General features: G+C 44.1%; 1 protein-coding gene and 1 long non-coding RNA gene across 5 annotated transcripts; one reads left to right on the top strand and one right to left on the bottom strand.

Moving 5' to 3' along the window:
- Positions 1 to 13,780: 13,780 nt before the first annotated feature.
- Positions 13,781 to 16,972, bottom strand: POU3F3 (POU class 3 homeobox 3). Its single transcript, XM_053384241.1, has one exon. The coding sequence runs from the start codon at positions 15,250 to 15,252 to the stop codon at positions 13,888 to 13,890; it is 1,365 nt and encodes a 454-aa protein (XP_053240216.1). The 5' UTR covers positions 15,253 to 16,972; the 3' UTR covers positions 13,781 to 13,887.
- Positions 16,973 to 28,343: 11,371 nt separating this feature from the next.
- LOC128411809 (uncharacterized) lies at positions 28,344 to 58,166 on the top strand. 4 transcript variants are annotated; one of them, XR_008329920.1, is made up of 4 exons: positions 28,344 to 29,216; positions 29,366 to 29,535; positions 54,750 to 54,852; positions 56,026 to 58,166. It is a non-coding gene; the product is annotated as an uncharacterized LOC128411809 (long non-coding RNA). The 4 variants fall into 4 exon arrangements; XR_008329921.1 differs by having other exon boundaries at positions 28,347 to 29,216; positions 29,457 to 29,535; XR_008329919.1 differs by lacking the exon at positions 28,344 to 29,216 and having other exon boundaries at positions 29,223 to 29,490.
- The last annotated feature ends 13,923 nt before the right edge of the window (positions 58,167 to 72,089 follow it).

Genomic DNA, 72,089 nt, shown 5'->3' with positions numbered 1-72,089 from the left:
AACGCTCCTGTCGTTTGATCTGCAGCCCAAATCCCTGCCTAGCAACTGCAATCACATCTTTCTAACCCCCATCGCAGCCCCGGCTTCCGTTTCCTCTTTGGTTAGTTGTGGTGGATCGCCTCCTGTTGTCTCACAATGGAGGACTGCACAGCTCTGGAATCTTCTCCTCCAGGAACAGTCAATGATTAGGAAGAGCATCAAGGCAGAAGCCAACCATTTCCTAGCTTGAAATTTCGCGAGAAGGTGCCCACAGGTTAGAGCTGAGGACTCGTTCTTCTACAAGGCTCTGCAGAATTGTGGTCTTCCTGCCCTCATGTGCAAGAAGATCAGGAGGCGATCCCTGGAGAGAAACCACCAGAGCTCCTGGCACATCCCAGCCAGTCAATAGCCAGATTCCTCACGTTTCATTGGACAATCTGGCAGACATGGGCTTTGAGTTGAACCCATTACAGAAATAGGGGGATCCATGCAGGGATTTTCAGTGGCTGCCCAATCTACAGGAGTCTAATAGATGGAGCAGACCATACCAGGGTCGCTGCCCATAAACAGGCCCACCCTGGAAGGAGTCTCGGGATTGAATTAGGATGGAGAGAAAACGGGACGGAGGGCAGGAAACATAAGAACCACTATTATTGAATGCCTGACCTAAGTCTCCTTGGATCGATTGAGTGGGACTTATTTCCAAGTCATATGGGGAATACATAAGCCTCATTGAACAGCCTAGCAGGAAGTTTCATTGAGTTCAGATGGGACTTACTCCTAGGTGAGTTGACCTCAGATTGCAGCCTTTCCAGCGTTTGTCTGAAAGGACTTACTCACGAGTAGACGTGTACATTTGAAGGTGCCACAACAAACAGCCTGATGCTTAATTGTGGCTTCCATTCTTCACAGCTGCTTTCCGCTTTTCCTCTCCAGACATCCGAGCGATTTCTCGTCAAGGGAAACGCCCCCCCCGCCCTTGTTTTTACGAGACAGCAGGACAGATCTCCCCACCCAAAGATACACACCTTCTTTCCTCCTTAGCAGAGTTAGACGCGTAATAATGCCATGATCCTCTAGTCTGGAAGATGACAAGTTGCGGAGAAACCTATGGGCCCGTCATAGATTTTTTGGCCCGTCAGTCCAAAACGGGAAAGTCGAAGACTAATACCCAAACCACACTGTATGAAGCTTAGTTCTGGGGAGAACCCATTTCCCTAGAAATACAGTTGTTCGGTCCCAGCATGTGTCCTTAACCTCAGGCCTCTGATAGACAAAGATCTAGAAAGTGGAGGAACCCCAGGAAGGCTAATAAGCTGCGCTCTGTATCAACTCCTTCCTGTATGCAAGCCCGATTCCCTATTTATGCGTGTGGCTTGCTTTGTGCCCTAAGTTGAAGACCCTTGACTCCTGAGGATGCTGGTTCCTTGTGGAGGCTCTAGACATTACCCTCGCGCCACCGCCAGGCTCTCAGTCAATTCCACCCTTCTCCTTCCTGCCTAGGAGTCTCCATCCTCCATCCAATCCACGGTTTCTCTCTCAACCACTTTGCAAAACGGGTTAATGTGGCAATAAATTTGTTGGTCGTTACTGCGCTACACTACAAGGTTGTGTTTGTGGGTTGTTGTTTTTTAGTGTTATTTGTTTTTTGCAACCCTGCCTTTCTGGAAATTGCTGTCCTCCTCGGGACAGGGCTTGTCACCCAAAGACAGAAAACCTTGCTGCGCAGCACGTAGAGCGAGAGAGAGAGGGATTGTCGCTGGAAGCTAGCAAAATTGGGAGGGATTGTGCTGGGGTTTCGACTGCTGCTGCTCTCTTAAGGACACATCCCCGTAAGAAAACACAGGTCAGTCACGGTTCAAAGCTAGGCAAGAAAAGTGGCAGGGATTGTTTCCAGAGGTTGCGCTCCCCGGGGTTAGGCTTTACCAGCCAAGGGACACGGACGCACCCACAGGTCCCACACTTGCAGAGGTCAGCACTGACCTCTGTCGGCATCCCTCGTCTCCAACCTGAAGCTCGGAACCATTCACCCTGAGTCCTGAATACACCCCGCGTTACGCCCCCGAATACGCATGACATTTTTTTTAAAGAGAAAAAAAGAGGGATGCAGTGGCAAAATATAAACCTGGCTCCAATGACCTGCCTCCCAAGCCATCAAAACAGTCAACTTTGCAGCCCAGCTCAATGCCTGTTTACTCAGAAGAGAGTTCAGGCGATTGCAAAGACTCAATCACAATAGAGTGGTACCTCGGGTTACATACGCTTCAGGTTACAGACTCCGCTAACACAGAAATAGTACCTCGGGTTAAGAACTTTGCTTCAGGATGAGAACAGAAATCGTGCTCAGGCGGTGCGGCGGCAGCAGGAGGCCCCATTAGCTAAAGTGGTGATTCAGGTTAAGAACAGTTTCAGGTTAAGAACGGACCTCCGGAACGAATTAAGTACTTAACCCGAGGTACCACTGTAATGCAAAAGTGCTGAGAAGAAGGGGGGGGCAGGACTATTGATTAATTTATTTGCTTCCTCCCTTCCCGCTACTCAGAACATTTCAACTCTCCCCAGTCCACCAGTTATTCGATATCTCCAATTGATAACAACAACAACAACAACAACAACAACAACAACAACAACAACAACAACAGTACGTTTCATAGGAGAGCCTGTCACTCTAGACTGTTATAGATATTTATAGACTGGGGAAAAAGGGGAAGTGCATATATGGATCTCTCCCTCCATGCCGGTCACCCACCACCCACATCAGCATACATTCGTCACTATAGGTAAGTGGGGACCCACGGAGCACAAAGGAGGGGTAGCCGGGAGCAAGCAGGCAAAGATGCGGGAAGTCTGAGATGGTGGGGCAGCAGGAGGCCCAGCAGATTTCTTGGAAAGCTTCACATTTCATGTTGGATTCGGCTACCCGTTAGAGCGGGTGACCTGGAGGATCTCTGCCTGTAAAGTCAGAGGCCATGGATCAAACTGGGGCTTACTCTCAGATAAACGTGCAGAAGAGTCGTGTCTCCTGGCCTGCTTGTTTGAAAGAATTCTCAACAAAGGCGCTCCCTCCTCTTTCTAATTTTGTGGGTACATTCCTCGCTGGGTTTAGGGGCCAATTTTCGTTTATTGATTTAACGTCCTTCATAAGAGTTCTGAATACTAGCAAGATAGAAAGGGAAATGCATCGAAGTAGAGTTTACTAAACACACACACACAAACCCAGATTTGATGAAGTGGGATCTAGTCTGCGGAAGTTTAGGCCACAATAAAAGGTGCTCCGCTTTAAGGTACCACAAAACTCTTTGCTGCAACGACAACAGCAGCAGCAGCAACAAAACTTAAAAAGCTGAACACTGGGACTGTCTGGAATCCGAGTCTAAACACTGTTGGGAAACTAACCCTCTTGAAATCAGCCTGGGTGGATTCTAGAGTCCGGGCCCATAAACCCCAATGGGAAGGTGGAATGATAGGACATGGATTCTAATCCTCGGCAGTCCGCCGGGAAGATCTCCGGCTCACATCTCCCAGAAATGCCTTGGGTGTTGTGGTGGCAAATGCGCCGGCGGTGGCAACTTCCCCTGCAGGTCAGGGAGCCTTGCGCGCGAGAACTATATATTCTATGTACATATCTATCGCCCGCACAGGAGGGTTTATTGCGTCCCCGCGTCTCTAGCTCCCTTGGCAAGCTTTGATCCACACAACTCAAGAGGGGCTTGAAACAATGAGATTAAACGCTGCCTCCAACTTTTCTTCACAAACGGCCTCCTAGAGAGAAGCGCTCAGCTTGATGCAGCTGAAACTTTCCAGGTGAGGATCCCCCTCACTTTTTTTTCTCTCCCCTCCACCTCTCTTTTTCTTTTCATGCCTCCGCCTTCTCTCTAGCTCGACGTGAAGCTCGGAGCTCCTGAGCAAACACTCAACTGTTCTCCGCTGGGTTGGAGGAAGGAGGTCTGTGGAACCGCTGGCAGCAGCAGCCCCGGCAGCCAGGCTTTCCAGAACGAATAACAAAAAGGTTACTGTACATAGAAACGTGCTGTCAGCCCAGAAGCCTCAAGTTGTTTGAATGTTGGTTTGGGGGACGTAAATATAGCAGCTCTGCGGTTCCCTCCCGCTCCTCTCTCTGCTTCCCCTCTTTAAATAATTCCATTTCAATTGGAAAAGGTTAGCTCTAGACACGAGGTACAATAATATCCCCCCCAACAAAAAAAATCCTTAAGTTCTCTCCTATATTTTTTTTTAAGCATTACCTATCGTTTATGGAAATAATGCTTCTCCCCATTGCGCGCGCGCGCGCGCGCCCTTTTCCTAAAGGGACATGTAATTCTGCGGGTGAACTTTGGCTGGACTTTCCTTCTGCATCCCACACAGGGAACAGCCGTGGGTTCCCCGGCCTTGCAGAGGAGCCGAGTACTTAAGGTGAGCAAAAAAAATTAAATAAATATGCCACAGAGAAACTGTGTGCTTTCTTGACCGGACCTGCGTCTAGGGAGCTGGTTTCCAAGCGCAGTCCTTCCTCAAGCTGCTGCATGAGAGGGTGGAGTGAAAGAACTCTTTAAAAATGAATAAAAAACGCGATGAAATGAAATCGAGGTAAGGAAGCGCGCTCAGGTCTCACGAAGGGCGCCGTCCTGAGACTCCAGAACCTCGTTTCACAGCGCAGGGAACCTTTTTGCGCATAAATCATCCCACACCACCCAGACTTGTGCATTTGGCAGCCGAAACTTTCCAAGCACACTTAAGGAAAACATCCCACTGTGGTCTAAGACTGTAACCTCTGCTCGTCATTTAGCAGCTTCAAGATCACTACTTTTTATTTATTTTTATTTTATTTTATCAGAGTGCAGCACTGAGGCCCAAGTCTACGGCAAAAGAAACAGCTCTTTCCCTCCAACACTTGCTTCTGATCTCAGCTGTTTTATACTGTATACATATCCAGAGAGGGACTAGTGCAATTTAGGACCACGGCGGTGGGGAGAATTTGGTCGCAATCCTACCAGGCGCTTACCGAGGAGCGTGTGAAGGATTGGCGCTGATGCAAAGTTTCTGAGAACTCTGGACATCTAACTGGAAACTCAAACACTGGGGTGGGGGGTGAGGGTGGAGGGAAGTGGATTGTGGGTTTATACTTCAATTCTAAACGCTTGGAAGTTAGACCCACCCCCACCCCACTCAATTGTGGCTCGTTCCTCCCAAGCAATCTGTTCTAAGATTAAAATCAGTTAAACCTCGGGCGAAGTTCTCTCAAACTGCATCCCGGATTGTAACTGTGCTCATGGGTGTAGCTAAACGGGGGGGGGGCAAGGAGTGGCAGCTGCTCCCTTAAATAAATATAAATAAATAAAAATACATAGCTAACTGAGGTTCTGACCCCCCCCAACAAGAGGCCTGCCCCTCCCAACAAAAATCCTGGCTACGCCCTTGACTCTACTGTATATTATTCTCTGGTTCTACAGTCTCAAAAGGGTGGTAAAATTATCTTGGTTTTAAAGAGTCAGCCCTGCATTTCCAACGCATGCTTTCTCCTAAGGGACTCCACGTAGGGAATTGCCTTATTTTCTACACTAGCAGCGGCTCTCCGGGGTCTCAGGCTAGGGAGTCTTTCCCAGTCCTAACTGGAGACGCCAGGGATTGGATCTGGGATCTTCTGCACGCAAAAGGATGTCCCAGAGCAGCGGCCTTTCATTTCCTCGCAACCAAGCTCATTTTCTGTTCCTCCAGCGTAGAGAGTGGAAGGGACGAACGTACATCTCTCCCCAGTACGGTAGAACTACTGATAACATTCCTAAAACCAGGCACCCCCAAACTCGGCCCTCCAGCTGTTTTGGGACTACAACTCCCATCATCCCTGATCACTGGTCCTGTTAACTAGGGATGATGGGAGTTGTAGTCCCAAAACAGCTGGAGGGCCGAGTTTGAGGATGCCTGCTAAAAACTCATCCATTTTCCTCCTGTTTTTATGACAGCCTGTGCCAGAAGGAAATGGGCAACTTCTGGTTTTCTTTTAACCTGTGTTATCCCACGGATCTAACCTCTGTATGGACCCATCCAGATGAGTTGAAAAGCCGTTATAAAATAATACTGAGCTAGAAGTAGGTTAATTACCTGCGAGGGAAAGTCGAGCTCTTTGCAAGGAAGGGACTCAGGTTTACAACCCCACCCCTCGCGGGCGTAAAAGTTGAAAGCAGTTGTCTCTCTCTCTCTAAAAGCACAGAGAAGATGAGCCCAGAGGTTTTAAACAAAGTTGTACACATTGATACGAATGGAAAAAGAAATGGCAAGGCAGATTGTCAACTATGCATTCGATGAAAAACAACCGAACCATTGCAAGGAATAACTGAAAGGAGCGCGTCGTCAGTGATGCTTAAAACTAAAAAACTAAAAATGAAAATCTCGGAGTTGGGAGGAAATCCCACCACACTTTAAAGCTTTTGTGCATTTGGGGGCTGCCGCAGTCCATCCCACAAGCCTTTGTAGGTGTGCAAAGACTCTTGCTTTCTTCAGTGAATCCTACACAACTGTTATAGGATCCCTGTGCATCCAAATATTCTACCGATTTCTGATATTAGGGAGAGAGAAACGGGGTGGAAGTAGTGGTGAGATGGAGACAAGTTTGGATATTAGCCAAGAGAAAAGTTTCTTCTGTCACAGCCAGCCTAGTATCCATCCCCACTCCGCATAGTAGATTATGACTCCTCTGGAAAAATCCTTTTAAACACAAACGCAGTCCCCCGCCCCGCAACTCAAAGCCTGTTTAGGCAGATACATTAACAAAAACATCCCATTTCAAGCCATTCTGATCTGTAATTAAATGGTGCAGCCGGCTTGTATTCACCGATGGCTTTTACAGAAGTTGCAGTGATCCAAAGTCAGGTTGCTGTGTCAGAGAGTGGCTCTTTTATTAATGAGAATACAAAAAAAGGGGGGGGGGAGGAAAAGGAGAGGCTTGCATGTTCTTAGCCCGGCTTCAATTTAGTTGCTAAGCAACCCGTTTATGGTAATTCATCCGCGAAATTTAAATCTCTGAGAAAAGGATCCTGCGTTTGGCTGAATGGTCGCCACGAGCAGAACAACTTGTGGGAGAGGGCAGCAGCTGCCACTTCTGGCCAGCAAGCCAGCCAGGCAGAAGCAGGGAGGGGAAAAATAATGCACCGTCCCCCCCCCCACTACACACACACCCCTAGACCCCGTGCAGAATGAGCTCATTGCTCGCCACCTCGGGGGACAGCGGGGAGAGCTTTCTTCACAATCCAGTACCCAAAGCGCGCGCGCGTACCCCCCCCATCCTGAGTCCAGATGGTCGCTGGGTCCTCAGCACTTCCTCTCTTCTCCTCCTTCCTTGAGATCCCCCCACCTCCTCCCCACCCTTCTCTCTGTCTCCCTCCCTCCTTGCTTCTTAGCGCGCGCGCCAAGGCCCATTGCACTTCCAAGCAAGCCCATTCACCCACCTGATCTTAGCCACACATTACTCAAACTGCGCAGGGTATTTCCTCTCTCTCTCTCTCTCTCTCTCTCTCTCTCACACACACACACACACACACACAGGCATTTCCACTGAAATACTTAAAACACAACCGGAGGGTTGCACAGTCCTCCCGGCCAAAGAGATCTAACCCAATTCTGTAGCCTAAACACAAGAGGCCGTGGAAATAAGACTAATGTTATTGGACTGAAAGAAGGAAGACCGGTTCAATCTTTGCGCCGGATCCATCAATCCAGAGTGAGCGCCACCCATGGCGCCTATTCACCAACAGGAAAGCTCTTTAGAATGACACTGACGTCCATAACCTGGCATTGAAGGAACGAGAATATCTGACCTTTTACACCCTCTTTAACCTTCCATGCTGTGACTACAAAAGAGCATTAAACACTCGGGAAAGTAGCCAACCACCTCTCGCCACCCAGCGCCGGAGTGCAAATCAGGGGAGTTCAGTGAGGCTTGCTCTCAAGTAAGTTCTTGTAGGGTTGCAGCAGGCTTAGTCTGCTCACAGACTGACATCTGTGAACCACGCCGCCTTGTTAAACAGCGATGAGTGTTTGGATTTTAACACCCCAGGAAGAAGACCTGCTCTCCTTTTCAATGAAGCTCACTGCTCCGCCTTAAGTGTAGGGTTTTTAAGAAACGGCTTACACTTGAAAGCATGCAGTATTTACTAGGAAGCCAATCCACAAAGTTCAAAGGCGTTCACTTCCTTGTAAGGATTTCATCATCATTATTAATGAAAGATCTGCTCTGGCAATTGCTATTCCTTCCCTTCATTCTCCCCGTCCCTAGGAGAACAGGCTAAAGGAGACAGCAGCCTCCTGGTTTCCTTTAGGCTGTCATCCTAGAGACGCTTACCTGCGCAGACCTGCATAGGATTCCGCTGTGAGTCTCTCAAGCCCCTGGACGGAAGGAGAATGGGGAGTCGTGACGTCACTGCAATGACCAAGGGTTTGAGAGGGAGCAGGACTCGCTTGCAGAGGCAAAAGGAGCCGGCCAGAGAGCCGGGCTCCGTCTCTGGAGGAGCAACGCTCTCCGCCTGTGAGCGCCCATGGAGCGCAACCAGGAAAACCTTCGCAGAGCAATCCTTTTCACGTCCAGCTAGAAATAAATCCTATTTCAATGGCGCTTACTCCCAGGTGATTGTGTATACATACATAACTACAGCATTAATGACCCCCCTCTTTCCCCCCCACAAGTGGCCCAACAACCCACCCCTGTTAGGAGTCCATGGATTTTAGAGAACTATGGACTGCGTGTCGCCGTCTGTCCGTCCCGTCCCCCCCAAAAAACACCCCACCCCGGCACTTCTGCCCGAAACAGGCTCGCGCACACGCACCCTCCAGCCTCACATCCATTAATCTGGCAGGCTAGGAAAAAGGGAGTTTGTGTCACTCTGGGTCAAGTTGTCAGCGGCTGACTGGCTAGCTGAAGACTGCCTGTCAGTCAACACCACATCTCCCTGCAGCTGAGACATCAACACCACCAAGGAGATCTTCCCTCGCGCTTCCGGAAGCTTGCACCCAGTTTTAAGCATTCCCCCCCTCCCCAAACAGTAAAAGACAAATATTTGTGCATCTTTCCCCAGCCGCCCTCCCTCCACCCACCCGCCGCACTTTGGTTCCTTTTCGCCTTCCCATCTTGCCACTATAGACCAATTTCCTTGAAACAGCCAGAGGCTGGGACTTGTGAAATTTGGTCCATATCCTAAATAATTCATTCCAAGCCTGCAGCCAAGGCCAAGACTTGTTGCATCCATTTTAGAGTTTGATTAATCACCCTGGAACTCCATGCAAACTCAACTGCTAGCGTCCAAGGAGCTCCCCGCTTTATCGCTAAAAGCTGCCACTCGCAGATTTATTTTTCTTCTATTTATATGCAAATATGTCTGCGTCTTAAAAGGTGCGCGTGTGTGAGAGTGTGCGCGCTACACACACACACACACACGCTCACAATCTCTATGAAGATATAAAAATGTCGTTTTGTCTTTAGCTTGAAGGTGCTGATCATTTATTACAAAAATAAACCAATAAATACAACAATATATTGTTGCTTTTGACAGGATAAATATTTTACAAATATATACTCTTAAAAACACAAATATCAGTGTTAAACTTAAGGAAAATATGACACTTATTGATAGAACTATCAATAATATATACTGCATTTCTTATTAGAGCCGATTGTTCTTTAAAGGTTCAGTTGAAAAATGTTCATACAAAACAAGTTCAGACCATAGCAATATGCAAACGCTACATGGAAACTATTTGCCTTTTTCTTTTTTTAAAGGCAAGCCGCTGTGATTTAAAATGCATGGTGGAGCTTGTTGCTTATTTTTTTTTTTAAAAAATGCGGTCAACAACAGGGGAATGACTAGTTTAAATACACTTGGAAATTATTTATTGGCTAGGGATTTGAACGCGGTTGTGATTAGAAGTCAACTAGGCAACTCGAGAAATTGGGGGAGGGGGGAAAGAGGTAGGAAAAGGCTTCAGAAAAGGGAACGTAAATTATTATATTTCAGAATCAGGCGGACTGGTTAAATACAACTTTTCGAAATATTTTTTTTTAACTCCTCTCTCCTTTCAGAGAGGAGGAATATGGGGGAAAGCTTAAGGGACCCACCAACCACAGAATACTGGATTTACACGTGAATACAATGCTTAGGTTAATTTAGAGATTTGGTGATATAGAACGTTATTTTCATTATTTACATATTATATAACCCTTAACTAAAGCCTCTCGTTTATGCGTCCCGTGGCCTTGTAACCCTGAAGCTCCTATATACATTCAGAGGGTTCAGTTTGAAGACGTGGGGGGCGGGAGGAGAGAAGAAGAAGAAGAATAGCAAATCACCTTGGTAGATTCACCTTTCTGCGTTATAAGGATACAGAGATGGGCATATTTTGCAAAATACCTGCTTCCGAAAAAGCCACTGACCTTACAAAGCAGCTGCAAATATTACCTTTCTAACAGAAAAGAGCTTGAGGCTCACTCTTACCCCCTTTGTTCTCATCCCAACCCATTAACCAAACAACAACAACTAAGACATGTAAACAGATCTCTGTCCTGATTTTTTTAAAACAACAACAACACTCCACGCCACTCATTCCTCTAGTCTGAAAAATAGGATTCTACCTCACATGCTGATATTTCCCAACAAGTATAAGCAACTTCGTGGCCTCCCTACTGGAAAGCCTGTTTTTTCTTATTTCCCTCGCTTGCAATGAAATTGTTGGAGCCTAGTTCTCCCTCTTTCTCCCCCCCCTATTTTCGGTGCCCCCTTCCCCTGGACCACCTAAAAGAGGTAAAATTCTGCACTAGCGTCCCACACTCTTCAAAAACTGTCTCCCGCCCCCTCTTTGTTGCCTATCAACATGCTTGTGGTTTAATTTGGATTTAAAACAATGCATTTTAGGACTCGGCTGTTTAGCTGGCTTTGACTTGACCTAAAATTGAGACTTATTGAAAAGGAGTTAATATTATTTCCTGGTTCTAAACCATTATACCACACATCAAGTGAAAGCAAAGGAACTAACGCTCGATTGAAACCTTATGTTCTTCTTCATCAGCTTCAACCTCCCACTCCATATTTTTCTGTTTCTACACAGTGCGCGCCGTGGGACTAGCTCTCTTATCTGGGTACCACAACCCAAATGCAGATTTCCAAAGGTGGGTTTGAACTTTTCAAACCTCTCCTGACTCCTCTGCTATGTATACGTCAATGGCTATAACAATAACAAACAGTTATGGTAACCTACTTCTCAGTAGTGCAGCTACTGATATCCTTAACTTCGCCAACGCTCACGTTTATTATAACTGGTATGGCTGCTGTATAGAGTTGAGGGGAAGCACTTAACACCTGCGCCCATTCCACATCCTGCACGCATCCCTAAAGCAACAACACAACAATGGCAAACTACCAGAACCCTGGCTAAAACTCGTGAGTACTTCCTTCTCTTTCTGTACGCACACCAGCACACACATTTAGAAGTACCTTTTCTTAAATTATAGCGTTTAAATTAAATAAAAAGTTACACACATAAAATGTTTCCAAATAACATACAGTCTTTTTTAAAAAAAGCATCCTATGCATTATATTTTGGAAAAGGGACGGGGAGTTAAACTGTTGCAGATGATCGCTTATATCACCTGATAGGGGATATCTACTGAGCTAGGGTTGCAACTTAAATGAGGAGTCAGACAATGGCCTTCTGTTCTAAAGTCTTGGTTTATAATCCCATTACACACTCTCAATACATTGATCTAAAAATACCGTGGAACTATATATGCATTTATAAGGAGTTGACCTACTTCTAAAAAAGCTAACCTGGCCAATAGTAAATGGAGGGGGGGAGGGTTTCTCCTCCGTTCCCTGTTAAAAACACACACCACAAACAGACTATACAGAACGCAGGTTGCTTCTATCGTTGAGTCTCTCATTTGGAAGGTTTTCAGTATTTCTTAAGAAAACTTAACTCGACACAATTTCGTATGCATCAGACAAAGACTATTTCATTCTAACAAATTTATTTTCTCAATCAGCTCTTACGGAATCACTACTCAAATTAAATTACAATCAAATTATCACATCAAAAGATACCCTTATTACCTAATAGCTGTCCGTATTTTTTTTTCATTTCATTTTTTTAAATTTGTGCTCGTCTGAAAAAAACACGTAATACAAGATCTGGGGAAAAAATAAATTACCGTTTTGCAGCAGTTCATAGGTATTCTGAATAAAATATTAAAAGAAGTCATTTAATGAAAATATAAAGCAAATTTTTTTTTAGATCAACAACGGATCTAAACATTTCTCTATTGCTGTCTTTTTTTCTCTTTTTTTCTTTTTGTTTGTTTGTTGAAAAGTCTGTTTATTAAAACCTACCAAAAACACTGCGAGGAAATGGCAGTGTTATATAATCACTTCCACAGCACCCGCTCAATCAAGTTGGCAACGGATTTAGGAGAGAGTTCAGATAAGTGCAGCTGCAGATGCCCAGTTCCTTTTAAATCCCTTTATCTGAATTAGTCCAGAAATAAAAAATATTAATAAAAAAAATATTAGCAGTGAACTTTTTAAAATTAATCTTCCAGGATGATTGGCAGCCATCAGGAACAGCCCTGAATTATTCCCTTTATGTCGCTGTTTCCCTTAATTCATGCAAAATCCTTCTACGGAGCTCCAAGTTTTAAGGACCAACAACCTCGCTTTGCTTCTCTTCCCCCCCCTCCGGGTAGGAGCCCCTCCCTCCAACCTCTTTCTTTTCAGGGTCATCCTTCTATTTGCGGGCGGTTCTTTCTTTCTTTATTCCCCTTCCTCCCATCTTTCTCTCTCTCGCTCTCTTTCTCTAGATTATAATATATAAATTTGTTTTTTCTTCTTCTATCCAGTCTGCTTGGCTTTTCATTTAGTGCTGCGTGCGTTATCCCCCCCCTTCTCCTTTCCCTAAACCTAGAAAAAAAAAGCTACCGGTTTTTCTCTTTTGTTATTGATTTCAAAATAATGCTTCTCCTTCGAAAGTAGACTCCTTACCTGAACCAAATTAACGTAGTTTGGGTTAACAAACAAACAAACGACCACCCCCCTCCCAATAGCTCTGGAACTCAAAGAACATATCCTAGCGTTGTTTTTTCTCCTGCTTGGGGCCTACCCTCTCTTGACATTTTCATTTTACGTATTTTATTTAAAAAGTGTGTGTGTGGCGGGGGGTGAAATAGAGAGAAAAGTTTCGGTGAACCTCGCAGGAAAGTCCTTTTAAAGGGGCTCGTGGTGGGTGCGGGGGGGGGTGAGGCTCGGGGAAGAAGGAGCAGAAAGAGAGAGAGAGGGGGGGGGAGAGGGAGAGGGAGAGAGAGATGGGAGCGCAGAAGAAGCTGGGTGCTGTACGATCGCTGCCACCACGATAACAACAGGGCATAATTTAGATCTGGTGTTGTGGAGTCGCTACACAAAGGAACAACATCCGGGTTTGTGGGGGGGGGTTGTGTGTTTGTTTGTTTGTGTGTTTGTGTGTGTGCGCGCGCGTTTGGGTCTCCACATCGCTCCCTTTCTCGCCGTAGCAAGGAAGGATCTCCCGCTATCTCTCTGCAATGAAGAAGGCTAAGTGTTCCAGATATGTGTGTTTAAAATAAAGCAAGCCAGGGAGCCTGGGTATGGGCTGTAGGTGTCCTTGTGTGCGTCTTCGCCTTCCTTCTCCCCCTCCCCTCCCCCACCCCTTCTCCCCCCCCCCCACTTCTTTGCTCACCTCTCCCTCTGCCTGCCTGCCTGCCTGCCCTTCTGTCTTCTCCCTAAGAATCCCTTTCTCACTTTTTTTTATTTAAAATTTGTGGCGTTGCTGTCGTTGATGGTGATGATGGCGACTGTCTTTTTCTGTTTTTGTTTTGTTTTGTTGTCCATTCCCCCTCCACCTCCCCACCACACACCACCCCCCTCACTGCACGCTCGCCTGGAGTCCGTGGTGGGGCGGCGGCGTATCGGAGTTCACGTTGCCGACCTGCGAGTAGACGTCGTCGGGCGTCTGCTGCTGGATCCCCGGGGGGGTCATGCGCTTCTCTTTCTGCCTGCGGTTGCAAAACCAAACCCTGACCACCTCCTTCTCCAGCTGCAGGCTGTCCGCTAGGTTCGTAATCTCCTGCGCCGAGGGCTTGGGGCATTTCAAGAAGTGGCTCTCCAAGGCCCCCTTGACACTCACCTCGATGGAGGTCCGCTTCTTCCTCTTGCGGCCCTGAGCCGCGATCTTGTCGATGCTGGTGGGGCTGCCCGTCGACGAGTCGGCTTCCTCCAGCCACTTGTTCAACAAAGGTTTCAGCTTGCACATGTTCTTGAAGCTCAGCTGCAGAGCCTCGAAGCGGCAGATGGTGGTCTGCGAGAAGACGTTGCCGTACAGGGTGCCCAGCGCCAAGCCCACGTCGGCCTGCGTGAAGCCCAGCTTGATCCGACGCTGCTTGAACTGCTTGGCGAACTGCTCCAGGTCGTCCGAGGTCGGCGTGTCCTCGTCCGAGTGCGGGTCGTGGCTGTTCAGGCCGCCTCCCCCGCCTCCGCCTCCCCCGCCGCCGCCTCCCCCGTGGTGCTGGTGCGGGTGCGGGTGGTGATGGTGGTGGTGGTGATGGCCGGGGTGCTCTCCCAGCTCGGGCGTGTCTCCCCGCACCAAGCCCGGGTGCACCAGGCTCTGGCTGCCCGGCGGAGGGCTCAGCATGCCGTTGACCGTGAAGCCGCCGGGCTGCGAGTACAGCAGAGGCTGCTGCTGCTGCTGGCTGGCCATGGAGGGCAGGTGCGCGCCGGCGCCGGCGCCCCAGTGGCCCTGGTGCGGCGGGCCCAGGTGCGGCGGCCGGTGGTGCAGCGCCGCGCCCGAGTGCAGGTCGTCCCGCCCGCCGCCTCCGCCGCCGCCTCCCTTCACGTCGGGCTGCTGCTGCTGTTGCTGTTGCTGCTGCTGCTGCTGTTGCTGCTGCTGCGGGCTCCCCGTCATGCCGACCGGGCTGCTGGCCCAGGGAGAGCCGGCTTCCACGGCGGCGGCGGCGGCAGCTGCGGCGGCGGCGGCGGCGTGGGGCAGCGCGGTGACCCACTGGTGCGCGTGGCTCAGCATATGGCCGCCGTTGCTGGCCGCCATGGCGCCCTGCATGAAGTCGCTCTGGACCATCTTGACGGACGAAGGGTCGCCGCGGTAGCCGCCGCCCGACACCGACGTGACGGCCACGCTGCCCGGCTGCATGCCGCCGCCGCCGTCCGAGTGCACGATGGAGCCCGCCGACAGGATGCTGTTGGTGGCCAGGTAAGGGTTAGACGCCGCCGTAGCCATCGCCGACGCTTTCCTGTCGACCCCTCCACTGCGCTCGCCACAAGCCGCCGCCGCCGCCGCTGCTGCCGCCGCCGCAGCCCAGTAGCGCGCCACCAGAATCCCGCCCGGCTCGGCTGTTTCCTCAGCTCTCCTCAGCCTGCCCGGCCCGCCGGCCGGCCGGCCCCGAGGCGGGCTCCTTGCGCGCGGGTGCGCGCGCCGCCGCCGCCGCCGCTCCTCCTGGGCTCGCGGCTCCTCTGAGGGGAAACACTCGCCACACGCAGACAGACACACACGCGCGGCCGCTTCTCCTCCTTCGCCGGCCCCTTATTGCGATTCACCTGTTCGGGGTTGCCTCAGCGGCGAGAAAGACATTACTGAATCCCTCTCCCTAGATATTGGTAGAAAGAGGGAGGAAAGGAGAAAAAAAAAAGAGCGGGAACCGCCGAGGGGAGGGAGGGAGCGAGGTCGGCAACAACAACTCCCCTTTTGGCTTCCTTCCTTCACTCCCTCAGGAGCATATTTTCTCCCCTCACAGTTTCTGGGTTGTTGTTGTTGCTGCTGCCGCTGCAGTTTTCTTTCCCCTCACAGAGAAAGTTTCTCTTCTCCCCCTTCTCCCCCTCCTGTAAGGCTTTGTATGGGGTGAATGAGTGCGTGTGGGCTCCTTTCTTTCGCCCCTCACGCACGTCCCCTCGCACACACTGTCTCTCGGTCTCTCTCTTTCGCGGCGCTTCTGTTTCTTTCTTTCTTCCTCTGGCTTTCGTCCCTCCCCCCCCTCTCTCTCTCTCTCGCGCGCGCAAGTTTTGTTTATGTCCTAAGAAAACTTCTGGCGATGCTGGCGAAGGCGGCGGCGGACGAGGCGACGGAGCTGCGGGCGACGCATCGCCTCAGAGTTGACGCCCGGCCGATGCGCCCGGGTCCCTTGGAAACAAGAGTCCTGCTCGGGCCACCTTCTTGCGGGAATCTGGAGAAGACATGTCGCTTCCTTTCCCCTTCTCTTCCCCCCCGCTTTTCCTCTTTGGGGAAGGGATGGCTTGGTGGGTGTGGGTTGTTGCCCCAGTCGTCGTCGTCCTCCTCCTCCTCCTCACATGATAAAAGAAAGCAAGTTCGACAATATCTCTTTGGTCACCCTTCCCTCTCTCTTCTCTCGCCAAGAAAAGTTTAAAATCGCAGAGTTCTCTGTAATTCGAAAGGGATGACGAGGGTGACGAAGATCCAGCGGTCGTCTCCGGGAGGAGGAGGAAGCGCCTGGGCGCAGGGGAGCCGCGTGAGGGTGGGCGCGCAGAGATGGTATCCTTGAGCCGCGAACTCCGCGGGGGAAGTTGGCTGCCAGGCTCGTGAAGCGTGCTCTTCTGCTGGTGCTGGAGTACAAGCCGCTCTGCTCTGCTCTGCTCTTCCCTCGCTGCTGCTGCCGCCGCCGCCTCCTCCTCTTTCTCCCCCCCCTTCCTCCTCCTCCTCCCCCCTTCCTCCTCCTCCTCTCCTTCTCTTTCTCTCCCTCTGACAGCTCTCTCTCTGTCCCTCCCTCACAGAGCGGGGACTGTCGAATGTTTACCCTCCGCCGAGAGCGCGCGCACCACCACACTTTCCCAAATACAAGGAAGTCGAGCGCGAGGGCCCCCGCTGATTGGCTACCCGCTGAGTGATTGGCAGACCCGCGATGACTGGCTCAGGACGCGAGGCCCCCCTTCCGGCCGTTCCGATTGGTTGCTTTTTAATTTAGGCAAAGTGTCGTGGAGGCTTGGAAAACTGCCCTGCCCCCCTTCTCTTCTCTCCATCACCACCCCTCCTTTGGTCTCTCTCTCTCTCTCTCTCTCTCTCTCTCTCTCTCTCTCTCTCTCTCTCTCTCTCCTTCCTACTCACAACATCTTAACTCTTAGAGCCCAGTGAATAAATCTGAGTTCTCCCGGCACTGAGCTGAGAAGAGGGAGGCGGGAGAAAGGAGGGGGGGAGGAATGAGAGAAAGAGGGGGAAGGGAAGAAAGGAGTGTGTGTGTGTGTGTGTTGGGGGGGGGCGGAAGAGAGGAAAACCCACTATCTAACACTGTACTTATTTTACTTGCATGCATATGATTCCTCTTATGGGCGCGCTTAAGCCGTATTATCTGCAACCAGCCGTGGCACACAGGGGCTGCCTGCATTCACAAAGCCCCCAATCTGAAGAAAGGAAGAAAGAAACAACAAACCCGGAGCGCTCTCCCTGGTATTTTCCAAAGTTTTCCCTCCCTCCCCTTTCTCCCCTGTTTCATGTGCCTGTTTCTGCATCTGCTCTCCCCCCCCCCCCCCGATTCCCAGAGGCACAAAGGTGCAATCGCCAGCAGCCCTCCTTAAGCCATGGCAGTTCCCACTGAAAAGCCTGCGCCGGACAGAGAGGCTCAGGCGGCCGGCTCTCCTCCTCCTCGTTGCAGGCAACCGGCCCCACACTTCTTTGTTTTACAGCCTCGGTTATTCCGCATCTTATGGGAAGTACAATGCCCCTCATCTCTCTCTCTCCATCCCCCAACTGAGGGAGTATGGATGCACGCAGCGCTCCGAGGCCTCTCCAAGCAAAAGGATGCCTTACCTTTCAAGAATACCCAGAAAGCTTCTTTTAACCATTTGTCTATTTTAAATTACGTTAATCCCACGGTGCTTTTTCAAAAAATAAAATTTTTTGGGGGTGGTTCATTTCAAACAACGCAATGCCTCTCCAAATGCCTCTATTCCCTATCACTATATTAATGCAACCATGGTATGTGTGTGTGTGTGTATAAAATAACACCGACGCCGGTAGCATTTTGTAGGATATAGACTTGACTCTATGAAACATTTTATTATTGCTAGTCCAGCCGAAAGAGTTAAGGTGGGCGGAAGAGAGAGCGAGAAAGGGAGGGAGGGAGGGAGAGAGAGAGAGAGAGAGAGAGAGAGAGGGAGAGAGAGAGAGAGAGAAAGAACGATGCGACCAAGCGGAAACGCTGCACAGAGGCAACCTCAGTGAACCAAGGAAAAAAGAGAAAGTGGCAACCCAAACAAGGGCAAATTGAACACTCCTCGGGGAATTCCAGTGAAATAACACCATTCGGACATTCAAGGAACGCATCTTGGCTAATGACGGTTGCGTGTTTGTGCGCTGTTGTGCTTACACACACACACACACACACACACACACACACAGCCTGTGGCCAGGCACTCAGAGCGTGGGTCCCCTTCCACATTTGTGAGTGTATAAGCTGTGCGCGCGTGGGTCTCTCTCTCTCTCTCTCTCCCCCCCCACCCCCGTGAAAATATGCACCGGCGTGTTTACATTAAGATGTGCAACACAACGCCCCCCGCCCCTCCCTCCTGTTCATAATTTCACCACAGAAGAACCCAGCTTAGGTGAATTTCAGTGTACGGCACGAACTGCATACATATCCCCGCTAGCGAGGAAGGTATGCAGAGCTGGCGTGATGGGCAGATTAGCTGGAGGCTGCTAGCATTTATTTAGGACTCGGTCCAGCTCCTGCTTGTACAGTAAAAGATACCATCTTAGGTAGGTTTAGAAAAACCATTAAGGTGAAGTATACAGACCTGAAGAGCTCTGGTAACTGAAAGCCTAAACATCCAGAATTCTTCTCCTTTGTGTTCCTCTGAGTCTCCCAGACTTTTCCGCCTTTTAGATATACACATACAGATGAAGGGATCTAACACAGATTTCATTGAATAAATCGGAGATCTCCAGGTGCAGTCGGTTTGAATAGTCCGTGCCAGAACCCCATGTTTTCTTTTCCAGCCGATTTTGCTTGGATCAGGCTCAAAAAACCGAGTGAGTCTCGTGGTTTTGTTTACACTGAATGGGGAGGATAGGAATGGTGCCATGGGGCCGTCTTTCATTAATATACAGTGAGGATTTTGTCTAAATTACTGCTATGAATTTCACAGTACACGCTTTCAAAAGCCGTCTCAGGTGGCCCGATGAAACGTGATAGCGCCTCTGCAGACCCACTTCAATAATAGTAATAATAACAATAACAACAACGACAATAATAATAATAAAGTTTGGGGGGGAAATCCCCCCAAAATATTGTTTACCCATTAAACAAACTATCTTCTTGGTTGAGTTTAGAGGGGATTTTTTTTGGGGGGGTGTTATTTATTTATTTAAAATTCAAAGTTAATCTTCTTCATCCCTCAACAATTCATTCCCCACCCCCACTCCCCTTTCCTTGCAGAGTGTGATTGCTTTGTCTGAGGGGGGGTGGGTGGAAATCCAAAGTATAACAAGGGGAGAACAGTTAGTGCTGATTTTCATTTGCATAAATTTTCATATATTTTGGTGAAAATAATAGACTAGTGGAGAGCTGGGCTTAGTGGAATCAGTGCGAAGGAGAATCTTACCCGGGATCTTTTCGCTGCAGTTGAGAACACGAATTTTCTCCTCGTCTACTAATCTCATAGCCAAAAAACACCCCAAACACTTAAAATACAAATCCTCCAAGTCTCGGGGCTCCTTTCGGTAAGTTTGCGTTTCTCTTTTCCTCCCTCTTTTTCACTTGTTTTATCTCTCTCTCCGTTCCTTTTCCATAAATGTCTTCTGAAAGCGCGCCTGGGTGCGCTTGTGTTTGGTGCAAGACTGGGAACCTCTGAAAACTCCCTGGATGGAACAAAACTCCCTCCTCGCCTCAGTTTGTTTTTGTTTCAAAGACAGATACTCTCCTCTCAGACACCTTAGTGGAACATTAACCTGGAGTCATTCTAGCGAACTGAAGCCACCCCTCGCCGGTAGCTACTGCTGTACTTTTTTTTGGGGGGGTGTCACTGGTGTGTAACTCTTCTGGGGGGAAAGAGATTGGAAGATGACTTGGAGCGTGGTTGTTGTTGTTTGTGATGTTGTTGTTGTCCCCTCTCTCTCCTTCTGCGCCCAAGGGGTCCAGGCAAGGCAGAGAGAGACCCCCTTACAGGCACCTGCTGTGACCCAGAGGAAAATAAAACTGGGGTTGGAGGAAGAGGAGGAGGAGGAGAAGGCCAGCGGCCGGTGATGCGCCGAGAGGGTTAATGTTGTAACTAGGGAACAGGCGGTTAAGCACAACATCTACAGCTCTGTAGTGAAAGTCCATCAGAAAGAGTATAATCAATCAAAACTAACCAGGACATCCCTTCATTTTATTCTCTAAGGAGGCTGGGGCCGGAGTATTAGAAGGAAGCAGGATTCACATTGTCTCTTTGCCCCTTATACAGGCGACACCCCCCCCCCGCCCGGCCTCCCTGGAAAAAACAACAACACCCCACAACCCAGGCCCTTTTTAGCCTTTCTTCCCTAGGCTGGATTCCATCTAACTACCTAGAAAAACTCTTTTTCTTGTGCCACATATTTTATTTTTAAACAGTGCTGTTTTTGTTGTTGGTGTTGGAGATGGCTGGCTTTGGGTGTCCTAGAGAACTTCACTCGGTTTTCTATAAATGCAGTTCGGGGCCGCCTTTCCCCATTTTTTGTTTCTTTTCTTTTCTACGGGAATTCATGTATTGCCCTCTTCTTAAATCTTGTTTCTTTCCCCCCCAAGCCTTGTTATCTCCAGATAGCCCCTTTCGCAACGCAAGCCCTGACTCGGATTTTTCTGATTCTTATTACTACTGTTATTGCTATTATTATTAATAAAAATAGCGCAACTGCCGCTAGCAAATGGGCGGGAGGGCTCTGGTCGAAGTGGGGAGGTGTCGGTTTCAGATGGGGGTGGAGAAGCGCCGCTCATTTCCCCCTTCTTGTTGACGCGCTCAGCTTCCCTTTTGACTGGGGTTAACTCTGTGTGCTCCATTGGAACAGATGCCGCGTAAAGCTGCTCGCTCAAGATCATTTGTTTCCTTGATGGGGGAACATTTCTGAGCGGAACATATTGGTTGCCATAGAGAAAGAAATAAAGGAAGAACACTAGTCACATTAAGCTATATGTTTGTGCACTGGGCTTTAGATAAAAGGGCCTCGGTCCAGCCAAGGAGAAGAGAAGCCAAAAAGCGGAGCTTTCCCTCCCCCCTCCCCCCTCCTCCCCCCAGCTTCAACTAAAACTAACTTTATTTTGTTTTGGACTTTTACAGTCGTAACATATACGCTAATTTTATTGGTTGTCGTTAATTTTATAAGATACGGTTTGCTGAACAAAATAGAACTTTCGAAGTGCTCGAACATAAAGAGAGACAGGGCCGGTGCCGGTCGGCAGGGGGCGCACTGACGCGGCTCTCCAGCGGGGGAAAGTCGAAGACACTTTAGCTGAGCGGCAGTTGAGGTCTAGCAAAAAGTTGTTAGAAGCAGCGGAAAGCGTAGGTTCCGCGTACCCCAGCTTCTGATATATGTGTATATATATATTTCTACGTCCGTGTCTGTGCGTAATCTCAAGCACCAAGGGCGTTCGTCTTCCTGCCCTCTTCCTCTGACCGCAAGAGGGGGAAAGGAGGCTGGGAAAAAAAGAGTAATATGCAGGGTTTTTGTTGTTATTATTTTTTAAAAAATAAAATAAAATAACCCAAACCTAGAATTTATATAGAGCTGTCATAACCCCCAGCAACGGGAAACCCAGGAACCCAGCAGTAATGGGAAACTTGTGGGAAACTTCTCAGAGAGTCATCAGTCACTGGCTATAAGGTGGTGATTTGGAGCGTGCTGCTAACCGAGATCTCAGTTTCACCTAAATAAAAGGAACCAGTTTAACATTAAGAGGTAAAAGAATGAAGAGGAAGCGGGCATGTTTGGTGGAAAGAGGTGTGCTGCAGGGTTCTACCAGACCGAGGAAGTTTAAGGCCCCCTGGAGAGCAGAAAAAGGCATCGAAGGGGCTTTTTTCAACACATTGTAACGTTTGTTTGCTATTCTGTACCTGGAGAAGTATTCTCCCAAATGAATCAGGCGCCCAGAGTTTTCCTAGGCTACTCCCTTGTCCCTGAGGATAGAGAGGAAAGCAGCACTGCTAAGAGGAGCAGTAGATGCAAAACCCACAGAAGGGTCTCTCAGGCTGCCCGGATCCAGAGCACACGGTTTGCACCATCTCATTGGGGTTCAGATACTCCCCCATAAAAACTCGGAGCTTGGAAGGTCAACGTGCTGTCCGGTTCCTGGTTCCTTCTGCCCGTTCCCCTCCCACTTCCAGTGGCTTGAGCGAGGGCAGGTGGTTGGAGAAAGCGGCTCTTGGCCAAGGGCTGCTGAGACCCTCGCCGTCTCTCGGTGACTTTTGTTCCTGTTAACTTTCTTAACAGGCTGTCTTTCGACACCTGCAACACTTGGTAGGGCCGCCGCGAACTCTCTCTCTAAATCTTGGCCTCGGCTAAGGCTAAGATCCTGCACGCGTTCCCCTGGGCGGGAGCCCCATTAGACTCAGTGGGACTCACTTCCTGCTACAGGAGTGCGCTGCAAATCTGCCACCCGGTTCCTTAAGAGAACAGAAACGGGAACCGCTGTGCGGATATATGAAAGGGTGTTTCAGAAGTACTGTTTGCATACCACTCTCTTTCTAAGGCGGGAGGGAAAGGAAAGAACGTTGCTCTGCTTTCCTTAATGGGGAGAGTCTGAGATAGTTCCCCACCAGCCCTTTCCCCGGCTGAAGGTGACCAAGTCGAATTTCAAAATTCTTGGATAGGCTTGTTAGTTGCGCTTCGGGTCGCTTACACAAGTTTCCACACTGACGGATCTGGCAAGGGAAGCGACAACAATACCCCAGACTATTGTGGTGTGTTTCCTGAACGCAATTTTCTTCACAAACGCCAGCATCATTTATCGCTGTTAATTATGCAGCTGATGAGTGCCTGAACACGCGATTTTGGATCGGAGCAGCAGTTTTTAATATCTGGTATCTGGAAAACATTGGCCTTTCCTCCCCACCCCGCCCATCCCCCTCCTTCCATCCTGTCCCAGCTTAGTTCTTGATCTGTCTTTTCTCCTTCCTTTCCCCCGCCTTCGAGTGAAACTTCCTCATGTATATGTGGCGGGGAGGAACCCATAACCCTTCAGCCTTATTCCTGGCCGCCTACATCAAAAGAGGGTAAAAGCAAACAGAACCTCCTGGATGCAAAAAATGAAAAATAGAAAAAAAAACCCCACAGCAACAAGTCCATTTGGCAGTAGTTACTTATGCATGTGCCGCACACATACACACACAAAGAGAGGGAGAGAGAGCCTATAAAAAAATCAAGAAAATACCAATGCTACAAATGATGTATTTATTATTTTACCCGGTTGTAAAACTCATTTACAACATAAATAGAGGAGGAGCGTCGTCAAATTGTTAGCAGGTATTTGCCGTCTTGAGGATTCATCCACTTAAGCTGCAATCGTAATCCCACCTACTCGGGAGTCAGCCCCATTGAAATTCAACAGGACTTACTTCTGTGCAGACACGTGAGGACTGCAGCCTTAAATGCAAGGACCACAAGGTGTACAGTAGCCTCGGAGAGCCAAGTTCCTTCTTAGTGTTCAAATGCCTATATTTTTTATTTATTTAAAAAGTATCTTCTTTCGGAGTGAATGATGGTGACGGTCAAGTTCGCCTGTCTCCAGTTAGGCTTCCCCAAAAGACTGGGCCTTTTGGATGCTGTTCCCCCCAACTTTACAGTTCATAGTTCTCCGTAGCCGGGCTGGTCGATGATGGTTTAGTACTAGGAGGAGGATGAGAGTTGCTAATCTGGGGGCAGTAAGGAGGTGGGGGTGGGGGGTGAGGGAGTTGGGGCAAGGGTGTGTGTGTGTGCGCGCGCGAGAGAGAAAAAAATACATCCCTGTTACGTTGAAAGAGTGTCAGGCACCATAAGAAAACAACAGTGGGACAGGCCTGCTCTTTTTATCCATACATCTCATTGTGAGAGCCCCAGGCTGAGCTTTGTTTATTGTTTGGCGTCCAACAAAAGCCTTTCGGGTCGTGTAATAAATTAGAAGTAGGAAGGCAGGAGCTGAGCAGGCCACGAATGTGGCTCGAGGAGAAGAAAAGGCACCTTTTTGGGGATGCTCGCTCCTTGCCATTACGCAATGCGATTGTCCTTGGGAGGCAAAGGCGGGTGGGGGTGGGGTGGGGAAGAAGAGGCGAGCAAGGGGGTGGGGGTGGGGGGTTGATGAAGCCGCCACCTCAAACGTGCCGGGCGGAATGGAAAAGTTAGCCGGAGAATAGATGGAACAATATCTCCCACTCTTGGCTTTTGAAACGGGCTGAATGCGGGCGGGCGCGTCGCCTGGCCCGAGATGGAAACGAACCTTTCGGCGCTTCCAAAGAAATGAAATAATGAAAATAAAAATCCATAGGGCGAGGGAGCTCCCCACACCCCACTCCCACGAAGGGAGGTGGTTGTGGGGCGTTTCTAATCGCCCAGGTAGGAACGTGATACAAAGGAGGCTGAAAGTATCAGTCTCTTTAAAACGGGCCGGGCTGGGCGGGGGGGGGGGGAAGGGAGAGCAGCGAATTTGCAACCCTGTATTCTTAGAGGCTGGAGATCATTGTGAGCTGCGGAGCTGCCACCTCAATAGGCTTCCCCCACTTTTTTTTTTAAGGAAAAAGCAACATTAATATGCATTACATAGTGGGGTGAGTTGCAGATTTTTTTTGTTTTGTTTCAAGGCGCAGAACGATGGCAGTTTGGGGCTTATGAAATGCTGTATTTTTGTTGTTGTTGTGTGTGGCACATTGGAAAAGAGGCACCGATGAAGTTAGGCAGCCCCGCTTATTATTATTAGATTTTCTTTTTCTTTTCTTTTTAATTTGACATTTGAACTTGCCTATTGTCTGAGGATCTCGGTTCAGACTGCAGTAGGTCAAGCTAAAGGCTGCTCTTTTTGGAATTTCACAGGAACGCGCTCAGGCCGCCTGCTCGCCTTCCGGGAAGGCGAGAGGAGCCTTAGCCTTTGCTGCTGGGGTGGGGGGGGAGATGGGGGTGGCGGGGGGCCTCTGGCCAGCGCCGCCGCCACCCCAGTCGAAAGCAGGACAAGGCTGCGATTCTCAGCCTGACCTCTCCCCTCCAAATGCATATATATCTACATACAGTTCGAGAAGGGGTAGGAAATGGGTAATATAAACGCTGCTAGGGAAAAAACTAGCCACCATATTTGGTGAACTCCAAGAAGACCTATGGAACAACAACAAAAAGTTAGGATCAAAGAGTAGTTTCTTCCTCTCTGGCGGATTCCTGCCCTTCTCAAGTTTGGCCAGGAACAAAAACGTTGTTATTCTGCAGCTAACTAGCTGGGGAGAAAGGAAGGAACCTGAGGTGACAAGCGGCTTTCTGAACTTCTGATTTAAGAATGGCTAGCCAATCCCGCTTTTACTCAGAGTAGGCAACAACCACCCTCCTGAAGATGGCAGGGCTTTACCGTGGTGCGCGCTCTCTCTTTAAAATATTTTTTTGCAGTTGCACATGTTTCTATTGGTGCGAATCTAGTCCATCCCCCCCCCCCCCCGTGCTAAGATGAATCGGTGTGAATTGCTTTTAACTTCTGCCTCTCTACAGAGAGAGGCGCAGGACTGTGGTCTTTCTCTGGCTAGCAGCCACTAGCTCCACGTTCCTCTCCCGCCCCCCCCCCAGGCCAGATTCTTCTTCTTCTTCTTCGAAGGCGCTGCGAGCAGAGCGGCGGGGCAGGGGCCAAATCGGCGGGGAAGGCCCATTTGGATGAGAAGGACAATGTGAGACCACCTGGTGGAGTCGATGGAGTCCTCTCTCTTCAGCCTCGTTCTCCCCACACGCTCCTGGAGTTGCTTTGAACAGGGTGGCAACTCTACACACACACACACACACAGAGAGAGAGAGAGAGAGAGAGAGAGAGAGAGAGAGAGAGAGCTCATTTTGTGAGGGGAGCTCGTCTTCCTCAGGCTTTGTCACCGCGCCATGAACGCCAACCACGCGCTGCTTCTCCCAGCTCGCCAGAATAGCCTTTTCAAAGCGGGGTGGGTTGGGCCCCAATGGGCTTTTTCTCTTTTTTCTCTGTCCACCCCCCCTCTTTTTTATTTTTAAGGAGTGAGAGGGTAGATTTCAAAAACCCCAACTGGCGCTCGGCTTCTGTGAAGAAGCGCATGGAAGGCAGCCTCAGAAAGGTTTGCTTTCCCTCAGAAAACAAAAGCACAATGTTTTCCTCAGGCCGATTTGTGGCGACTAGCCTGTACCATGACTGGCGAGTGTAGGAGGCGGTAGCCGAGCTTGTTCTTGAAAGTTGAGGGAGCCCCAGTGGACCTGTGCGCATTTCTGTGTGTTATAACAGGAGGAACTGGAACGGGTTCCTCAGCTTACCTGAACGCCCCCCCCCACCTCCGGTTTTGTTCCACCCACCCGCCCTACTGCCAGTGGAGCAGGCTGCCGGGAAGGCTATTCTACCGCAGACTACTGCTTCTGGCAGCAGGGCAGGAAGTATTATTGGCCGTAGCTGATTTCTGGACCAGGAGAGCTGAGATCGTTTTGCTGAGGGACCTGCTGTGCTTGTGGTGGTGCTGGGGACACCCACATACCAAGCAATGATGTGAAGGATGTGTGTGTGATAAAAGGGACATCGATAGAGTTAAGCGAGGGGATATGGGATATGTGTGTGGTTGGGGGTAGAGGGGGGAGGAGGAGGAGGAGGAGGAAGAAGAAGAAGAAGAAGAAGAAGAAGAAGAAGAGGAAGAAGAGGAAGAAGAAGAGGAGCCGTTCTGGGGCTGCACAATTCTTGGGGTTGCCGCCTGGGCGCGCTGACGGGCGTGCGCACAAACAGGAGGCCAGGATTGCGGTCCCCCCTCCTTCTTCTAAAAATGTTGCCACTGCGTCTGAAGAGGCGACTTTTCTCTCCCGCCCAATCCCCCCCCGGCCCGCAATCCCCGCCCAGCTCCTAAAGGTGAGTGCAGATTGCAAGAGTTGCTGCTCTGTTTTTTGTTTGTCAAACAGGAGGCTTCTCCAGGGAGAAGGGCATTTGTGGAGGGATCCCAGCGCAGGATTACATTAATCAAGGCATTATTTCCCCAGGGATGCGCGGCGCAAATTAGAGTAAATCCTAATAAAATTGGATCGCCGACAAACGGAACGCTTAAAGTAATCTGCTCCTCCTGCCTTCCTTTTCTTCTCTGCTATTTATTTTTTCTTCGCGGCTCACAAATCTTTTAAAGGTATCGCGCTTGCCCTGCACGGACAGATACCCACCCGCGCGCTGCTGCCACAGGCCGCCTTCCTTTCCACAGAGCCTCTCTATAGAAGGGCTGCTGTCAGGGGCCAATTAGTCTCCACGTCTCGGAGCTCCCACTTCCAAAGCGGCGGGAAATAACATCCCCTCAGCCTTCTCTGTGAGGCTTCCCTTCTCCCCAGCTGTTATGTAGTCGAGGTTTCCCACCGGTGCCACCGTGGAAGGGGGCAATGGTGGCGGCGAAAAGGCCGGGCCCCTTACTCTTTTTAAATTTTTTCTTCCCCTCCGCCTGCCTTCGGTGTCCTGAGGCCGAGAGCGAAGCCAGCCAGCCCCAGACCGACGCCTCGCCGCTGGCGTTTCTTCGCGGCGAAGTTGCCAGAAGGCGGATGAGGGGAATGACGGCGGGCGCCAAGAGACTAGTCCTCTGCGAACACCAGACATTAGAGGAGCGCGGGCTGAGGAGAGGCGGGCTGTGAGTGTGGCGAGCTGTGGAGTCTTCTCGCTGGAAACTCTTTAAACAATAAAGAAATGAAAAACCGTGTCTCCCTCGCGTGTGTGTGTTGACGGGAGGGGGAAGGAAAGGCAGACTTTCACTTTAATCTTTTGGATTTAATCTCCGCTTTCTCTCTCTCAGTCTCTCCACCCCCATCCCTCCAGGGAGGGACGCCGTCCATCCCTCAGGGAGCTGGCAGTAGCCGGACCTCCTCGGACGACGGAAAGGCAAACAAGAGCGGCAGATGCGCCTTTAATTGCTTTCCTGGGCTCTGCCTGACCCTTGCTGGAGGCTTCTGGGCTGCGAGAGGGAAAGAGAGGCAGAAGCGAGCGAGCGGGCGGGAGAGCAAGGCAGGCAGGCAGGCAAGCAAGCGGGAAGATAAGCTTTCCCCCGACAGACAGCGCCAGTCCAGTCAAGCTAAACACCTCGCTGAGGGAAAACTAGCGCGCGCGGCGTGCCAGGTAGCCCCACCCCACCCCCACCGCCTCAGGAAGGGCGAGGAGCCCCCTCCTCCCGCCACCCCATCCCCGCCACATTCCCACACGCGATGTTGCCAACGCATCTTTCCCTCGCGCTCTCTCCCCCCCCCCCCCGCACCTCCCGCCCAAAGCGACGACGCAACCAATTGGCCAACCTGAGTCTCCCATTTGGGCTGGTTTACTTTCCAGAGTTCAATTCTCCGCCACCTTCCCTCTCCGCCACACACCCCACCACCACACGCGCGCGCTGCCTCGGACGCCTCCTTCCCTTCCCTTCCCTTCCCTTGCCCTCCCCCCCCCCCAGCCGCCGCTGCCGCCGCCGTCGAGCTTGGTTTCCTCAGGGTCGAGGGTGGTGCTGGCGGTGCCCCCCCCCGCCGTCAGGAAAGACCGAGGTCTGAGGGTGGGGGAGGGGGGTCTCCGTTTTACCTGAGGGAGGGTGAGGGGAACCAAAGAAGGAAGGGGGGAAAGAACACACACACACACACACACACACACACACACACACACAGCCTCCCGTTCCCCTTCCCGCCTTCTCTCCGCTCGCTATCCAGCCGGACCATTGGACCGACTAGCCCGCCTGCCTGCCTCCGCTCTGCAGCCCCTCCGCTCCCGCCTCAGCCGAGGAATCCTGCCGCCGGTCTTGCCGCTCGCTTCTGCCTGCCGCCGCTGCCTCTAACCCCGGCCGTCGGCTAGGCAAGGCTGGGCTGGGCGGTTCTCCTAGAGCAGAGGCGCGAGGCGCGCAGCCCCGGGACTCGGCTCGCCGCCGCCGCCGCCGCGCGCGAGTCACCCCGGCTGATGACGGATCATTAAGAAGAAGTGGCCTTAGCGTCCCGTCCTCCCTCCCCGCTCCCCGCCACCTGGCGCCTCTCTTTTACAGCAGAGGATGCGCGCGGATAAGTGGCGGAAGAGGGGCGTGCGCGCGCGCGCGTGTGAAGATGGTGATGGAGATGGACCGGGAGAGGTAGGCGAGTGGGAAGCGCTCCTCTGATCCCGACGATCCCCCTCTCCATCTCCTCCCACCCCCCACCCCGCATCATTTTAAAAAGCAGCCCTTCCCTAAAATTTGGTACCCAAGTTTGACTGCACTCTCTCCCCCCCCCCGCCTCCCAGCCATCCTCCTCCTCTCCCGATCCCCAACTGCAGGCATCTATTTCTCTCTCTATATATATCAAAGGAGACTTCACTAGTTTCTCCTTGACAGGGGCTGATCTGTTAACCCAGGAACTACCTAGAAGGTTGGTATCATTGTGGAAGAAAATCCTTCATTTCCTGTGTGCTCAGTAAGTTTTTTTTTTTAACCAACAACCCCCCTTTTCCCCAATTTATTCTGTCTTGTTGTACATTTGCTTTGCTTGTGAGGTTTTAATGACATAAAAACACTAAATGGAAAAGGAGACATTTGATTTTTGTGTTGGTATGCTAGAGTTTTTTTATATATCTATATCTGCATTTTAAAGTTGTGGCGTTTGAAGACTTGGTAGAAATGTGGAGAACATTTTGTAGCTCATATATGGAAATATTGCATTTACTGTCACCTACCAATAAATCTGTGATTTATTTCAATCATGAAAATAATTTCTGAGTTGCTTCCAGATAAGTATATATAATGTGTATTATTTTGTTTTAAAATCCTAAATACAGGGAAGGATAGACAAAGACTTACCTGTTACACATTAAATATAGTTCTGCATTGAAACAGATCACAGTTTTGTAATTCTATTTGCATGCCACCTTTGAGGGAAAATACTTTTAAAAATGCATTTGTAATTTTCCCATTGTCTAATTATAAATTTATTCAGTGCTTAGATATGTATTTTTTCCTAGTGTATATTAGCAAATAATTTGGCAGGTAGTAATTATCATAAAGTTGCTGGCACTTGTTCACTGGTTAACATAACTTTCCAACCTTTTTAGACATATTTTCCACTTAAGGCTAGCCATATTTGCATTATGTTTGGCTGTATATATATCCTAGCAGGGTCTGATCTTAGAGTTAGTCCTTACTCATTTATTTAGAAATTATATTGAAGTAATTTACCTTCAGGCATCAAGGAAAAAAAATGATCTAATCTCGGTAACCAAGGATATATGAAACATCTCACTGAGTTTTTTCAGCTATATTTTTGAGGCAATCACACAGCCACTAAGGAGTAGTAGTAGAAATTTAATAATGAATTCAACAAGGTGCTTATTTAGTAGGATAAGTGTGAATGAGGCTAGCATTCTCATATTTATGACTAATTTAAATAGAGCTGTTAACTTACAGAAGGCTTAAAAAACGTACACCCAACTCCATTCTACACCTGAACACATGTAAAATAAATAAATAAGCAGACCCCCCAATTGGGCTAGATAACATAGGTGGGAAGAGAAAAAAAAACAATGCATAAGAAAATAATGTAAACTTGCATATCCTGATACATTCAGCATGGTTCTGGCATAAGTAATTTAGTGCAGATCCGTTTGCTTTAACCACACAGATATTACAAAATGAATTAACAGAACAGTAGTACTGAGGGGGGGGACCCCATCTTTTTCCTTTGAAATATGAAGTGCAACTAACTTGAAATGACACATGGAAGCCAGTGAATAAATAATGGGAAATATTAATATTTGAAATGTATTGTATTTAAAATTAATCAGAACTTCACCCCACTCCATTTTAGCTACCTTTTTCTTATCTGTAAATACCTCACTTTGGATTCCATCAGTTTGATTCAACATTTTGCCATATTTTAAAAAGATAAATGGAACCATATCTTGACACCTTGATCTTAACACTTTGACTGGGGAGTAGTTCCCATTGATTTAAATGAAATTTATTTCCAAGTTGAGGGGCTTAGTATCACAGTCTTGATTTTTTTTTTAAAAAAAATAAAACCCCACAAACCTTTGAAAGTCAAATGTAGTAAGAATGACACAATATTAGAAGCAGTAAAAACTGGCAACAACCCAGCACAGAATTTAGGGTGCTTAAGCCAAAAGCATGTCCAAATCTGTGTTGGATGGTGATGCTTAATTTTATTTTACACTTCACTAGAAGGAAAAGAATTTGGAGGAGACAATGAACACAAACACAACACTCCAATCCATTCTTATACTATCCATAATGTAACAAATATTATATAATGCATTTTATAATTAGACTTATGTAGAAAGGGATGGCATGTTATCTTACCTATATAAATACACCTTATTATGTGTAATATCCAATATTCCCCCTCTCCCTATATGTAATATATTGATAGTGCAGCACATTATTTTTGTACATTACGGCTATAAAACAATTAACTGAAATTCCTCAGTAAGTGGTGACCTCAATACAATACATTGCTTAATATGCTGTCATATGTTGCAACCACCACAAAGGAAGAGAACACTTTTTTGTTAATGTATTTCACAGCAAAATGTGGATCTGGGTTATGAGGTTTAAAAAAGTGCATTTGCAATTATTATTATTAAGTTTAATGCTCCTTATAGTAGCAAAGGGATCGCAGCAAGAGCTTCTAGCAAAATGGCACAAAGGTTAAATCCAGAACGTTGACAGCCATAAGGCAATCAGAATTTTGCCATTGATTCCAGCCTTGTGTTCTTATTAGGTGTACTCATGATATCACTGTTCATTTGCATCGCTTTCTGGCCTTGTAGATTTAAGCCTAGCTCCTTTATGTATGTATTCATTAGGTAGGGCTAGTTTCCTCTGGACTTAACTGTTAGAAGCAACATGATACTTCTTTGAGCTGGAAGAGAAACTTTTGGTTCCACTCAGCACTCCAGCTACAGTGTTTCAATAGGGTCACAGTTGGGGCCTTATCTTTATCCTGCTGAAGTCCAAGAGAATCATGCCTTGATGATCTGGCTTCTCAGACCTAAACATATTTTCTGGAAAATAAACACTGCAGATTTTTTTAATTCCACGTATGTGTGCATAGAATTTCACTTGAGGTTTGTCTTCCTTGCCAGTGAGTGTGTTTAGTCAAAGCATTAGGAACTCAATGTCATGGTGTTACGCTCACAGAAAGTATTTACAAGGGTGGCCCTGGGCACTCGTCTCCTTTACGTGAAGGTTTTATTTAGGAAGCAAGCAGAAACGACAATAGAAAGGGGAAGACGTGCAAAGACCTGCTGCAAGGAGGCAGAGGACTCAAATCTAACAAGATAGTATCACATGATGTGGCACACTGTAAGAAATATTTGCTTCTGCAAAAACATGATCGAATTCGGATAAACAAAAAGAAAAAGACAAAAAAAAAAGGAAAAGCATTTTAGTGGTTTATATTGCACTTCACCAAGACATACAGCCAGATCCACAGCATAGTTAAAATAGTGTATTTGGGTTTAAACTAATTTAATCCTATTCATTTGAATAAGGCTTGTTTTAGCTTGTAGATTGGGAAACAGAACTATATGTGTGTGTGTGTGTGTGTGTGTGTGTGTGTGTGTGTATTCTATTTAGCGACATCACATTTTCTTGCTTGTTAGCGCAGATTATATTTTCTATACAGTAAAAATGTTCTTTATATTTTTAAACCTACATGCAGGATGTAAACACATTCTGTATTTAAACATTTCTTGGTTCTGTCAAAGAGTATGCTCACAAACTTTCACAAATGTCCTGTTCACCAGATTAGGAATTAAAGTGGAGGGCTATGAGGGAAGAGAAAACAAACTCTTTGCAGTATCATATCTGTAGCTTCTCAGCATCTATATATATGTGTGTGTGTGTGTATATAAATACAATTACATCCATTAGTAAAACATAATATCTGTTTTGAATATGAATCTTATTTGTGATTTTAAAAAGTTATTTAAATTCTTATAAATGGTAAAATTATATATAATATTATATTCAGGGAAAATCCTATTAAGGAACAACAAAAAGAGCCATTTATGCTAAACCTATTAAATAAAAGAAGGCACAAATTATAACATTTTAGCATCTAGAATACACACACACACACACACACACACACACAAATTAAGCAATCACTTTATACATTTAGGAGATTAAATCCACAACTATTTTGCCCTTTTACAGATAAAACATCAATTTAGCAGTCATATTTAGATTCCTCCCCAGTAACCGAAATATTGTGTGTGTTTTTTTTTAATGGGGGAAAACGTGATTCTGAAAAATAACACTCTGTCGCACATCACACATACAAATCCATGCTGAATTAGTCTTCTTTGCACTGTCAGAAACTAAAATATCACTATGAGGAAATAAATCATTTATTTGAAGCCCATTCTGTTTTATGCCAGATTCTTCTAGCTGCATTCATTTTGAAGTATTGGTTTTAACCTACAACTGTTTCAAACCTGTGTATCTTAAGGCCTGTTTTCCCTCCTGACCACTAAGATCTGGGAAAGAGGACAACTGCAGGTCCCATAATTCCATCGTGTGTTCTGTATTTAGGCCCAGCTCTTTGAAGTTCTCTACTTTGAGAAGCCTTCAGAGCCTAGTGTTACCAATATTCAGAGAAAGAGTTTTCATTTGAAAATGCATCCCATTTGATTTTGCTATGGTTAACTTTCTCTCGCTTTTACTGTGGCCTCTATTTTGTGCTTGTAATGTTACTACAATAATTTTGACAACCTGGGATTTTAGGATAGATAAATTGGTAGATGTATGCTTTATGTTAGGCTGTCCAGTCACAGAGAATTTGCTTAATTTTTCAGAATCCCTATATAAAAAATGAAGTGTAGCAAGATCATTGTGGGTTCACTTAAACAAATTGGTTTGCTGTTTATTCCAGTGCTCATCTCATGCATGCAAGCAGAAACCATTTAGAACCCATCCAGCACCAATTTTAACAATTTGAATGACTAAAAATCAGCATACATGAAAGTATTTTATTTTTGAGATCAGTTTCTAATATTGCATTTAAGAACAAGTCTGTTTTCAAGGATTCACATGTAAGATTTGACTTCCCCTTCCCCCATGGATACTATCTATGTTTACTCAAAAGTAAGGCATTCAGTTCAATGAAACTCACTCCCAAATAAGTAGATATAAGATTTCAATCTTAATGGGGTGTAAAGCAGTTTAAAATTTCTGAAAAAGGCAGGCAAACCTTATATAGGGCCTTAAACCTGGATGTTGTAATGTAATGTACATGTACTCACATGGCAAAGCTAAAAACACACAGGTCAGGATTTGTTCCTGTCTTCTAAATAATGAAAGTACATATTGATGAAACTTATGGAAGAATATAACAACTGATGATCAGCCTAAGACATGAAGCAAGTTCCACTGATTTTCAAGTAAATGTTTGTTTGGTCTGGGATACCAATTTGGTCTGAACAATTTCAGAATAAAAAGCTAACATTACACATAATGAAAGAGCATTGCTAATATCATCCTATCTCCTGAACACTTCTTTTTGATTGCAAGGTCAATCTCATTTGTATGATGTTGGTGACATACATAGAAATGAATACAGAACGCTTGCTAGTGGAACTTCCAACTGTGCGGGATTTTTTATTTTTAGTTATCAGTTGTGTCAGTGCATTTTGGGGGTGGGAAGCTAATAGTCAAAAACAAGGTTTGTGTGTGTGTGTGTGTGTGAGACAGTCTCACATACAATATGTGAATTAATTACCTAGTATTTACTGACATTATGGAGTTTTGCTTAGCTGGATAGATATATGAAAATACAGACCCAGACCTGAAGGATGGCTAAAATTTCAGACCTGTTCACCTTCATCAGAAAAGTGTGAAAGTAATCAAGAAACAATATTTCCACAATGTTGTTTTCTAGAGTTGACTCTGAGTTGTGTGCTCTAGGTCTTCATCAAACTCATTTTTGTTCTAAGCAAAATGGCTGGGATTCCTAGGAAGCCTGAATGCATTCATGAAACTATGTCCTGAGACTAGATTCTAGAGAGCTACTGGGGCCCCAGGGCCTTGTACTTTCCCAGTGGGCACCTCCAGTTTGGATAGCAGATCACCATGTCGTATGTCAGGGATTGGGAAGCGATGGTCCTCCCAATGTTGTTGGACTCCCAGCTCCCATCAGCCTCAGCCAGCTTCTCCAGTATTCAGGGATACAGCCAGATGGAGTCCAATAATGTTTGGAGGGTCTCTGGCTCCCCATTCCGAATCATAGAGTTGGAAGGGATGCTGAGAATTATCTAGACCAACTCCCTGCAATGCAGAAATCCTTTGCTCAATGTGGGGTTCAAACTCACAGCCCTGAGATCAAGAATCTCATGCTCTGCCAACTGAACTTTCCCTCGGGGCAACTGAGCTATTCTGGTCATAGGCATTTAGACTATCAGTGAGCAAGTTATACTCAATTAATCGATCTTACGTTCATGTCAACATATTTTGAACCAGGTGTATGGTATAAGTTAAAGTAGTTTAGGGCATATGGTAAATAACAAATATCCTCCGCAGGCATCATGAGTTTAAAAAGGAAAGCATTGAACAACATTTTCTTTTTCTCCTCGATGTTTGTATTTTGAAAGATTTGCATTTTTCTTCTTTTTTAAGGAATGTGACTGACTACTCAGGTGAAACATTCATTATAAAGCACTCACTGTAAACAAGATGAATCAGGTCTAGAACAATTTTTCCCCCTTCCCAAATTCTTTTGGTTAAAGAAGTCAGTTATTACTTGTCACAACAGTAGGTTAAAAAGGCAGACAGAAATGTAATTTTAAAGTTAGCAGTTCTTTACATTATACTTGAAGAACAGTCTCACGGGGGAGAAAAAAAAAAGACATGGTACATTGTTCTCTATGTCATTTGTTTAAATGCAAATTTCAGGTGCTGACTGCACACCAAAAAAAGAAAAAAAGAAAGGCGGGTTCTGCAGTAGCACTGGTGTTAGAGACCCCCTCCCAGCATATTAAGAACCAGTGACAAAGGAAAATTTAAATTCACACAGCTGATATTCAGATTGCTTGTTGCATGTTGCAGCATTAATTCCTCCTTATTTCTTTCCCCTTACTCATTATGGCTAGTAGTTTAACAAGCACTTTTTGTATGCAAAAACCTTATCCTAACAGCAAACCTGTGAAACAGAGCCTTACTATGTCCATTTCTCTGAGAGGCCTTGACTTGCCCAATGCCACTTGGTTACCATGGCTGATTTCAAATTCGAGCCCATATATATATTTTCAATTCTGATCCTGTGTCCACTCCAACAGACACTGACATTATTCAAGCGTAATTTGTAATGCTTTTTTTTTTTTTAATGTTTGGGACTTTTAACAAGTAGATCCTATGAGCTGTACACCGCATGCTTCTACGTTTGGAAACTTCTGACCTATCTGCCAGCGACCTCTTTAAAAACAAAACAGTCCATAATATATGCAGGATAATTTATATATCTATCATCTATCTACCCTATAAATGTATAAATATATTAGATAAGTCATCCTTAAAAGAATAGCTTGCTTCAATATATTTATTTTTTCTTGGATTTGTAGCTCACCTGTGCTCCAAGTAGCTCATGGTAGCTGGCATACACGACTCTCTCCCCCTCTCTATATTATCACCACAACAACTTTGTCTGAGAGTTTAGGCTGAGAGTTGGGGACTCGCCCAGTGAGTTTCATGTCCCTGTCGGGACTTGAACTCGTCTCCCAGGTCCTAGTCTAACACTCTAGCCACCACACCTCACTGACTGTCTAACATTCACACATCTAACATCAAAGTAGATCCTAATATAACATGCACAAATAACATGATCTTCTCACTTCTCTTACAGAATGAGTTTGTGTGCACGTTTACTTATCAGCAAATGTTATTGAGTTGAATGGCACTTACTCCTCCCAAGTAAACATTATCAGGGATAAGTTCCATGGAATGCAGTGAGGATTACTCCCAGGTAAACATGTATAGGATCAGGCTATAAGAGAACAATTAATACTACAAATCTATACAATGCTTTAACTCAAAAGGGGTTGCTTAGAGTAGGGGTCAGCAAACCTTTTCAGCAGGGGGCCGGTCCACTGTCCCTCAGACCTTGTGGGGGCCCAGACTACCAGTATATTTTGAAAAAAATATATGAACGAATTCCTATGCCCCACAAATAACTCAGAGATGCATTTTAAGTAAAAAGGATGCATTCTACTCATGTAAAAGCACGCTGATTCCCAGACTGTCCACGGGCTGGATTTAGAAGGTGATTGGGCCGAATCTGGCCCCCAGGCCTTAGTTTGCCTATCCATGGCTTAGATATATAGAATTGTTCAGTCCATGACAATAAAATAGTCGTATAGTTCTAAACAGAGTAGCAGTCAGTGGGGCTTCACTTGCATAAATGATCTAAGGCTTCTTGGACTGCTTTTATTTCATGGAATATAGGCTTGGTTTGGGCTTCTAGGGCTGTAACACACACCTTACAAGGGAGTAAGTTCAATGGGACACAATGCGACTTTGAAATTAATAAGGAGACGAATTCACCATAGTGCTATGACAATTGTTTCATGAGCACAAGAATTTCAGCTTGCCAGATGGAACAAGACTCCGTCTCCTCTCTGGGTAAACTATTGGGGGGGGGTGTTCTCCTGGACACCCCCCCCCCCGAGAAAATTTGGTGTGTATATGTGGCAAATGGTGGCTGCGAAGGAAAGTGAGGTAAGCCCCAATGCACTAGTGAGAGTCTGTGTTCTGGCTTCTGCCAGTTGGATTTGTTAGTTGAATCCAGTCCAATGTGGTTAGAGCAGCTTTATACGTAATATTTTTCCAACACAGAGATAAGTTCTACATTCAAAAAAGAAGCACACACTTCTGTACAAAGTGCACCGCAAGAACTTCTTTAACTGATGCACAGGTTAGCAGTCCATTCTGTGTGCCGGTGCAGACTTGATTCATGGTGTTGCATTATAATCTCTCCCTCTGATTAGGAAGAATGAAATGTGTGAAGGAGTCTTTAGCTTTTAGAACAGTTCATATATTAAAAAAATATGTTTGACAGCTTTCCCCCCACCGAAGGCCTTCAAAGCAGCATGCAAACATTAAATTAAAACACACACAGAGGCAGTACAATAATCAATCAGAAAGTAACAAAAATAAATTAACATAACAAACAAAAAACCAATGCACGCACACACAAATACCAAACAAACCCAAATATCAAAATAATGAATGAGGAGAAATTCCCTGCCAATCAAAGTCCTCATGAGCAGGGCTGGCTCAAGACATTTTGCTGCCTGAGGGAAAGGAGAAGACGGTACTCTCCCATTCTACATACGTATATATGCTGACTGGACTGCCAGTTATTTCAGCGCTGGCAATGGGATAGTATCCTCCACAGCATCTGAGGACAGCAGGCTAGTTAGGGGGAGGCTGCCTCCCAGCTTGTGCCACCTATGAATAATGGAGAACCAGCCCTACTGATGAAGCATAAGTTTCCACTGAATATCAGAAAGCCTGTAAAGTGGGAGGAAGAATTTCCTAGGGGATGTATTTCCAAAACCTAGCTGCTGCCACAACCCCCCATCTCATACCACTGCCAGCTGCACCCCTCTGAGCAATGGGGGTGGGGAGGGGCTGCATTCTTAACCTTTGCGACAGTTTCTTATGCTACTGTTTCTTTAAATGCGATGGGGTACTGCGTGTGGCGCTGTGGGTTAAACCACAGAGCCTAGGACTTGCCGATCAGAAGGTCGGTGGTTCGAATCCCCACAATGGGGTGAGCTCCCGTTGCTCAGTCCCTGCTCCTGCCAACCTAGCAGTTCGAAAGCACGTCAAAGTGCAAGTAGATAAATAGGTACCACTCCAGCAGGAAGGTACACGGCGTTTCAGTGTGCTGCTCTGGTTCACCAGAAGCAGCTTAGTATTGCTGGCCACATGACCTGGAAGCTGTACGCCGGCAATAAAGCGGGATGAGCGCCGCAACCCCAGAGTCAGCCATGACTGGACCTAATGGTCAGGGGTCCCTTTACCTTTACCTTTACCAAAACATGGCCAAAGTCCAGATTGGATTTGAGCACCCCCTACCTTTCCCATCATACTTCCATCGGTGTCTCTGAGAGACGCACTTTGAATAGGACCTCCACTGACAATCTCAGTGGGTAGACGAGTTCATGTGGCATAAGGTTATCCCTTCAATATCCCGGTCCCAAACGTTATAGGGCTTTTAGAAGCCACGAGCAGCAATTTGAATTGTACTCTAAAAAAACAACAACCAAAAGCCATGGCATGGGCTTAAAGCAGTTTGGCCACAGTGCTTTGCACCAGTTGCTATTCCTGAAAACTTCTGAGAGGAAGGCCTTTGTAAAGACAATTCCACACCAACCATTTGATGTACTAACTGAGACACACACACTCTCTCTCTCACACACCTATGCTCTTTATCTGTCACCTGCAGATTACCAGCTGTATTTAACTTTCCCCCCCATAAGTTATTCCGGTGAATTGCCTTCAGCAAACGCTTTTCACAGCATTAGGGCAGAACTAGGCTACAAAAGAATATTAATCTAATACATTCCAGAATTCAAATCCATGTGATTAATAAGCATTATCTATAAATAAGGCCCTAATGATTCTTTGGCAATGTTGTAAACACAAGAATCAGAGGCAATTATTGTCATTATTGTTCTGCAAGTACTTTCTGTGAATACCAAATGGATATTGCTGTCCAGCTTCTTGGCAAATGTATATCTAGTAACGAAACAGATGTCAGCCAGCCTGGGCTGCCTTCAATTACACTTGCCCAATGCACAGGGTGTGTAAAGGAAGAAGGAATCAATTTATTGAAGGCAAATAACCTGCTGGTTGAAACTGTCTCCCGGTCCTTATTAACCCACTTAAAACGTACGTTTTACAGTAATGCTAGAGAACTCATTTTCATCACCCTGTGAAGCAGACTGGATGTGCAGTGACCATGATTATTAGTACAGAATGGACAGTTGGATCATGGATGGATGGATAGATAGATAGATCGACAGATAAACAGCAGCAAAAATTGTCCTTGCCTTATCTAATACATGCAATGGAAAACTGTAATGAAGGGTGAAATATGAAAGCTGTTTTAGCATGATATGGAAAACAATGCAGACCAATAAACAATATTTTGTACAAAAGAGAAAGGTCTGGTTAAGCTTTCTGTAGAGCATATAGCTATGCCATGGTCCAAAAACTCACATTTAATTCTTACAGCGAAGGATATTTTTTGTTGTTGAATCCAAGTTATTAATTCATTGAGCCCCTTTAATTGCAAAGTATTTCGTATTTAGTATTCTTTATCATTTCCATCCTCAACAGTTTCGTGGGTAAGGTAATTTTGAATTTCCATTTTTCAGAAAGAGAAATTTAGAAATTTGTCAATTTAGTCTAGATTAGTGGGAGAACAGACATTCCCAGCATGTTAGAAGTGGTATGAGCACACATTATCTTTCCTTGGCGGTGGGAGCCTCAGAATGAATGGAATGTGTGTTGAAACTACTCTTAGCACATTTAGCAATGGCTCTGTTTGGATGTATCATTGAATTGAGGTTTAGCATTGCATACATGAACATCAGGCTCTTTCTGTCCTCCTCCTATGTGGCTGTGAGGAGATCAGAAGCTTTTGTTTCCATTTTCAACTAACCACAGTTACTTGTTGCCCCACTTCTCATGTGACACTAAACATGAGCAAGAAGGAAAGAGTTCGTTTCACTTTCCCTGAAAGCTGGATTGTCATTACGCCTGAACCAGAGATCAGAACAAACAGAGATTTGTGGCTGTCTAGCTTGTTTAATTAATCAGAATTTGTTTTAAACCACCATCGCTGGTTCACAGGCAATGACAAATCAGGGTGGGTTTTTTTTGGATTGTGAAATGAATTCTGTCAAAAGCCTTCTCCCAGCTTTGTGGGAGAAGGAAACCGGAGAGGATAGTTCAGGAGCCTGAGACTCACATCATCTGCTTCATGTTTGTGTATGTAACCTTAAACTAGGGAAGAGCAACCAGTTGAAGTCCCAAGGGCCAGAAGTGGTCTCTCCCAACTCTACAATTCTATGATTCTAAGTTACGGTACCCACCTCTGCACTAAATCATGGTTTAGTGCTATGTGCAAACATAGCCACAAAGTCCAAAAGCTGTACAAATTTAAGCTAACTTCAAACCTTGGTTGCTGGTCCTGACTTGTTTCCCTAAACAATACAGTGGTACCTCGGGTTACATACGCTTCAGGTTACATACGCTTCAGGTTACAAACTCGGCTAACCCAGAAATATTACCTCGGGTTAAGAACTTTGTTTCAGGATGAGTACAGAAATCGTGCTCCGGCGGCGCAGCAGCAGCAGCAGCAGCAGCAGCAGCAGGAGGCCCCATTAGCTAAAGTGGTGCGTCAGGTTAAGAACAGTTTCAGGTTAAGAACGGACCTCCGGGACGAATTAAGTACTTAACCCGAGGTACCACAGTAGTTAAGTTTAAACTTAACTACACTTAACTGTATTTAAACATAATACTCCATTATTATTATAATTATTATTTTTAAAAAGAAGCAAAAGCATCTGATCTTCTCTTCGTCAAGCCAGAGGAGAAGTTATGGGAGACTGCTTGTGCTTGACACTTGGGCATGATAACTGCAGACATAACCTTTAGATGATGGGAACAGGATCGAGGCAGCAGTTTGGATGCTGATTTTACCCAGCCCCATGGGCCACTTACACAGCTGGCTGGGGGCATCTGTACCTGTCAATCACTTGGCAGCATCATGATTGCGGTGGAACTTTGCCATTTGCAGACCTGCTTGAATTCAAGATAGACTGAAAAGGAAAAGGGCCTTTGAAGTGATCAGCTCCAAGTTGAGCTTCGGAGTGGCGCCAGTCCCAACAAGACTTGCATTGGGCGCCAACTGAAAAAGCCCTAAATGTAAATCCCACTTGCAGAGGAGCTTTTAAGGCTCTTGATGGCTCCTTTGGAGCAGTGGCTATACCCACTCTACCTGGGGTCATATGATGACACGTATAGGGCAGCTGGGTGTGACTGGGGAATAATGACCTTTGGCCAAATTAGGATCCTTTCTGGGTCTAGTTGGGCCTGTGAGCCAGAGGAACCCCCCTGATCGGGTTAAATACTGACCAGGTATTATAGCATTAGAAATACCGACCAGAAATAATCTGTCATCTTTACCATAATATATGCAGCGCCAATTTTCATATTAATAGCTGTCTGAAGAACTTAGACTTTTGATATCTCACACGATCAATCTCAAAAGCACCAGTGAAAAAAAATCATTATACTTAGCTCCCCCTTAATTTGGTTGGTGGGGAATTGCCATAATATTACTACAACAGGGATTATTGATGTTAATAGCAGACAATAACATTTTTCAGAAAGGTTTGTGGGGAAAAGTGGTGGCGGGTATCATAATCTAGCTGCCTTCACATCTAGCTATCCATAAAACATAAAACCTGGTTGCATTCTTGATTTGCCTTCTGGACCACCTGAGCACATCCTAGTTTCTCTCATTGGGGCAAACAGCTTGGAAGCAGAAGGTGTTTATTGGACAAAATGGCACAAATAAGTGATAATAATTGTTTTGTGAATGCTTTCTGAATGAATTTTTTTTAATAGCACAGGCATGTCATAGACCTGATTGGATTCAGCCCCTCCTTCCCCCCAGCAGCTTCTATTACATTTTAAAAACATAGGTACTGTAAGCTGCCTTATTCCTAGTCACAACATGGTTCTATGTGGCTCAGTATTATTGTCTATATTGACTTACAGAGGCCCAGACAGCATTTCCCAGTCCTAGCTGGCAGTACCAGAGGCTGAATTAAAGATCCAAAAGGTCTTACACTGAGCAATGGCCCTTAAAGAAACAAACCATGGGAGAACCGAATCATGTGCCTTCTGCTCCATGCCTAGTTTGGCCCTTAATTGAAACACCCTCTGCCTGCCTGCCTGCCTCCTTCGTACATGAAGCTTCTGCCATATATTGCTTCACTGATGAGTGAAGTCCAGGCTTAGCCCAATGGGGAAATGGGAAAAAGGAGTATTTTTTTTTGGCATTATGGATGCCCTGAATTCTTTCTCTCTGGTATTTTGGGCATATAAAGCACAGGGTAGATTAAGCAAACAATGTGTTAATTTTTAATACTTTTTTTTGCATTCATAGGTATGGCCTGTGCTTAGTTTGCAATATCAAAGGCATGATGAAGCCCTGTAGAAAAATAGAACTGCAAGGATTCCTCCATGGAAAAGTAGATTGTATGGATCCCCATCAGCTTCTGACACAACAAGGACAAATTGGCCTTGTAGCCCTCCACCCCAGGCTGTCTCCCATGCATACTACTTTCATCCTGCATTTAAATGCACACTCAACATCCTGCAGACTGGCTATTGTTTCATTTAAAATGTACCGCAAGCCACTGTCTTCACAGGGCAAGTAGGATGAGGTTGTACAAATGTACGGAAATATTAATAAACTTAAATAAATAAAATAATGGCAGATGTCCAAGTATGGGCGGTGGGTTATGAATGCAATAATCCTGAATAAACTCATCCCTTAGGTTAGAGCGAGTTTTACACTCCCTCCCCAAACAACTATCATTATTCTTGAGAATGTGGTCATCTTCAGTTCAGCACAATAGCAGTTGTTTACTCATGCCATGCTAAAGTTCAGTATCTGGGCCTGGAGGAAAATTGTATTACTGGCAGTAGCAAGATGTAGCAGGCTTCTTGCTCAACACTGACTGGCACCCAGTTGGCCAAGAGTGTCACCATCTTTGCAAGCTGTCTATAACCTGACTAAGCCACTGGGAGAAAGAGAGAGAGGAAGAGGAAGAAGAAGAGAGTCCTGTGTTGTGGCCAAGAGACCCTGGAGTATGTTCTCATTTCAGGCAGGACACCAGCCAGGTTAAAAACACTTGCTACTTCCAACCTGCCCAGGCTTCTGAGGTCACCCTTGCCCAGAGCTCAATACCAAGAGAATCCTATTGCCATCCCTGCTACTAAGTTAACAAACCACTATGATGAGCAAAGGAGGCTAAGGTGGAGGGTCCAGTGAAGGGATTCAAGACAGGAGTTTTCAAAACAGACAAAATTAGAATCTTGGAGAGTCAACTGTGCCCAAAAACACAGCAGGAAAGTTGGAGTATTGGCAAGATTCATGTTTGGGCAAAGTTTTTGTGGGTAGCTTTAATGAGAGCGAATGGGATGTGGGTGGTGCTGTAGTCTAAACCACAGAGCCTAGGGCTTGCCGATCAGAATGTCAGTGGTTTGAATCCCCACGATGGGGCAAGCTCCCATTGTTCAGTCCCAGCTCCTGCCCACCTAGCAGTTCGAAAGCACGTCAAGTGCAAGTAGATAAATAGGTACCACTCCAGCGGGAAGGTAAACAGCATTTCCGTGCATTGCTCTGGTTCGCCAGAAGCGGCTTAGTTATGCTGGCCACATGACGTGGAAGCTGTCTGCGGACAAATGCCGGCTCCTCGGCCTATAGACTGAGATGAGCGTGCAACCCCAGAGTCGTCCGCGACTGGACCTAATGGTCAGGGGTACCTTTACTTTTACTTTTAATGAGAGAGAGAAAGAGAGAGAGAGAGAGAGAGAGAGGGAGGGAGGGAGGGAGGGAGGGAGAGGTGTGAACTTCTTTTTTTTTGGAAAGACTTAAGGATTTACATCTGATTCTTTCCCCACAGAGGGTGGTGTAAATTGGGGGAAATGTACATAAACGTTTTGCACACACACACACAATATAAATCAACACAAGCAAGATATGAAGGATCCTTATAACACTTCTCCCAGCTCCAGACAAGTCACAAAATGTATCCGAGATTATTATTATTTTCCTGTTGGCAAAATGTGCATAATAGGGTTGACTATGCACCTAAAAAAGCAATTTGAAATGTATGTGTGAAAAGTGATAGTGTCTATTTGTGCAGTACCCATATTATTGCTGCTCTTATTACAAGCAATGCAAAGGAGAAGGGTGCGTGTGTGTTCTTCTGCAACCGGCAAGCAGGATATATATGTTTTGTGATTACAATAAGTGCTAGTTTGAACATGGTGCAGTGTTGGGGAATGACACTCTTTCTTTTTAATATTAATGCTATATAGTTTCTCTATTTAGTTTATCTTTCCTTTTAAATCATACTGCTATTTCCCCTTACATTTGAATATTGCAGAAATAGCTTAGCTCTTGTTTGTTATATTCAGAAAAGATAAACAAAATTCATTTGCTTAACCTTCTTATTGGGATGTATATTTAATAATTAGTGAGCCACAGTCCTCCAAGACTGATCCAAGACGAGCTTCATTTACCCAATTGCACCCTTCCTTTCCTCCAAGAGCTCATTTCTGCTTTACACTAAGCCTGTGAGGTAGGTTAGGCTGCTCATTTCCATAGGTTAGGCTGAGAAAGGACTTGCAAAAGGCTACGGATCAAGTTTCATGGTTGATCTGGGGTCTGAATGAGGTTGCCACCTGCTAAATCAATACATGTAGCCACTGCAGCACATTTGCTTTCTATGTATGTGAACAGCATATGTCTTATTGATTTCCAGAGATTTAGATCAGGCCAAGTGCCCAGCTGTGAGGAAAATGATAAAAGGAAACCTTTTCCTTGCCCGTTTCCATACAACCTGTTTATTGAGAATTCATCCTGGTTTTTGTTTGCACAAAGTTTGCAGGAAGGCTGTATGATGCTGGCTGTTTATTAAGCATCAACTCTGATTTGCTTGCACAGAGATTATACCATGTCACACCATGCAACTATTTCCTCACACTTTTCAATGCATTTTCCCATCATTTTAATTTCTGTAAAAAATCAGGTTGGTTTGTGTGTGTGTGTGTGTGTGGGGAAGCAGCTATGTTGTGCAAGAACACCAAATCCATTTTAATGGTGCAACCTGAATTTTCTTGTATGCAACTGAATCCCACCCACAAAATAGAAATGGCCTGGATGCATGCCTAGACAAAGCTCAAATGTGACTACTGGCAAGGTAGGTGTGATATAAGTTGTTAGAACAGCCACCCTTTTATATATAAATCCTCGTGCAGCGTACTCCTGTTATTCAGAAATATTCCACGAAGGCAAAAAAGTGCAACGTGTAAAAGGATAAAGCTGAAGTATAAGCTCTAAATTAGCTATACGATGTATTTAGGTAGGTGAGGAGATAGATAGATAAGCAAATTAGCTAAAACACTGATGGAGTACAAGATGCTCTTTAACATGCCAATTATTGACTCAATAGATTGTTACGGCTTCCAAGCTATTAAGGTCTGCTGTGTCAATGTGTACTTGGGGACTGTTTAATATGCAGACGGATGGTATGACAGGCCACAACTACTATTGTCTATCACATCAGTCGAAATACATGCATGCATACTTTGTACACTTGTTAATGATGTTGTGCGTGCATAGCTGATTTCAAGGAATAATAAGACTCCAGCATTTCTTTTCAGTCCTAAGCTCCCCACCCCAAAGAATTCCCTTTTTAGGGCCTGAAATGGATACTTAGAGTAATTCCAGGTAATCAGTTCCTATCAAATTTGCAAAATTAACTATTCCATTTTTGCATGTGCAAAAGGGATCAGAACATCCTGTTTTCTGTTGGAAGAGTGTGCAGGTTTGTCCTTTGTTTTGTTTTTTAGGGGGAGGGGTAAAAGAGAAAATATTTTCTTTATTTCATCCATAATCTTCTTCAGTAGTAATTAAGTAAGCTTACGCTACCTAAGAGAACTGTTAATACAAGATAAGTGGCATGACCTTTTTTTTAAAATAAATATGAAGTAAGTCTTTGATTACTTACTAAGTTGTTGTATCTGTAACTTGCTTTCACAATGCGAAAAATGGTGAAGTATAAGATGCAATATGAAAGACTCATTTGATCATCATAAACAGGGGAAATCAGGATTTTTCATTTGGTTTTCAACAACTTTTTATTTATTTATTAACATAGGCGGAACCAAGTCTTGTGTTTAATAAGATACACTTTTCCAGTTTGCAAGCCAAACATAAAACTACAATGAAAACAAGCTCTACATACATCAACATAAGCATCTAGCTATGCACATCAGCCCACCCTTGGAGCAGGCAGACTGAAACATACCTTGCCAAGATTATAAACTGGCTGTTTATTCTGAGCACAGTTCAAAATACTGTTTTTGATGCTTAGGGTGTATTGTTGTTGTTTTTTAGTCATTTAGTCGTGTCCGACTCTTCATGGCCCCATGGACCACAGCACGCCAGGCACTCCTGTCTTCCACTGCCTCCCGCAGTTTGGTCAAACTCATGCTGGTAGCTTCAAGAACACTGTCCAATCATCTCGTCCTCTGTCATCCCCCTTCTCCTTGTGCCCTCCATCTTTCCCAACATCAGGGTCTTTTCCAAGGAGTCTTCTCTTCTCATGAGGTGTCCAGAGTATTGGAGCCTCAGCGTCAGGATCTGTCCTTCCAGTGAGCACTCAGGGCTGATTTCCTTAAGAATGGATAGGTTTGATCTTCTTGCAGTCCATGGGACTCTCAAGAGTCTCCTCCAGCACCATAATTCAAAAGCATCAATTCTTCGGTGAATAGGGTGTATTATAGTTATATGATAGCAGCTACAGTGCATATATTAAAAATATAGCACTGTTTATAAAATTATTGTGGCTGCATTTAACTGAGTGGTGAGGAAAGTGCAGTCTGCAGAGGCTCAGAGGAACCCTCTACTTATTGCTTCAAATGTTTCCAGCATCCCAAAGAGGTTATGGGGAAGTTTGTATTAAAGGTCAATTTTAGTCCTGGGAAGTGTAAGTCCAGGGCTCAGGAAGAGTTCATAAGATGCAAGCACGGCTGGTAGTCCCTGGCATCGTGTAATATATTCATCTCTCTGCACAACAGTTCAAAAACAATGATGAAAAATGGAATAATATTCAGAGAAGGATCACAAACATGATAAAAGGTCTGTGAGGGTAGTGAAATAGAAAAGAAAGTTGAAGGAATTAGGTATGTTTAGCATGGGGAAAAAGAAAGAAAGGAGGATGATTAAAGGAGTTTATGTTGACATCTTTTGAAATACTTAAAAAGGTGTCACAAAGGGGAGGCAGAAAAGCATTCCCCATCTCCAGTGAGGATAGGGTGAAAAAGCAGTGGATTTAAATAGCAGATTTAGATGAAATATTACAGAAACATTCCGGACACTTCCAGATGTGGCTGTTAAGTGCTCTGAATCATGACATTTGGAGATCTGTAACTCACAGGTTCTGGATGTTAATGCTGCTGGCTCAGATGGCTTAGCAGGAATAACAAAGGAAACAGATATTGTGGCTCTGAATTCATGTGGGGGGAAAAATATTGTGTACTTCCTGGGCCATCGCTCCTGCTTTTGGCGTGTGGCATCTGCGAGTGGTCAGTGGTGCAACGAGTCTCTCTTGCAGCAGAATCTCCCTTGGTGGTGACGGCGGTTCATAAGAAAGTGATGTTAGATACAGGGCATTTTGCTCTGTGACAGTTTTCCTTAGCTCTTCTTCTTCATGTGTGAATGCTTTCCAACTCACTCTGTACAAGCAGAACTTGGAGGGCTACTGATCATCACACCCAAAGCACACTAAGGGTGGCATGCAGAATTCCAAGTTCCACATGTGCCAGCTGGAAGCACTCTACTCATTTAAAGAACATGTGCACATGCACATGTGTGTGCGCGCACAGGCACACACACAGAGCAGATGGGCTGTGTGCAATGGCCTTTACTGTAACTTCCAACTGCTCAAGAAATGTTGCATGCACATAGGTAGGGTGGAACATTCGCCATAAGTTTTAAGCACTGTTAAGTCCTCCAAGCCCCCATCCAGTCAGGGTTGCTTTATCATTAGTAAATAACAGATGGCGTGTCTATGTGTGTGTCACATTTTGCTATGTTCAGCAGTCATGTGTTGAAAGAAGACCTGTATATTATAGTGATCTCTGCCATCGGACACATAGCAACTCCATAGGCTCCCTGTGAGCAGTGGTGTAGTGTGTATGGAGCCCACACAGATGGTTGCCCTGGGCGCAAAATTGTTGGGACACAAAATTTCAACTCCCAGTGCTGTCTCAGTACAGCTGCATGATTCTGTTGCTGGCTCTGTTGCTGGGCTCTGTTGAAAACAGCTTCTCCATGCAAACCAGGATGTGACCATTCCCTCTATGGAATGACGTCCCTCCCTCTCTTCCACCCCTCCATGCAGCCCCGGGTGCTGACAACCAGTGCTATGCCACTGCCTGTGAGTGGAGGATGGAGCATCCTCTCAGGAGAGTAGTTGCTGTTGCTGTATTATCTTACAGTTCAACACTCTGTTCACTTGTATGGAAGGAAGTTGTCTGGGAGGGCTAAACTTCGCTCTTGCAATGCCAGCAGCTAGTGATTGCTGTTGTTTGCAAGGAAGGTTACGTTGTGCTCAATTTCACGTGCTCAGATTGAAGCACTACCAACACCCCAAAGGAAGGAAGGGAGGGCAGGAATTGTAATACAGACGATCAGTTAAATTTAGCAGCAGAGCATGATGACAAAGCAATCTGTTTTTTAATGTATTTAATTGTAGATTTTATTGTTGTTAGCTGCATTTTGGATGGAAGGGTGGGATATAAATGTAGCCAGCTGATATATATGACTCCTTTTTCTTTCTTCCCTTTTTTATTTTTAAAAAAGGTCCTTACCTCATCACATTCCCCTAAAGTCATGTAGTACTTGAAATAAATAAATGGGAAATCATATTTTAATTAGTAACAGCAGATTGAGACAGGAAATTTGTAGTTTAACACATATTTTTTCCCTGTCCATATATGCCTCTGTTAAGCCTATTGCATCATAGCTTATTTGGATTTGTGGGTACCCAAATGAATCTGACTTAATAGCTAATGAGATCTAGTATACTTTTTAAAACCCATCATCTGGGCGCTAAAATAATGAAAGCAAAAATCAGCCTAAAGCATTGTGTGTTTCCTCACTTCCCTGTGCTGCTTAAACATGGATGGATTTTTAATAATTTATTTCTGTGGTTCCTCTCCGGGGAATAGTTGCCAAAGGCTTTTCATTTTGTGTTCGATGCTTGCATTAGAAGCTTACAAAAGATGCACACCCAATTTACGCACGTGCAGAATGGCACACAAAGAGCATCTTTGTGTGTGTGTGTGTGAAATATGCAAACATAAATCTGGGTTTAGAGTGGGCAAGGGAGAAAGAAAGCTGGCGCTGTAAACACTTTGCTCAGATGAATGTTCCGTGGAGGTAAATAGGGCTTGATTCCATGTAATAACAAGCTAATTTGTATAGTGTGTGGATGGAGAGCATGCAATGTACAGGTGTAGGTCTGGATGTTACTCTGTGGATTTCAAGTTAAACCTGTTCATTCCACTGACAGGCTTTCATAGATCTGAAGCAAAGCCCAGTGGCAAGAACAGCCTTTCCCAATTTGGTGCCCTCAGTATGCTTTGGACTGCAACTTCCATTAGTCCAAGTCAGATATCTTATCCAGAACCTTTAGCCATTAGCCTGATTCTTGAACCTTTAATTTATACACACCAATGTTGACAGTGCACAAATAAATCCAGGGCAACAATTATTGGAAGAGACCACAATTTTTATTTTGAATTTACATTGGATAGAAGACATACATGGCTAGCAGTACCACTGCCATACTACTGTGAAAGATCTTCCATAAGTTGTGGGTGCAGCTTTGTAACCCAGCAGGGCTCTCAACCAAAGCCATCAGTTCAGGGATCCCTGTGTTTATAGACCTTTTCCACTCAGATTCCTTCCATTAAATTCCAACTCATTCTAGTAGGTGAGAACACCAAATTCCAAATTCTGAAAAGTAGAGTGAAGGGTCTAGCATTTGCCCAGTCTGTTCCAGTTTGAAAAATTGTAGTTTCTCTTTGTAGGATTTATTGGGTTTTATATTTTATTTTGGATGCAGAATTTTGGTAGAAATGCTGTGAAGTGAGGCAAGAACATCTATATTTGAAGACTGCTGGGAAGTAATGCTATTGCTTTAAGAGAGGGATGCTATGGTCTAGTCCTTACAGATGGTGAAACTACCTATTGCACCCACACTTGCCTGCCCTTCCTTCCTTCCTTAAAAAACTATGCAGCCTCTTATGGTTGCAGCTTGATTGGTGTGTGTGTGTGTGAGAGAGAGAGAGAGAGAGAAAGAGAGAGAGAGAGAGAGAGAGAGAGAGAGAGAGAGGGTGTGTTTTTTTAAAAAAACATTTTTATTAAAAACTTTTAACAGCACAAACTATTAATCAACATAACCAATTACATTTCCCCCCTCTTTTTATTCCCTCCCCTCCCTCCCTCTCCCACCCCACAGAGACTTCCCTCAACTCCCTTCTCTGATTTGTTTATACATAATTTTCTCTGCATATTATAGAATTGTACACATCGTTGACTTATCCATCGTATGTTCTACTAATAAATTTGTGGATGTTTATTCAAAACCTGCCAAGGAATCAAAATCATTTTGTTGGCTTTTTAAATAATTTGTAAAAAGTTCCTATTCTTCCTTGAAGTCACTGTTGTCCTTCTCACGTAGTTTGTATGTCAGCTTTGCCAATTCCGCATAGCTCCTCAGTTTTTCTTGCCATTGTTCTTTCGTTGGGATTTCCTCATTCTTCCATCTTTGTGCTAACAAGACTCTTGCCGCTGTTGTAGCATACATAAATACCATATTTTTTGCTCTATAAGACGCAACAGACCATAAGACGCATCTAGTTTTTGAAGGAGGAAAACAAGAAAAAAAATATTCTGAATCCCAGAAGCCAGAACAGCAAGAGGGATCACTGCGCAGCGAAAGCAGCAATCCCTCTTGCTGTTTGGCTTCTGGGATAGCTGCGCAGCCTGCATTTGCTCCATAAGATGCAGACACATTTCCCCTTACTTTTTAGGAGGGAAAAAGTGAGTCTTATAGAGCAAAAAATACAGTAAATTCTTTGTTTTTCTTGGCAGATCTCGTCCTAAAATCCCTAACAAAAATGCTTCTGGTTTTTTTTTACAAATGGCATTTTAAACATCTTTTTTAACTCATTATATATCATCTCCCAAAATTTTAAAACTTCTCTACATTCCCACCACACATGATACAAAGTACCTTCTTTTTCTTTACATTTCCAACATGTTTTTGACCCAGTTTTATACATTTTTGCCATCCTTACTGGTGTAACATACCATCTATACATCATTTTCATATAGCTTGAGAGAGAGAGGGTGTTTAACCCCTTTTCATGCATGATTTTCCTGATCAAAATGCCCCTCTCTGTTGTAAGGAAAGAACTTGGGGAGGTAGCAGCTATGTGTATAAAAGAGACAGAGAGGGAGAGAGAAAGACAGAGATTTTGATTGGGAAAACAATGCAGGGAAGAAGGTTAGACATCCCCTTACCTTGCTACATTTCATTTAAGGAAAGAGAGCTCTCCATTCAGGGATCTCTCCTGCTTAACATTTACTTTCACCCAAGGGATTAAATCTGCATTGACTGTACCTCCTCAAAGTGCCTTAAGAGAAGCAGTCATTGCAAATAGATAACTAACATGTGAGGGAGAAAGTTAGGATGGGTCCATTTCCTTCTCTGTGTGAGGATACACTTATTTCATTTAGGTTTATTTATTAGGGAACTATGGCTTAAAGTGGTGCCACCTCATATGCCAAGTGAAATTAAAACAAATGAAAATTAAAATTTGATATATGGATATATTTTCTTTGCTGAATTTCACACTGTTGTAAAGCATTGCTCTGGCTCTGGTGGGTAGGTAATAAATGCCATTTGAATTGGAAATGATGTTGGGCAGTCATAGTGAATGAGTGCTGTGATAAGCAGGAATAATGATTAGTAGTTTAATCTATACATGCCTATCTTACAAGGGTTTATTGAGCCAATAATACATATCCTCATATTTGTAGTTGCGAGAACTAATATCAGTACCTACAGATTTTAAAGGTAGCTGACCTGTTGTACCACATGAACATCTGTCCTTAGTACAAGTCAGGTCACTATTCCATGTAGCCCAGGCATGTTGAATTTGGCTAGCAGTAACTTCTCAAGGCACCAGACAGATGTTTCTCCTGCCCTCTTCCCTATTTTTCTCCCTGAAGATCTAATCTTGCAGATTTGCTTTTTGGTTCCCATATTCTTTGGATCATCACCTTGCAGAGGTTGCATGAAACTTTTTGTTTAGATGCCCAAAGGATCCACTCTTTTTAGATTTTGTCCCAGGGCGATTGGAGGCACAAATTATGCCACAATTTAGCTTTCCAGCTACCCCCCCTGCCCTCTTACCTGAGATACCTTTTAAATGAAAGGAAGCCAGGAAATGAATCTGATATGTTCTGCATGTGCCATATGTGTTCTGCCGCTGGGCCACAACCTCTCTTCCACTTTTTTTTGTCGCAGTAGTTTAGGTTCTTATCCGATTAGAGGGTTTTTTTTTTGGCTGAGAACAGAAACAACTTGAATTGCATGCAGCCCTGCCTCTCACAGTCTTTTCACCAGTAACAAGAATATACCGGTATGTTCAAGAAGAAAACTTTCCCCTCAAGGCTTTCCCAAGTCAAGTCCTTACATGTGCAAGGACTACCCCCACCGCCAAAAAAAGTCATCTTTACAGGAGATTCTTTGTACATGCAATGCAAAATACTTCCTCCTGCAGATGAAAATTTGTTTCTTACTTTTTGAGGCCACCTGCTGTTTTCACTGTCAGGGCTTCCAAGCCTATCATATGCCCTTCATTCCTATTATGGAGTCATCACTTGTCATAGACTGAATTTTCCAAAAATGCATAAGCATGAGCGAAAGTATCTTCAACCAACAAAAAGAATTCATGTTTGTCTGTCTTTGGAATTGTTTGATGGCTTTTCTTTTTTGCTTTTCAAAAACTGGGAGGGAAGACTCGATTGACATTTTCTAATAACGAAAGTTTCCACAAGGAACAGATTTCTTTATTGCCAAGATATAATGGGTGTTTTTCTTTTCTTTCATATATATATATATTTTAAGAGAGAGACTTCACTTCGGCACTATAGTTAAAAAAAGTGGTTACACCCTACAATGCAGTATTCGTTAAGCAATTAAGTTACTGACAGGCTTTTTACATTATTTACCATGATGAAAATATATGTTTACTCAACCTGAGTACAAATCAACACGAGGAGGCAGAAGTTCAGAGTAAATTTGACTAATGATGTTGTGTTTTCATCCTTGGAAATAAGAGGGGGGGAAAAAGCCTTCCTGCTTTTGATGCTGTTTTGTCTCTGCTGGAAGGGATCCGAAATGATCCAAGCTGTCATGTGAGAGCTCAGTGAAGCTGAGATCCCCCTTGATTGCATCTGAGCGCCGCTCTCAGATAACTACTGCCTCCCAAATAGAAATATGGCACACAACACTTCGGGATGTTTATTGAATGGTGATTTCGCTTCTCAGATATTAATGTTCTCACTTGTAAATGGTTAAAACAAGACACGACGGAGAGGAATGGCAACTCTGAAATCAAGGCCATTTTAGTTTGATATTTGACCTACAAAATTGATAAGTTCTGCCTATAATACCCAGATCTTCCAATCAAAGCTGTTAATGATCTGTGGTTTCCTTGCAGACTCTTTCCAGGTTTTCTGATCATGGGGTCTTTGAAGTTTCCGAAGTCCTGTGTGTTCCAAAGTTATTCAACATTCACAACCTCGGTGGTGGATCCATCATGCGTGAGCATCTTGGTCATTCTCTAAGACATGTTTTCTTTTTAAGTTGTTCTGTTTTTGAAAGATGAATTTGCCTAAACATGTGGGGATATGAATATTTGGCAAAGTGTAGAAGACCCTGTTAAATGTATTAAGGGAACTTTCTTTATAGAGCAGAATATGTTACATAACTAAGAAATTAGAATGACATTCACTTCTACTCATCAAAGCTAAACCAAAGTACTGGTCCTTTGATAAGAAACTGACACAGATAACCAGATCATCACCGGTGTCCTTGAAGTTCAGATAAGCTTCTGTGCAGTTGATGAAGGTTTTTAAGTCTAACATTGTCTGGGAGGATACTGGTGTTTACATTGTACACAGTAACTGAGGTCCAGAAAGTAGTATATGATTTATTGCACAGGGCCAAAGACTTTATGCTGAGTCAAAAGCCAGAAAGTTCAAATGAAACCTTTTGTATGAAAGTGGCAACAAAAAGCAGACTTTATTGTTGCCATTGTGTGGCTAAACTTGATACACATTTTAACTAACTAACCAATTAATTTTCTGGATTTATATCCCATCTTGTCCCCAAAGGGTAAAGGATGGGTTACATCAATAACATCAGAAACTAGTGGCAAAAAAAAATACAGGACATATATACTAAAATTTCTAATAGCTTACAAAATGTATTTGTGAGTCACTGTTAAAGATACATTTTGCTTCAGCGGGAGAGAGAGCAGTTATTATTGTTCCTATGGATGCATGTGAAAATAGGTTATGTATTCTCTTGTGGCTTTGAATATGTCATTTCCCCCACATGTGGAAAAATAACTGTATGTGTGCAGTTTTGAGGGTAAAAATGGCAGGATGGAAGGAAGTCAAACAGTCATCTTCTATTCTCTGGTAACTCTTCCATTCTAGTCTGTAGCCACCCCCAAGACTCCTTTTCAGAAAAACAAATAAGCAAAGAAGGGGAATAAATTCTTGGTGTTATGTCTAGCTTGGCCATTGCGTCCAGCAATGTTGCAAATAACACCTAATGACATACCTAGAAGTAATACCTAGACTTTGACTGCAATTGTAAACCCATGTACCTGAAAATAAATGTCTGTGTGTGCCCAGTCTAGTACAGGATTATAACGATGCACTTGTGGTCCAAGGTAATAAAAACTAACTTCGTTGTTACATGTTTAGGTTCCTGGTGTCAATGAACTTCATGGACTTGCAGAAATAGAAGAGCGGGGAAAAGTAAGGCTACCTGTGCTGTAATTAGAATGATGATCTGTCCCATTGTCAATGATTTCCATTTAAGCATTATTAAAATCTTAATCGAGAATATACTTTCAGTCTAACTGGAACTGGGCAATTTATTCTTAAATTCCACTATAATATGTATGCTTCGTTTTTCAAAAGAGCTGTGCCTTCTGGGAAACCTAGAACTGATTCCAACTATCTGTCTTAAGCAGATCCAAGAAATGTTTGCATGAAACTAGATGCCGGAAGCCAGAAGGCCTTTCATAGGCACACTTGTGTGATGAGTCGTCTCCTCCTTGTCACAAAGTTGCATCATTTTTGGCTATGGCCTGCATATTTTTGGAATGCAGCATTAAGAGGAAATAATTGGCCAATCCTGAAATTTAGCCAAGAGTTCTGAACTCCTACCTAACTCTTGTCTTTCTTCTTCATATTTGTCATTTCAATCTGCCAGCGTTTCAGTCTTCCAGCCCGAATTCTTTCTATGCAATTTAATAAAGTACTTTTTTTGGGGGGGTAGTAATATCCCAAATGTGTTTTGGAAAATTGTATGGAAAGTCTTGTAGAAGGTGTATGAGTAATTGTGCTCACAACATGTCTGTCAAACATACTGGGGAATAATCAATTAAGTTTTACCCAGAGTAGACTCATTGAACATGACTAAGTTAGGCTCATTAGTTACAATGGGTCCATTCTAAGTAAAGTGTATTTAAATACCACTCATTGTGTGTATGAAGATGCTTTAATCTTCAGGGCAAGAACCCATTAATCACCTGGAACAGCTCCATTACATAACACAGGGATAAGCTTAATTCATGTTTCTACAGTGTATTCCTATGTGCAGGTCCTCTTGTGTTCAATGGGGATTACATTATTGTTATTTAAAATTTTTGGTCACCTTTTTCAAAAAGCCCCAAGGCAACTTGCAGAAATAGAAAATGTATAAAAGAAATATTTTAAAATAAAAATTATAAACTTATACATTTTGTAAGTTTAAAACCAGTAAATAAACAACAACAAATCCATATAATACTAAAAACATGTACCCCATAAGTATCAACAAAATCAAATGTTAAGTTTAAAAGAATTTTGATTTGGAAAACCATTAAAATGATTCGCACTGAAATCCAATTGGGGGATACGAGGAAGTCACTTAACAATGTTAATAAGATTAGTTTTAATAAGGTTATGATTTATGTTTGTCTGTTTGTATGTTTGTGTGTTTATAATTTTGTGAAAATCAATAATTTTTTTTGAAAACAACAACCCAAAATCAAATGTGTGCATGGTTAAGTGCAGCCTTAGTGTGCTGGATGAACTGGGCTTCCAAGTAAGTCTCTTATTTTTAGACTGTCACAAAAGGGTGACGCTATTGTGCACACCTGTGAAACTGGAACAGAACAACTCCCCAGCTGAAAAGCTGAATATTGTGTTATTATTATTTATTTAATTTGTATACCGCCCTATACCTGGGGGTCTCAGGGCAGTAAGACTCTCAGAGACTTTTGAATGTATAAAGTGATATAAAGTCTAATTAATCAAATTAAAATTAAGTAGAATCAATAGAAAAGAAACTGTGGACCAGGTAAGAAACAATATTTCAAATCCACAGAGGTGGACAAATTTAGCAAGAATGATGAGCGAAGGAGATGTCACAGATTTGCTTCTGCCTACTCACAGTGATTACAACAGAGAAATTCCAAGCTGAATATAAGATTGTGCGCATGCACATTTAGTTGGTTGTACTTTGAAACAATGCATCGTAGCTCAGTGACAGAGAATCTTCTTGGAATGCAGAAGTCTCAGATTCAATCCCTGTCATCTCCAGCCGTTGTCCCAGAGAGCTACTGAACTAGGTGGAACAATGGCCTGATTCAGTAGAAGGTAACTTCCTACGTTGCTATGATTTACTTACAGCTTTTAAGCATGAAAGCCAAAGCTGTACTAATTCCCAGCTGTGAATAATTCAGATTAGATACTCATTAAATTAACATTGATAGCCTATCTGATGGAAACATCATTGCTGGATTAGTGTTCTTGCACTAAATCTGAAGGGCAGGGCTGGGAGTAGAGTTTTTTTTTTTTTAAAAGTACAATGATTTTACACAACAAAGATTTCTGGGAGCATCTCACCCACGATCCTCTAACTTGTGATCTAGTGAGTACAGTTGCCATGTCATGATTCAGATGCACTGAATCAAATCATTTAAATCCCAACAAAAACCCTGTGTAAATGTTCTGTCATTCAAGAAAAGAGTGCAGTACAGCCATCCCTCTGCACAGATAGACTTAAGAGACCATGGATGCTTAATGTATTAAGAGTGCAGAATACAAGCAATGCCAGCAACAAGATATATGCATCAATATATGCATTTTCCCCATTCTTAATTAAGACGGGCGCAAGTGGTGCATAATAAGGTTGCAAAATAAACCTTGAAAGTGAGAACCTTGACAGCTGTCAGTTATTGGCTTTGTAATACACTACGCTGTTCATGGAATCTAATTAGTTGAACTTGGCTCAGTGGAACTGAATCAGAAGGCCCATGTGCAATGTTGCTGCTTACCAAAATAATAAATTATCATCCTAAATTGCATCACACTAACTGTGTAGCCATATTATATTTCAGGATTATTTCTGCTACTGTTCCCCTTACTTATGCTTGATTTATGAAAGAGTATTAATCATATCTCAACACACAGTGGAAGATGGGATTGTGACATTTGGGCAGTGATTTTTTAAAATGTGAAAATAAAACATGGAGTCAGAACCTCAGTTGGTTGTATATTGTTGAAGCTCCATTGCAGATCATTATTTTATATAACTGTCTTGAGAGTGACTATAGAACCATAGAACTGTAGCATTGGAAGCCAACGTGAGGGTCATCGAATTCAACGCCCTGCAATTCAGGAATCTCAACTAAAGCATCCATGACAGATGACCATCTAACCTCTGCTTAAAAACCATCTTCCAAGGGAGTCCATTCCACTGCCGAACAGCTCTTACCACTAGAAAATACTTGATGATGTTTAGCTGGAATCTCCTTCCTTGCAATTTGAAGCCATTGGTTCAGGTCCTACCTTCCGAAGCAGGATAAAACAAACTTGCTCTACCTTCCATGTGACAACCCTTTAGATATCCGAAGATGGCTATCATATCTCTTTTCAGTCTCCTTTTCTCTAGGCTAAACATACCCAAACGTTGCCTACAAGGCTTGGTTTTCAGACCCTTAATCATCTTGGTTATCCTCCTCTGCATATGTTTCTGCTTATTCATATTTTTTAAAAAATTGTGGCACCTGGAACTGGACATGGTTCTCCAGGTATGATCTGACCAAGACAGAATACAACAGGACTATTACTTCCCTTGATCAGGGCATTATACTTCTGTTGATGCAGCCTAGAATAACTTTGACTCCTGTTAAGCTTGTGGTCTACTAAGACCCCTAGATCCTTTTCGTATGTCCCAGTGGCAAGGGCAGTATTCTCATCTTATATTGGTGCAGCCAGTTAATCCTGCCTAAGTGCAGGTCCTTAGATATGTCCCTACTGAAATTCATTTTGTTAGTTTCCCCAGTTGTCCACTCTGCTAAGGTCATTTTGAATCCCGATTCTGTCTTCTGCAGCATTAGCCACCCCTCCCAGTTTGGTGTCTTCTGCACATTGGATGAACATCCCATCAATTCCTTGGCAGAATTTTAAAATGGCAGGGTTTATTGATCAAAATAGGTGTCTGCATACACTAGGAACCTTGTGGGTCTTCAGGGGCTGTTCTGGATTTCCTTAAGACTAGAAATGGGGGTGGGGGAAGTTTCCCATAAATGTCTGTCTTCAGCCTAGTCTTCAGCCTTTTAACACTGAGCTGATTTGCAGAAGGTCTCATGGTCAATTCCAGACATCTTTTTTATATTTATTTTTATGATTTTTCCAAATTATTACAAATCAAACCGAATTACTTTAATTTGATACAATTTTCTTAAAATCAGGTTTCCCGCTCCTGTTGCAAACATATGTCGATCATTTCCTCCTGCAGCTGCATCATTTCTTATTTAGTGGCCAGTTGTCACCCTTCACTTGCTGAGACATCTTTAATTAGAAGGATGAAGTAGTAGATTATGAGTCTGAGGCTCTGGAAGGCTGCTGCCAGTCAGATGGGCAAATAATCTGACTGGGTATAACATAGCTTCCTATAGGGTGCAGCTTTCCCCCAATTGAAGTGCAGAGTGTTTGAGAACCGGGACATTCGCAGGGAAACCAAAATGCTTGTTTGCAAAGTTATTGTACTCCCAACCTTACTGTATGCTTGTGAAACATGGACCACTTATAAACCCCATCTCCAACTCCTCAAAAGATTCCATCAATGGTGTCTCTGAAAAAAATTTACACATCACTTAGGAAGACAGGCTAACTAATACTAGTGTACTGGAAGAAGCAAAGATCATCAATATTGAAGCAATGATCTTCAACATCAGCTTCATTGGACTGGTCATGTTGTGCGGATGCCTGATTATCGTCTTCCAAAGCAATACTCTATTCTGAACTTAAAAATGGAAAGCGTAATGCAGGTGGTCAACAAAAGAGGTTTAAAGACTGTCTCAAGGCAAATTTTAAAAAATGTAGTATAAACACCAAAAATTGGGAAACACTTGCCTGCGAGGGCTCCAGTTGGAGAACAGCCTTTACCAAAGGTGTCATAGGCTTTGAAGACACTCAAACTCAGGACGCAAGGGAGGAACGTGCTAAGAGGAAGGCACGCTTGGCAAATCCACACCATGATCAATTCCCACCTGGAAACCAATGTTCCCACTGTGGAAAGATGTGTTGATCCAGAACTGGCCTCCACAGTCACTTACGGACTTATTGTTAAAACCGTGTTTATGGAAGACAATCTTACTCAGCTACGAGTGATAGCCAAAGAAGAAGAAGACTTTTAATTTTAACACATTTGTGGCTGCCTTCCCTCCTCTTTTCCTTGTTGCCTTGCTGCCAAATTAAAAACAACAAACCTTTGATATATTTTGAAAAATTGTGACCAGATCACTAAAACCGACATTGTGTCCGTTGGTTGATACTGATACAACTTACTGCTGTAGGTTGTTATCAACCAGACTTTGAACTGTTTCATTCTCCTCTTTCCCCTCAGAAAAGGAATCCTAAACAGACACACAGACATCATGGTGATGATGTTTCTGATCCACCAGGGCATTACTGACTGAAAACTAACGCCTTCTAATACATGACAGAATTCTCTGCCATGTAGACTAAGGAATCACACCATGGTTCCTTATCACACAAACCTATGTAGAATTGGTTCTTCGAAGACAGAAAGTGTGATCTATCACAATGAATGTTCTATGGATACTTAATATATAAAAAGAATAGTTTCTCATGCCAAGTATCAGCTCTTTATCCTAGTAAACATATTGCGGTTGGGAAAGAAATACATACATCTATATTCTCAAAGGAAATACTAATCTGATTACTGTTGTTGAATTTAACTCTCCTTTAAAAGAAAGACAAAGTGGTATTATTCTCTCTAAGATATAGCAACCAAATAAAGGCTCCTTCTTTTTCAATGCAATTTTCTAAATAATGAGGTAAACATTAATCTCTGCTAAGATCTTCACTGCTCTGGGATGATCGGGGATGATCGAGAAAACCCCCCCATCTCTATTAGCAACAGTTATCTGTGCTTTTTGGTGGTATAATGCAATCAGAATATTGCTCATCGCAGCAATTTGTAGACAGGTTAAGTAAATTAAATCACTCAATGTCTCTTTTTTTAACAGCTCTAAAGTTAAAAGTAATCTGCAAAGAAAATACACAGTTTCAATTGGTTTGTAATATGTGTTAATGATCTTTGGTAAAAAATTTCTGATAACACACTACAATTCCCTCAGGGACAGGCTTGTGAATAAGTGGATTTTTTTTTTAAAAAAGTCTGAAATATCATTAGCTAGTGATTTCTTTGAAATAAAAAAAGCTGTTAAAGAATAAATTGCTTAGGTATACAAATGAAAAGGACGGTCTTTTTAAAGGATAAAATATGTTGCCACTATGCATTCTGTTGTACAAGGAAATAGTTGAAAATCTGACTTGATACAAGGAACACAGTATCAACCCATGGATACAATATTGGTTTTACTGACCTATTTAACATGTTTTAGGCAGAAATCCTGGGAGTAAGTGTCACTGAACTCAATGGGGCTTACCTCTGAGCAAATATGCATAGGATTGCAGTTAGCCATGTAGCCATCATAGCATTTTTTTAAAGGCTAGCCTGGGGAATAGTTTTTATTCTTTAGCTATAATGCAACAGAGACAAGTGTAATGCTGAATTTCAGCTGCCTGACAAAGACTTTCTTATTTCAGCAGGTATTTCAGCAGGTTTGTATGATAAATTTTAATTGTTCTTATTCTCTTCTAGGTATAATTGTTCTTATGAACATTTTTGTTTATACCACTTAGAAAATCTAAATATTAACTGGTATATATTATATATTGATTCATTATATTAATATATTATTATTATTATTACAATAAATATATGAAAGTAGGTAATACTGAAATCGACCAATGGTCTGATTCAATATAAGGCAGCTCCCTATTTTCATAGCAGTAGAAGAAACAAACTTTATTCTGTTTGTTAACCAGTACTACGACCCAGACTAAATGCATTCCTTAGCTATTTCATGCAGAAAGTTGTTCTGACTAGAGCCATCAGGCTTAAAGGTCAACACATGGCACTCTTTTTTGAAACAAGAGGCCCCAGCATGTAGACTATCCAAGAATCTTTTAACTGCTCTGTTCAGAGTCTGAATCTTAGGCATTGGATACATTTAATAGGAAAAAATCAGGCATAGGCAAACTTGGCCCTCCAGATGTTTTGGGACTACAACCCCCATCATCCCTGACCACTGGTCCTGTTAGCTAGGGATGATGGGAGTTGTAGTCCCAAAGCAGCTGGAGGGCTGAGTTTGCCTATGCCTGGGAAAGATGCTGCACTGATCTTAAAGCTGTTTCCAAATAGTCTCCTCTAATCAATCAGTTATGGAGACTGTGATGCATCCACATGGATCTCCCTTGCCCATAAGAGATTTCTCATTCTATTAAATGCAAGAGGGGAGCCCCACACAAAGGGATGAGTGGATGGGAGTCCACTGCTTTGCTGAAGTGAATGGAGAAGCACACACAGGGGAGAATACCACAGGTGCATCCAGTGCTTTTATTTTCTTCAAAAAAAATGTTTAGGGGTACTGTCATTTTGACTCCAGAAAAACACCATTTTATAGTTTAAATCGGGAAAAATAAATACGGCAAATGGACAAAAGTACAAAGATTCACAAAATGTTTAGGGGTATGCGTACTCCTGCGTCCCCCCCAGAAAAAAGCACTAGGGGCACCAGAGCAAACGTGTGTGTGTGTGTGTGTGTGTGTGTGTAGGATTTAGAATAAGCATTGTGTATTTACAGCAAATTCAGATGCTGAGCTATGATGGCTATGTCCCCAAAACGGAGTCACTGGGAACCAACAGGTAAGTTTCAGAATGATTGGGGGGATGCCAAGATTTGCAGCAGCAGCAGCAGCAGAAGAAGAAGAAGAAGAAGAGGAGGAGGAAGAAGAAATATTTAGAGAACATAAATAAGGCAGCAGCATCCTCTACTTAAAGCAGCCCAATGAAGATTGAGCATACTCAGTGGCTACAGAATGCACAAGCTATAAGGCAGATGGAGGGGGGGGCAGGAAGGGGAGTAAAAAGCCAGCAGGTAGGGGAGAGGAGAAACGGACCTGAGCATAGGTCAATTGTTAAAGCACAAGATTCTTAATTTCAGGGGTTCGAACCCCGCATTGGGCAAAATATTCCTGCATTGCAGGGTGGTTGGACTTGATGACCCTCGTATTCCCTTCCAACTCTACACTTCCGTGATTCTACGATCCTGAAAGATGGTATGGCTGGCTGGAACACTGAACAGGAGCACCCTAACAGGAGCAGCCTTCTGTTACAGATGCCTTTTGCGTAAGTGATTTGGAATGCTCAGCGTATGAACTTGCCTTACGCTGAAACAGCTCACTGAGTCCAGTTTTATCAACTTTGATTGTTATCCTGCCGCTCAAAGTGCTGGAGGTGGAGCCCTGGAGCTACTTCAAGCAAAGTGTGTCCTGCTACTGATTCAGAACCTATGACTTTATGTGGACAACGCCCCCTACAAAATATAAGCTACTTTTATTTTTTATTATTATTACTGATTTTTTAAAATTTAATTTGCACACCATCCTTCGTCCAAAGATCTCAGGGTGGTTCGGAGCATAAAAATACAAAATAAAAACACATCTTGTTGTCACTCCCCCCTCTTCTGCAGCAATATATGATGGAATGCCTTTTTTTCCACACCCGCCTGCTTGCGTCCTTCTTAGCATCCTAAATATAGGATCTTTAAAAATCAATTTCTGAAAAATTCCACTTTTAGGATGTGGTTTAAATTACCAAAAATACATTAGTGAATGACACGCTGGTGTATCCTTGCCAGAGAAAGCCATTTTAGGAAAATAAAAAGCGCCATTCTTGCATACCCTGGCTATTCCTTTCGGACCACTTTGGTGCTCAAACAGCTTATTGTTTAGACTGCTGCTAAATTCCCATCCCATCAACTTCTGTTGATTTTCTGGGGTTTTTTGCACAATGGTGAGACGTAAGCATAAGAAGATATTCGCATTCATTTTATGAAAATCCTCGGCTTTTGATGCTTTATGGCACAATCTGAAAAAACCCCACACTGAACATATTGTCTTGTCTATTAAATAAATATAAACAGTGCTGCCATGGTGTGCTGCAAAAAGTAATTATATTGCTAGTCAGCAGCCTAACAGTTCACTTCAGGCAATAAATCCTGATCAACAAACAATACTTCTTCAGTGCTAAATTGGATCTTGGTGGTAATTGAATGTCCTTAACTTAGTATTCTCTTGGATTGGAGGAATATCATTTTCATGTACTCTCTTTAAATTTTCATTAAGGAAAGCTACAGCTACCTGCTGCCTCATCTGGTCATGTTTAATGATATTCTCTAACTCTTCTTTGTACCAGCAGGACCTTCTTTAAATTGGTCAACTGGGTGGAACATTGTTTTCATGAGTTTAATATACTTGGAATTAGTCTTGGAAAAATAATGACATAAAATGAGGTAATATTTCACACACACACACACACATACAGACACACTTTATTTACTTGCCAAAAGGAAGTTATTCCAATAAGGTTTGCCCCAAATAACTACATCTAGCTATATCTGCATTCACCAAAGTGACAGTCTGTGGACTACCGCCGTTTGCACTGAAATGGAGCTACTTCCCTGCATTATATCTCTGTCACACTCAGAGCACATCAGACAGAATGCTGGGAGCCAGGTTTCTTCCTGTTGGTGGTAGGAAGTCTCCACTGGGGAGTACGCAGGGATGTGTTTGGCCTCAGGGGTCTCTGCAATATACAACAATATACAGGGGTCTCTGCAATATACAGCCCGCCCCCTTCATCACAATGGCAGACACTGTACTAGTGTACAATTCAGATATCCATTTTTTTTGTTCATTATATTGAAGTTGTGCCCGCGAGACTTTATGTGGATTGTTATGCCTGTCTGTACAAATGGCAGTCAATATCTTATTCAAATAAAGAACACGAAAATAGTTTTGCAATAAGATAATGCTTTTAGTGGGTGGGCATTTTTGCTCCACGTGTTTAAAGACCTTATAGTGTGAAGAAGAAGGAAAGTAGATTGTATTGTTAACAATAAAGCCTTTAACGTGTGGGAAAAACCCCAAAGTCCTGTGTGTATTTGTGTGGCTTTTTAAAAATGATATTTGTTATTAAAGTTAGTCAGATGTTCCTTAAAATGTTCCCTATACCAGGATATTGTGTTTTAAACGTATGTGCATTTTTATATGAGCAGAAATTATTCAAATACTGTCAACTGTAAACAAACTAGGGCTACTGAATAGGTTTAATTTCAGAGCGATTTAATTTGTGGCAGCTGCTTTCAGTCCAAATTTTACATTTGAAAGCAGACTGATGTTCCCTCGGTAAATTAGTGCTTAACTTTATTTATTACATTTGAAATTCCCTCTTCCTCCAAGGATCTCAGAGTGACATTACCTTCACAACAAGCTTGAGAGGTAGGTGAAGCTGAGAGCTGTTGCTTGACTCAGGGTTGCCCAATGAGGTCCATGGCTGTGGGTTATTTGAACCTGGGTTGCTCAAATCAAGTCCCAATTCACCAGCACCACAGTTCTAAATCTCTCTCTCTCTGCACAACTTGGAAACAGGGATTACAGTCAGACAGAGAGAAATGGAGCATCCTTTCTTTGATGATGCAATGTAACCAGGAGACAATATGTAAGGGTTCTTCTTAAACATGAGCATCACATTGAGTCATCACTTGATCATTCAGTATTCTCTGTCTAAAAATATCCAGCTTGAGTTGGCATCATGCAATATGGAAGTCCAGTCTGTGATGACTAATTGGCATCCACACATGCAATAATCACTTGATGCTGCATGCAGTGAGTGGTTGACATGCACATGTGAACTGGGGTTAATGCTGCAATATGCATCCCTGGGGAAGAAGCAAACTGAAAGCTGAAGCAGCACCGGAATGGAAAATCACTTGGATACAACTGAAGAATAAAAACTCAGCAGAATCAAAAATAGCAGAATCATGTAATGCAATGGCTCTTAAAAGACTGGACCACTTCAGACTATCAGGAGTGGCAGGAAAGGAGGACGGCATGCTTGGATTTTCCCCAGAAAAAAGCATTCCCTCAACAGAAAGCAGAGGTGTCAGGGAAAAGGACCCACCCAGCTAAGTCCTTTTCCTGACAAGATAGCTCTATGTGTGTGACTTCTTACAGTTGTCCGTCTATCTATCGATCTTGCGCAGCTGTGGCAAGATTTGGCTTGCATCCATATCTGTAGTGTTTGGAAGCAGCCCAATCTGTTTTGATCCAACCCAGTAATGCTAAAGATTATACTGAATCATCCTGATTCACCTCATTATTTTGGATATATGCAGAGCTGATGCTGTATATCTATATGAAAATTTCAAATGTGCAATCCCTGACCTATAGTCTGAACTGGTATACACCATCGAAAACATGCTTCACTCAATAAGGTACGACTGTGTACATTAAAAAGAGAGAGAAAATGTTCTCTTTTGTGGAAACAGTGTTTATCTTATATAATGCACATACCATACTTGATAGCCTTGTCATTATATATCAACACTAAATAAATAAATCAAAATAAAAAAAATCAAACAAAATCCCACTCTTTGAATCCGCAGTGCTATTTAGGCAGGCTTTGAGGGACAAAGGCCTATCACAAGAATGAGCAGTTGGGCAGCCCAATGGCAGCAGGGATGATTTTTACCAGGGGTCAGCAACCTTTTCCAGCCGTGGGCCGGTCCACCATCTCTCAGGACCATGTGGGGGGCTGGACTATATTTTGGAAAAAAAAATGAATGAATTCCTATGCCCCACAAATAACCCAGAGATGCATTTTAAATAAAAGCACACATTCTATTCATGTAAAAACACACTGATTCCCTGGCTGTCCGTGGGCTGGATTGAGAAGGTGATTGGGCCACATCTGGCCCCCGGGCCTTAAGTTCCCTACCCCTGATTTTTACCAGTGAAGTAATGTCCATTACAGTCTAAAGACATTGGCCCTGGTATGACCATTAAATCCAACATTTAATATCCCCTAACTGCACCAGTGCTTTTGATCACACTTACTATACACGTGTGTCAAACATCAACTTGCTGCAATTTTATTTATTTTTGATGCATTTTTAAAATATCCCAACCTTACTCCCACAAGAACCCAGGTCAGGATATAAAAATTGTACAGGTGATAAGCACAGTAGCACTCAGGCATAATCTCCTTTCCTCTTCCAAACAGATTATCAAGAGCCTGAAAGAAGGAAGAGGATGCTTAGAGTATATTACACTTTATTGAACAAGTGGAGACAGAATTTTTGTGTGTGTTTGTTTGTGTGTGTGTGTGTGAGAGAGAGAGAGAAAATGGCGGGGTGAGAGGCAGAGAGCACCACGAAAAGCCGGAACAGGTACACAGCCTGCCTTTCCACACATAGATCCCTGGGCTGGATTTTCTTCCATTTAGGTATTGGATGTACCCCCAAAGCAACCAGCCTCATGGGTGGTACAGACAGCATTCCACTCTGTGCATGGGAAAAAAGTACTTCTGTGTGTGGAATTGATCGGCGCCCCTGTCCTATATGCAGTTGATGGTGCAATTTGCCCAATTAGGATTCCATTTGCCCCAGAGAGTATCCCAAAGCTTTGGAGTGGGTCAAATGGGGAGGATGTTGATATAACTTAGAGGTTAAGTGAAAATCTTACCTCATCTTCACCACTGAGAATGGCTCAGGAATTCCTGTGCCAAGGGCACTTGGCACAGGAAACGGGAGCATGGCCTTTATACAGAACGAAGTCTCTGAGGAGGAAGTTATACAGTAACTTGAGAAACTCAAGTGCCATAAATCACCACATGGTGAGTTCTGAAGGAACGAAAGTGTGGAAAAAGCAGAGCTACTGACAAGGGCAGGCAGCATTTCCTTAAGAGGAGCAGCTGCTTGAGCTGAGGGAAAGGAAAGACCTGATACAACCTCCCTGTGCAAGAAAGAGAAAGGGGATGAAAAACACCTCAGGAAGCTTAAAAAGATGGCTACCGGCAAACAACAACTCAAGAAATAATAGCGCAAACATTACATGACTGCTTTAGAACTCTCAGAGTTGTTTTCTAAACTCTTATATTTCTCATGGGGAGGGGGAAGATAAAACAGTAGAGTGAGTTGCTATTTGAGAATTGTAGTTCAGCTTGTTGACTCAAAGCCATTGCTTATCACAAACCCAGGAGATACCATCTACAAGAGAGAGCATTATTTTTTTTAAAAAAATGGTTGCACAAGTCCCTTTGTCGCTAACAGCGAAACAGTGGTAGGAAAAAACCCACACCAGCTGCTTCCCATAAGAAAGGCTGCACTGATTGAGGACCAGCAGGACCAGCTAATTAAACAAATGCAGAAAAAGCAACTATTTTTCTCTTCACTTCCCCACTTCTCAGGAAGCAGTGAAGAGGAAAGGAAAAAGGAAAGTTTAAAAGTAAGGTAATGGTTTTGTTAGGACTGACTGAAACATCACAATGTTATACAGTGGTACCTCGGGTTACATACACTTCAGGTTACATACGCTTCAGGTTACAGACTCCGCTAACCCAGAAATAGTACCTCGGGTTAAGAACTTTGCTTCAGGATGAGAACAGAAATCGTGCTCTGGTGGCGCGGCAGCAGCGGGAGGCCCCATTAGCTAAAGTAGTGCTTCAGGTTAAGAACAGTTTCAGGTTAAAAACAGACCTCCAGAATGAATTAAGTTCTTAACCTGAGGTACCACTTTACACAACTTTTGAGGTGTTCAGGAAACTTTTTCAAGCTGGATGTTAGAACAAAATACGGTCAGGGTGGGGAAAGCAAGCAAGTCCCAGAGACTTCATTTTATTAAGATGGTGTGCAAGAGGAGTTGTGCAAACTTATAGCCTCTAGCAGATTTTGGGCGGCACTACAGGCTACTGTATCTGGGATGCGGGTGGCACTGTGGGTAAAAGCCTCAGCGCCTAGGGCTTGCCGATCGAAAGGTCGGCGGTTCGAATCCCCGCGGCGGGGTGCGCTCCCGTTGCTCGGTCCCAGCGCCTGCCAACCTAGCAGTTCGAAAGCACCCCCAGGTGCAAGTAGATAAATAGGGACCGCTTACTGGCGGGAAGGTAAACGGCGTTTCCGTGTGCTTGCTGGCTCGCCAGATGCAGCTTTGTCACGCTGGCCACGTGACCCGGAAGTGTCTCCGGACAGCGCTGGCCCCTGGCCTCTTAAGTGAGATGGGCGCACAACCCCAGAGTCTGTCAAGACTGGCCCGTACGGGCAGGGGTACCTTTAACTTTACCTTTTTACAGGCTACTGTGCCAAAGAAGCGTCCTTGCTACTTCCCTAAACAACACCCATTATTCCTTCGTTGTTTCTTGGCAACCCTGGGTGCAACCTGAAACATACTTTGTGCCTAGCAGAGACTAACCCGATTAAATCTTCACAATGGCTACAAACTGCAGACTTTGAAACATTAACAAAATGCATTCTCCCTTCCCTATCCCAACCTGTTTCCTTTCCTTTTTAAAACATTTTAAAAACATTTTTTTAAACAAAAGCTCAGGAGAACTGGAAAGCTTGCTCACAGTTCTGTGACCTGTTGTTTGGCCCTTAGAAAGGTATTAATCTGCTGTAGCTTTAGGGTGAACATGGCTATCTACATAATTTTTGTGTGCTAGGTTTGAAGGTTGCACCTGTGGACCTGGTTTCACTCTCAGGAGACTGCTGGTTTTCTGTAACTCTCAGTACAACAAGATAAAAAGAACATTCAGTGGCAACCAGTGGCAGCTCACTCACTACTGAGGTAATTTTGTCGAAATCCTATATGGCCAATAATGGTTGCAGAAATTGGCCTACACCACAATGTGTTTGGAAGGATATGTGTTTACAATGGACAGATGCTCTACCACTGAACTATGGTTTCCCCCTCAAACCCTTTAAAACAAAAGTTGGCCAACCTAAGGGCAACTTTCTGAGGACTGTATATAGGTGGCAGATTGGACCAGAAGCAAAATAATGGGCAGAGCAATAAATGGGTTGTATCCAATTTAGGACTCAGCAACATTAGTTTCAAAAAAGCATTTTAAATGCGTTATAACACTGTGACACCAAATGGTGCTGTAGAGTTTGATCCTTCGGCAACGTGATTTTCCATTATGAGCTTTACAACGCATTTTCCTGAAACTTTTTTTAAATTGTGTCTAGATCCAGCCTCTGCTGCTCCAGAGAAGCGGACACGGAGCAATGGATCCAAACTACAAGGAAGAAGATTCCACCTAAACATTAGGAAGAACTTCCTGACAGTAAGAGCTGTTCGACAGTGGAATTTGCTGCCAAGGAGTGTGGTGGAGTCTCCTTCTTTGGAGGTCTTTAAGCAGAGGCTTGACAACCATATGTCAGGAGTGCTCTGATGGTGTTTCCTGCTTGGCAGGGGGTTGGACTCGATGGCCCTTGTGGTCTCTTCCAACTCTATGATTCTATGATTCTAATGTTGTCTTTTTAAACTGTTGTTTAAACCCACCCTGGGACCTTATGGAGAAGGGAAGACAAGAAACTGAAACAGTAAAACAACAACCTAAAAGACTAATAAATTCATTATGGCATAAGCCAAAATAGAGGGCTAACTTCCCCTTTTGAAAAATGGTTCCTTTCCAAAGAAACATCCTAAAGAAATTAATCCAAAGCTTTTCATCCTAGTTTAATAACAGCTCTTACACCAAATCCCAACTCCAAAAGCCACAAAACTACCTTGAACAGCACTCTGGAGTGTGTTTGGGATACAAAATCATTGGCACTGAGTTCAATTTCAGGAGATCCAGAGTTTTAGCTTTATATGATGGGCTCTGGGAATATCCTTAGATGTTAGTATATAGAATGATACCACCGATAAGATGAAAAATGTCTGGCAGGTGGAAAAGACATAGTAGCTTTGCCATTTATCTCTGCCCCTTCATGCCCAGTAATAAATCAGGTCATGAATGCTGCTAAACGTATTGCTGACCAATCTTTGATTAAATCCAAAACTACCAAGGAATGAATCTCAATGCACCAACGTTCAGGGTGGTTGTAATAACCCAGCACATGATGCCAGAGAATCATTCTCAGATACATTTTACAACCTAGCAGCCCTCAAACTTTTCCATCTTTGGTTTGTTCTGACTGCTGAGGGATAGCTGTGGGAAGATATTTGGCCAGTGAAACTCCTAGGAGAGTTTCTGGGTGAATCCTTAAGTGAAGCAAGAAAGTCACTGGAGGAGTTCTGGTTTTTCTGTGAGGGAAAAGATTTCAGGAGTAAGAAAG

This window comes from Podarcis raffonei, chromosome 4 (assembly GCF_027172205.1).
Source record: "Podarcis raffonei isolate rPodRaf1 chromosome 4, rPodRaf1.pri, whole genome shotgun sequence".
Lineage (NCBI taxonomy): Eukaryota > Metazoa > Chordata > Lepidosauria > Squamata > Lacertidae > Podarcis > Podarcis raffonei.
This window is presented reverse-complemented; position numbering and strand designations above follow the sequence as displayed.

What these genes read in the sequence shown, in the direction of transcription:
- POU3F3 (XM_053384241.1), bottom strand. Translation starts at nt 15,252, where the DNA reads ATGGCTACGGCGGCGTCTAACCCTTACCTGGCCACCAACAGCATCCTG.